Source organism: Eurypyga helias, unplaced genomic scaffold, assembly GCF_000690775.1.
Source record: "Eurypyga helias isolate BGI_N326 unplaced genomic scaffold, ASM69077v1 scaffold29077, whole genome shotgun sequence".
NCBI classification, from domain to species: Eukaryota; Metazoa; Chordata; class Aves; order Eurypygiformes; family Eurypygidae; genus Eurypyga; species Eurypyga helias.
In genome coordinates, this window is record NW_010260334.1 from 1 (window position 1) to 72,089 (window position 72,089).

A 72,089-nucleotide genomic window follows, 5' to 3' on the forward strand; every position below is an offset into this window, starting at 1 on the left:
AAACCAGTCTGTGATTCTATTCTATTTTATTCCTTATATTCAATCATTAAATTGTATGTAGGAGGTTACAAGCTGGGGCTGTGGGGCCTGATGGTAGCAGAAGTAGGAGCTAAGTTTTCTGTGAAGGGAGGTATAACTGGCGGGCTCAGAAACACCGAGAAACAAACAATAAGAAAAAAAAACCAGTGCCAAACTTCCTAGCTTTCCCAGATCTCAGTTACTGCTAACTGAAGCTGAACTCCTATTTCCCCGTGTAGCAATCTCTTCCGCTCATAACCTCGGGATCTCACACAAACCTCGGTGTATTCCAACTGGGTGCCGCCACAGCACACAGGCTTCATTTTGTTGGTGGCATCCAACTGGATTTGGTGAGTGAGTGGGGATAAGGCGCATTTTGGAAGCTGTACAGCTGACATCACTACTGCTAGTTTCCAGTGTGGTCAGTCAGGTTTCTTTCCGGACCAACTAGGGAACAATAAGTCATCTGCACCTTTTGCATGCCCTCCTGCTGAGTTTTTAGACTGAAACAGCTGCTCAAGTAACCCTCCTGCCTGAGGTCGTAAAAAAGGGATTTAAGGTAAAGGAAACATCATAGGGAGACCCTTTATATAGGCTGGCCTTATACAGGACAATAGGGAAGGAAGGGCAAAGGCACACACTTACAGGACTGACATGATTGTACTTGCTTGCTTAATAACAGCTCAGTGTCTTCTTTCCATATACATGCTTCTCTATCCAAGGAAATGATTACCTGGCTTGATATCACGCTTGCTTCCCTCAGTGCTTGCTGGTTTGCTGTTTGCGAAGGTGCCATTTGCCCTTGAACTTGAGGACTGGGGACAAGCTGCTGCTGGGAAATGGCCCCCGATCTCTGCTGAAGCTGTTGTGGCTCTGGCTGCTGAGTATTGCTAAAGCTCAGGGACACCGTTGGCTGCTGTAGGAACATCTGGAAGAGAAGCGGGAAGGGTTTATTTACACAGCCCAGATGTCTTGGATAATGAAGGTGACAGAATTAAATTCAAAGATACATTCTAAAATAAAGTTACCGTGTTTCTGGATTCGCTGTGTATTTGCTGTTTGTTGGAAATCAGCTCTCTTTCCTACATTAACAGTCCTGCTGCCTCTAGTTTCTTCATCTCTTGTTCTGCAAGTGCACTCATTACTCGTGAAATACATCCCCAAGGTACATGTCCCCTCTCGGTGGGGCGGGCACAGCCCTCACATGAGCAGTTCCCTGTACATTCACCGTGTTCTGGGGCATCTTGACCAGAGAGGGGAGAGTAACTCCATGTCCTTTCCGTCCTTTCGTTTCTTCTTTCAGCAAAATCAGCTTGCCTTTCAGACAGGGCTGCTTTTGAATGTGCCTCTGGAAATTCAACACCTTACGTACAGTTGGGTTGTCAAATGTTTTTAATGAGGCCGCAGTCAAGCCAGAGCTGTCTATGTTGAATGGCCGTGTCCTTATCACGGAGAAGATGTGTAAACAGGCAGTCACTGTCATTTCTCTGATTTCCCATCAGGTACCTGTCACCCAGTGTTCTTCCTAACCATGCCATGCCTTCGACTTGGGCGAAAGAGCTAGCAGCTCCTCTGTCAGTGTTGCTGCCAGTGACCTCCTCTCCATGCTTGCACTGCAAGATGGGGCTTTCTTCTATAAAAGTTGTAGGGCTTAGGAATTTTTGCTTTTCTAGAGGCTGTCTCTTTCATTCTAGCTGTACAGAGGAAAAAGGCATCTTTTAAAACTGTGAATTATTAATGCTACAAGCTATCTTTGCGATATTTCAAACCTAGCCTCTCGCCACCAAGGGCTGTACAGAGGTAAGCATCCCAGGTAGTCGACGGTGCTTTTGGCTCTGATTCTGGTTCCGCACCACCGCTTCACACGTGGAATTCCATTCATTTCAGTGGAGCTACTTAGGGTTTAAACGAAATCAGAATCACAATTTTCTCTTCATTACTCATCCATCAGTCTCATGCCTGGCAGTACGTCTGAGGTACGCCCAGTAATTAGTACACCTTTCCGCAGCTTATTGCTATATTAACAATTCCCTAAACTATCATGTCCCCTCTAATTTTTCTTGGAAAAAACCCACACCTTTCTCCAAAGGACCAGCACAATGCATTGCTTTCCTTTGCATAAGGAGGGGTTGATCCGTGTATCATGTTTGTACTTATTTGTCTAGCTTTTAAAACACAGTTTTTATTTAAATATGATACATTTTTAATGAATTTTTGTGTGCCAAGACTTTATTCAGAGAAAAGGTAGGGACGGAGCTTATATTAATCAGCTGAGAGAGGGAGGCAATTAATGAAAATGATAACGGCGCTAAAGCAGCGGCTGGGTTCAGGTGCTGTAGGCCAACCACATCTCAAAGATGTCTGACAGAAATAAGTGGGTCAGGTAACAGAGTTGGGGCTGCTCACAGCAGGTCTGAAACTACCTCTGAGTGTTTTCTTTTAAAAACACTGCTCACTGCGTTTGGAGCCATTACATTTCAGAAAGACAGATGGTCTTGCAACTTCTGCCAAGGAAATAGGTCTTATTATGAATAAATCAAAGACGGAAATTATAAAAATTTGTTCTCGTTTGTTTTCTGTATGTAGGAGCTAAGCTTTGGACATGTTTGGTAAATGAAGTCACTTGATTAGCTCTAGCAAGGAAACTGGTCGCCATGGATATAAAATTTGATATAAAACTTTGGATATAAAATGCAGAACAGGTAAAGTAAGTGGTGTATTTCAAATATTCAATGGGGAGCATGAGCCCACTGGCACTGGCCAGATCACCTGCAAATGAAGACCTTTAGAAGAATTATCTTCATTGTCCTCCCTGTAGGCAGTGCACAGTGCTGGAGAGATGCTAAGTTCATCCAGTGCCAAGTCAACATCCATCCATGTGAATGTCAGGCAGGATGTGAACTTGCGGCGAATGACTTACTCTGCAGGGGCCTGCCTGCCTTCCAGATGAAGGCCAAGGAGCTTATCCTTGAAAGAAAACAGAGTAACCTACTTCGTAATTGCCGGAGTGTGCCACTGGGTAGAGACCTGCGCGGTTAATGGTTGGCAGCGAACGCGCTATCAGTTGGCAACCAAATTTATCCCAGTAAATCAATTTTGTTTGTTCACGTGTTCGTACCCTGAGAGGGCTCGGAGCGTCCCATACCTAGGGACCCTCTGTTGCATTATAATGGCCAAAGCAGCATTATTACCGTCTGAACATAAATGGCCTGGTAAAAACAAGTTCAGGGTGGGAAGCGATGGTGCCATTTAACCCATGTCCCCACAGAACTGGAAGACTCAAGACGCCTCATCAAAACAAGAGTTAACCTGAGAGAGGATCGAAGCGTGGAGTTTCTACCTGCTAATTAAGCCTACAAGAACATGCTTCTTCTGTACAGAACTTAGCGGCGTTTAGTCGTAATGTGCCTCTTTTGTGACAGTCCTGCCTGAATTCCTCTGAAACACTGAAATAATGTCAGCTTTAAATTACAGCAGAAACCCCCTAATAAGGAGTGAAATCTTTCCCGGTCTGAGCAAATTCAAGTAGATAAATTAGCAGCCCCCTAACTGCACTGGCACTAATGACATGTCTCGTGGCTGATTTTGTGGACTGCAAGGTCAGTGAAGCATCTTACAAACATTTTTTAATTGGCCAGCTTGTTAACATACGCAGCAAAGCAGCGAGGGAGGGGAGGGACCCTCTGACACTGCTGCCCCCTCATTCCCAGATAGATGGTCTCTACAGCTAATGGATGAATCACATTGGCAAGTCATTGTGAGGAAAACGGCTCTTAGACTCTACCTGTCCTTTGGATAATCAGGGGATTACAGCCTTCGGGCTCATCATTACAGACATCAAGACTTTATGTAAAATACAGGAAGATGAGAAGCACAGCACTGGGAAGCTGAGATTCACTGACTTCGATGGGAGCCTGGTTTGCAAATGATGGGTGGCTGTGGATGGTATCCTTTGTAGTTCTTGCAGGCTGATCAGACTCAGCCCTTTTCGCTTCCTTCCCATCCACAATTCATTAGCCAGACTGCTCAAATCTGGAACAGACACAGCATCCTTCAGACTTCTGAGATTACTCTTGCTGCTCCTGTCCTTCCTACTCTGGCATGCCAGGAAAAGCAGTAACAGGGATTTAATGGGGTTTTGAACAGTTTTCTTCAGGGCCCACAACCCTCCTACTGGTTTCATCTTTCATCGCACAAGGCTCTCGGAAACAGTTTCTAACACAGACTACCGTGCTCAACATCTGTCCGGTTGGGAAAGCATTTCTTGGTGGACTGCCGTACTGCAGTTTTGAAGATCTCTGAAGAAAATGGAAATCAGGCTTAATTCTCCACAGAGCTACCTGTACACTTCTGCGTGGAAGGGAGTGAACCAGTAGGGAAGATATGCTAATAAATCAGCTAACGAGGGGAAAACCGGAGAATGCTTCCCCCTTTTCAGGCAGCCTACGGCACTCCCCCATGCTTACAGCTCTTCTACGCAGAATATTAAAGAGACCAGAAATGTGCTTGATGGTGATGCTCGCCTGTTTGCTGCTCGACTTTGTAGCTCTGATAATAGACACAGATCAATGTCTGCAGACATCCAGCTCCCTGAATGATGAAATCTGTGCGAGCAAAGCACGTGGCTGGATTTCCGATTTAAGGGTTTACTCCTAGCTGCTCGTGAGTCACACAAGTGCTGCATGCAGAAGTGTGAGGCTTTACGTTGCCCCCTAGCCAGACAAGCCAAAGCTAATTCCTGCTCTCCCTCTATCCCTGCAATAGCATAGTAATTTCTTTGTGGTTTTTTTTTGTGGGGTTTTTTTTGTTTGTTTGTTTGTTTTGGGTTTTTTTAACCTAGAGAAAGCGGGATAAGGAGAAGGCCCTGCTCATGAGTCGGTGAGACCACTTGCATCTCATCGCCGTCTTTGATTGCTCTGAGGAGACTGACAGGCACTCAAACTACAGAGGATGACCCTCCCTGTTCAGCACTGACCCCTCAGGCAGATACGCAGCCCCTGCCCTCCAGTTCCCTGCCCGTCAGTTGGGCATCTGCAGTAAGCTGAGAAATGGTCAGTATGGACACCAGAGAGCTTGTACTGGTCTGAAAATACTCGCTCCAACCTGTTACGGTCTTCATAGGGGAGAGGATCACCCAAATGATGTAATTCAGAGCTACAAATCGGGGTGGGGTGGCCAGTATGGAAAGTACAGTACTACCCACCATTTACCCACTGGACCTGCTCTACTTTCTGCTTGAGCTCCCTATGAGCATATCTGAGAATCTGTCCCACGGTCTTTTGGGTTATTAAATGCACCATACTGCACAAGGGGGAGTGCCGTGTACAAATAGAATCTGTTTCCTGCATATAAGAATGTGGTCTGATCTTCTATTTTTGCCTGAATTATGCAAAAAAAGCCAACCCGCCCAACACCCAAAAACCCAGCACGAGTGTATGTGACTACTGAAGACTTCACCAGGAGAGTAATGGTTTTCACCCAATTAAAAAGAGAGAAAGTGAGAATAATCACACCTTTTGATATTCATAATAACAATAATAGCTTTCAGACATATGATTCTGTACTGAAGGCCAGTTAATTGCAGAGACTTTCCCATTAATCAAGCACAGAACTGATAGACGAAATGGACTGAAGTTGAACCTGGTCTACCTATATGCTTACATGGGAGCAGGACCCTGAGAGTCCTGTGTTGGAGACCCACCACTGCTGTGCTGTCTTACACCAGTGCACATGCAGCAACTTCAGTGGCAAAGTTTCTAATTTGGCTTCACTGATCTCTTAATTGCCTACATATATATTCCCAATTTGTTTTAATATGTGAAACTGCATTTCACAGATGCTGATGAGGGGTGAGAGTCTGTTTCTGTGGAAGTTGGGAGCAAAATTCATGCTGACTTCAGCAGGTCCCGGTGCTTAAAATGTTCTTTGAAACATTCATTTCTGTGACAGAGCTCGTCTTCTAAAAAAAATCTTGTTAGTACAATACTCACAGTGTGGATCCCTGCTGGAACATTTCTAGCAAGGGTTGTTTAACCTGGAATTTGTAGTTAAATTGCAAGGAACGCAGCCGTCGTTGCCCCGCGTATAGCAAACTTCCATAAAATGGGGCGATTTGTCCATTTGTCATTAAGCGAGACCTGTGACATACTGAACTGCACATGCTATTATTTCTGAGCTGTGGAGGACATAAGGGGTGGTACAAAGCAGACACTGTTCTTGGTGAATTAAAAGCAAATAATACTGCACTTAGTGAATTCCAGCTCTGTCTAGGAGATACCAAAGGCAGAGGAAGAGTAGGCTCAGTCAGCTTCACCCTAAAGGCTTAAGCTGGTCCAGTGAAGAACAAATTCAGACACCTCCCCAGTGTGAACAAATCATAGAATCATGGAATCACGGAAGGGTTTGGGTTGGAAGGGACCTTAAAGACCATCTAGATCCAACCCCCCTGCCATGGGCAGGGACACCTTCCACTAGACCAGGTTGCTCAAAGCCTCATCCAGCCTGGCCTTGGACACTTCCAGGGATGGGGCATCCACAACATCTCTGGGCAACCTGTTCCAGTGCCTCCCCACCCTCTCCGTGAAGCATTTCTTCCTGATATCCAATCTAAATCTCCCCACTTTCGATTTAAACCCATTACCCCTTGTCCTGTCACTACAGGCCCTTGTAAAAAGTTCCCCCCAGCTTCCTTGTAGGCCCTCTTCCAGTACCTGAAGGGACTGTAACAACAGGACAAGGGGGAACGGGTTTAAATGAGCACCTGCAGAGGTTTGGATTTTTTTTTAATGTGACAAGGAAATTAATCTCCTGCGCTCTGTATCCAGGCTGGGGTAAGGTCAGGAAAGCAGGGAGTGAATGAGCACTGCCTGACGGAGGGCTGTTGGCTAAGGAAGAGCTGGACAGACGAGGTACTGAGCACCAGTGGTGCCAGCATGAAGCCAGCAGTGACGAGAGAGACAATCATTGCTGAGTCTGAATTTGAACACTTTTCTATTAGAGCTGCTCGGTCTGAAGACTCAGTAGATGAAGTATTAAAATGCTACTGTAAGTGACCCAAATTCTTCTCCTAAGGTTGAGGTATTTCTTTCTTCTCGTGTTCCAGAGAGTTCTTAAATCTTTCTTGATGTACATTACTCAAGAGGCTTTCAGAGGGCAGCATCCTCATTCCCATGAGCTGGTTTCCACATGTCCACATTTCCTGTATCCCATTTTAAGTTGGCAACCCCACCAATGGCCACACAAGAGAATGCTTTGCTCTGTCTCCCCCCAGCAGTAACTCACCTGTACGCTGGAGTCCTGGACCAGGCAGAGCTGTTCCTGTATCTTCTGGAGCTCCTCCTGCTGCCACCGGATGTTGGCCTGCAGGATCCGTGTCCGCTGCTCTAGCTGGTCCTTGATGGTCTGGAACATGCTGAACTGTGCTGAGAACTGAAAAAAAGGAGGAAAAATCAGTCATTATAATACAAATGGGCCTCAATAGAACATTGTTCTGTAAGTAGTTATTGGTTTCTGGATTGTAAATCACAGCCAAAAGAACACAAGATGTGTTTGCAATATACTGACATCTAGGCAGAGATAAATCTCGTCTATTTTCAATTTTACGCACATATATTAAATTGCCTCCATTAGAGTGATCTGCTTACAACCGACCCTGTTCTGTTAGGGAATTATCAGAAGGGTTATTTTTGAGAGTATGCTACTTTAAAATATCAAGAGCGTCATAACTGGATGGCAGATGAGTGCATTATTTTTATTAGCCTGTAGTTTGGAGCCCTTAGCATGGCATAACTGTATATTCTGGACGTGTTTTACCAACGCTTTCCTTTTTCTGCGCAGAAATAGCAGTGCTGCAGTGGTTTATTCTGCTAATGCCTCACTACAGCATTGCGCAACAGCTCGCCACAACAAACATTTTCTGGATTCTAGGGCTGAGTAGTAGTCAGGCTACAAGGAATACTCATTAAGTTATTTTTATACATGATGTAAAATGAATAGCTCAGCTTAGTGGGAGGAAAGCTATTCTCAATAATAATATAAAAGGCAGATCACTAATCTGGGTCAAGAAGAATGGGCAACCTCCAGCAGCAGCAATACCTGGCACAAAGTGGAACCGTTGAAGTAGTGTGGAGGGGACTAACACAGCAATAAATTCCTAGTTTTATTTGGTCTTCTTGGGTATGATTCAAAGTCCACCGAAGTTACTTATTACTTTAATAGGCTTTGGAATAGCTGCTTTGTGTGTGCTCATATTCCAAAATTAAAAAAAACCCCAATCTTCGGGAAGAAACCCAACCACTCCAAAAAATCTGTAAGCTTTTCTGGAATCAAGGCATCCAAGACCTCTCTAAAAATGTGGTGCTGTGCATGTCCAGGCAAAAGAAAAACAATAATCTTGCTGTGACTTGAAAATGGCACCCCATTCCTCTGGCTGTTCCAAGGGCTCTGTGCTAGTGGGTGGATGGATGTGTGCTGCTGGAGCCTTCTGCTCCATGGAGGTGCACAGGCCTACACAATTTCTGGCTTTTCAACAGGAAAACAGAGATGGTAACAAGAGGGAATTAAGGAGCTCTCTGGTACTAGCAGCACTGTACAGTTAGATGAAATTCTGGCTACTTAGAGGAATCTAAATGTGACAGGTCAGATTTGCATTGGCTAACCACTTTGCCTCGAACCCCATCCCTGGAAGTGTTCAAGGCCAGGCTGGATGAGGCTTTGAGCAACCTGGTCTAGTGGAAGGTGTCCCTGCCCATGGCAGAGGGGTTGGAAATAGATGGTCTTTAAGGTCCTTTCCAACCCAAATCCTGTGATTCTATGAAACCAGTTAAATACATGAAAGTAGCATCATGTTCCCTCTAGCAAGGCTGCAATCTCCAACCAAATGGCCTTGAGGTGAGAAAGGACAAGAACTTCCAAGGGTTTGTTTCTAATTACCAGGTGGAGAGCAGCTTTCCTACACCGTCTGGGAGGTCACTGCTCACAGAGGAGTGGCAAGGTGGAGGGAGCTTCGTGGCCAACCCTGCTGAGGGGGAACAAGGGCTGCTGGGGTGGTTGCTGCTGGCAGAAGCCCTCGGAGCCCACCGTGGTGGCAGAGGCACCTGCGAGGGGTCGCAGCTCGCACCCTCCAAACAAGGAGAGGATGTGAGCACTTGGCCTCAAACAGCAGCACTGTGCCCTGCAACCCCGTCACCCCCAGCGCTAAAAAATGGCTTCAAAGCTCCCAGTGGGAAGTTTGAGTTACTTCTAATTGCCATTAAAGGGGAAAAGGCAGAGCGGGGTCTCTCTCTATATCCTCTATAAATTATTAACCTGATGAAAGGACGAGCAGAGTCCTCTGGTGTTTGGGAATGAGGACAAGTGCCTCAAAGAGGCATTCAGTGCTTGTTGTGGAGGCCTAACTCTGTGTTTCTGAAGAATCCCAGGCACCCTGATGTTAGGAGTGGAATGATGCTATGTAGTAATGGCTTACTTAGGTGAGATAAAGCTAATTTCCTGCTTTGACCTGGGTCTGTACGGAAGGATTTTTAAAAAAAGACAAGTTTTGCAACCTAATTCTCTCTATATGAACTCTTGTCAGTGAGGACTACTCTTAAGTCTTTAAAGAGTCTTTATCAGAAAGGATTTTAAAATAATTTTAGCCCAAAGCTTCATTTTCACTGTGTGGCTTGCTGATGGCAGTCTTTTCATTAATGTGGGAGCTCCTTGAAGACACTTTGGGAAAGGAACCCCCTTTTCTTCAATTAATAAATGTAAGAAATTTTGTAACGAATAATTTTATAATAATTTTATACTTCAATAAGAAATAAAATCAATTTCCAGGCCTTGGTTTTGAATTTCAATTTGCTTTGCAGAATTGCATTCAAAAATAGATTGCCATTGATTTGAAATTATTATTCCTTATTTTTTTTCAGCACCTTCTTATATGTAGCATATTCATTTAGTATTGCCTTTTTGTTTTCTTTTTCATGTGCTTTTTGTATTCATACACTTAACAACAATTAGCTGGTATACAAGAGTGAGAGCCATTACGGAAGAAGACAAGGAACTTTCTCTTCTGCTTTTTTCCCTTTCCCACTCTAACCCACAAACTTGTTGATAACTCTAGCCACGACCTCAGTGATTACAGAGCTTCTATTGTCTTTGTACAATGAGACACTAACAGCAATTGACCTGCACCAGAGAGTATTTATCTCGAGATCATTAACCGCTCTACTAATTAGGGGAGAAATCTGTAATTGTATAATAAATTAAAAGAGCGTAACTCTGAAGGGTCCACAGAAAACATTGCACAGCTTTAACTCTGCCGTTAGCATCAGAAAGAGTTGCTCTTCGCCTCACTTAAGTATTTATAACCACCCACAGGAAGCTCAGGAAAGTGCACGTTATACTCAGAAAAGTGCCAGCTTCCCAGATACAGCCGAACATGGAAGACTAAACCTGTGAGATATCTATAATTGCACCAGTTCAATCAAGGTTTGTTAACGCAGACAAAAAAACCCACCCATGGCAGTAGTTTTTAGTCTGGTTTCTTAGCAAAAATTAATGAAATGATGCTTTTGGGACCTTGTCAACAGATGTTTTGGTAGGGATGGGCTCGACACTCTGGCACGGGCAGTCCAGACAGTCTGTACGGCCCAGGGAGAGGGACCAGCGCTCCCCTGCACCAGTGGGGCGGTTCTCTCCTCTGGGTGCCACCCCAAGGTGGTGGTGTTGCTCCCTGTCTCTAGGTGCTGGGAGGCTGCAGTCAAGGGAGGGGACCTATGGCCCCTGTGTCTGTCGGGATGGTCCCCGATTTCAGATATGATGAACAAAAAGATGGACCCCCAAAGACCTCCTGTTCCTACAAGTTTCCCGACAGTAGGTAGCTGGGTAAAAAAGGGACATCCTATTTATTTTTTAGCTCAGTTTCCTTTAAACCTTTCTTTTCTGCCTTCTTCCGACTTTGAATCCTTCTGGCCAGTGCTAGAGACATGCCACAGAGTCTCGAAAACACCAGGTTGCTGTAATTTCACAAGAGCTTTAACTGAGCAAAGGAGAGGGGGATCCACCCACCCCTTCCGCCTGCGGGAGAGGCAGGGTCCGTGCACCAGCCCTGCGAGGCGCAGCCCCTGGGACACCGGGTTTCATTAGTTCTGCAGCTCACCGAACAACTTGTTCGTTCCATCTGCCTTCTGAATAACACCTGCGCAATCCCAAATGGATTATTAGCGCTAATCATTATTCAGTCATCAACATCCGCTGTGCTGCAGGGGATTTTAATTTATTACAATGAGGAAGGCAAACAAACAAATATTCTAATAGGGAGCCCTTGGTTTAAAGCAAACCATTCACATTCAAGTGACATCCAGTACCGTGCTGTCCCGTCATCCAGTCAAGCAAGGCGGGAGCTGAAACCCCATTGCGGGGGCCCTGTGTGGCTGCGCTGGGCGCACCACCCCTCAGCCCCTGCTGTTGGTCACCTTCAGCTGCGGGCCAGCGGCACAAGGGCAGCAGGGTGGCTGTGTCTAAAGGCGATGAGCCGGTGTTCTGCCGCTAAACTGCAGCAAGACGGTCAACTCGGAAACTGAGGAAGTGTGCGTGGCAGGAAGCACGCATAACTGGGTTTCGTCCCGCGCTTGCTTAGGGCTCACTTAGAATCACAGACTGGTTTGGGTTGGAAGGGACCTTAAAGACCATCTAGTTCCAACCCCCTGCCATGGGCAGGGACACCTTCCACTAGGTCAGGTTGCTCAAAGCCTCATCCAGCCTGGCCTTGAACACTTCCAGGGATGGGGCATCCAGAGCTTCTCTGGGCAACCTGTTCAAGGCACTCACCACCCTCTCTGTGAAGAACTTCTTCCTGGTGTCCAATCTAAATCCATCTGCTTAGGGCACCTTGTCTTTTAAATAGTGCATTGTCTTGCTGTAGGTTGACATTTATTATTTTAAGGTGGGAAATACGGAATAGTTCCATAATTTTTGTAATAGCTTATGAAAATCACTCACTGCCACCAGCTGAGAAAAGGGGTGCCAGAGGCCAGACACACTCAAGTCATCCCTCTTCCTTTCATTGGGATTTGCTTGGCCCAAGGTGACTTAACCAGTGGCTGTGCGACCGGATGGCTCTACCACTTGGAAGAAAAGAAATGGAGCTGGCATGCCAGTAAGAGCCTTTTACTGGGAAGGGGGGAGGCAACAAGACTGGAAAGCATCTCCTCACAAAGGGCTTTGATGGAGAAGAAAAGGAGGTAGAAAAAAGTCAGGCAAAACACGTGTGGGTTTATAATAAATAAACTAATTGATGTTTGGAAGTGCATTAATGAGTAACGGGGAGAAATATCTGTAAAAGAAAATGAATGCTCAGAGCGGATAATTGATATGCTGTTTCTTGACTGCATGCTGGTGTGGAGTCGTGGAAAGAATATTAAAGATAGAAGATAAACGAGAATTTGTTATTTTAAAGCAGGGATCCTCAGGACTTTATATGTTTGGTGTGGTACAGGAAGAAACTCTGGGATCTTATGAGGGAGTACAGGGTAGCAATGGTAGAAGCAGCCCTACATCCAGGAATACTCTCTGTCATTTCTAAAATCAGTGGATGATGGGGTGTATCACGACAGGAGAGAAACAATGTGATGGGAACATGGCACTCAAATTTCCTCCTTCAAAACCCACTGCAAATGAAACCCTGAGGTGGCTGTTTGGGCCATCACTTGATTTTGAGATACGGGTTAATAGATTTCACTGGAGGGATTTGGGATTTGTCTCCAGCAGCATCCTTACTGTTACTGGCACACTCACAAAGTGGGTTTTGTTGAACTTGCGTGTCCTTTACTGCTGGTTAGTTGTTCTGCATTAGCACAACCCATCAGGTGTTTTTAGGAGGACTGGGTGTCTTTGTTAGGTTTTGGTTTTAATTCTCATTGTGACTTTGATTCAGACCCGATTCTGTAGAAGCAAAATTGAAAACTCTTTTTCCATCTCTGTTTTGCCCTCCTGTGAAATAGATATGTGTCTGCACCTGAACCTACATGCACCTGGGCTCCTGCTCTGAATGCCTGTATGCAGATACATGTTTAAACACACAAGGATGCAATTCAGACTACTTTCCCACAATATTTTAAGCGTTTGAGAGCTGGTGGATTTGGGGATTTTAGCTACTAAAGAGGTAACCTAAAAAACTTAGCACAAGATAAGCAAGTGACCTATCCCACTTCCGAATCCCCAACTAACCTGTGCCAGAGGTGCAGGCTGAGTTTGCAGAGTAGCTTGAGGCAGCAACTGCTGTGGGAGGAGCTCACATGGAGGCTGAGAAGGCAAAGAAACCTAGGTTAAAAACAAAACAAAACAAAACAGAACAAAAGAAACCAACCCAAACCAAAACAAAACTTTATTTATAATTTTGGCTTCTTTAAATTTTAGGTCCCTTCTAATGCCATGGCTTTTGTGTAAGTATTTTCAATCGCTAAGGTGAATATGTGGCACACGCCTTACACCGTCTGCCTGTTTGGATGACTCTTTGTGAAGTTACCTGAAGAGCAGTAGGTTGACTGAGTCGATGCACGGATAAATCCTGCTGCGCGCTCGGTGTTCTTGGCAAGGGCGTGTTAGGCTCTGCAATCAGCTTTGTTGGTGTAGCTGCAAGAAAAGTACCGGTGAGTTCTTACATGCTGGAAATCATCCTCGTTTGAAGTGGATATTTCAGTGAGACCTGGCTAGAAGTGATTACGGCCTGGCTAAATTCCAGCGGGAGTCAAGGCTGTTCTTGTTGACTTCAATGGCAGTAAAATCAAACTGATAAGGAAGGTCTGGGCAAAAATAAAAGGAAATGAGACAGATTATGATTCTGTGCTCCAATGAAGAGAGCAAAAGGACCCAAGAGCTGTTCTAAACCAGCTGGAACTCCCTTCATATGGGTCGCATAACTGTAAATTTAGGTCAGCTCATTGGCTTTTCTTCCAGACTGGGGAGAAGAAAGTGTGTAAGGTGTGCTCAAGTCAAGCCTGGAGCACCCTGAATCTTGGCCAGAAGAGAATCACCAGCAGGCTGTTACTACTCATGTAAATAAATCTAGAGGGGCCTCATATGGCTCATACTGATGCCCTCAAATCTGAGGACAGAAGTCCTCATTTTCATAATGGAATGAAACAGCGGGTCTCACAGCTAGTCCCGCTACTCATTTTCCAGTGTATATGTGGTTGCACTAGAACCTTCCCTCTTGTACGTTACCGTTTCAGAACATGTACTTCACTGTCAGTGACAAACACATATCATTGCTACCTCATAAATAACGGTTAAATTAGCAGCTGTGGTATATAGGCACACGTTCTGTAACTTAGCTAAATTAAAAATAATGCAGTAACCCAGGAACACATGCTGGGTCTGACTTGGGTGTGTGGGAAGATTTTGGTGAGCTCCTGGAGGATACTGAGGGTGTCCGACTAGCACTGAGGATTGAGGCACCAATATCAAGTGCATTAAAGTGCTGTTCAGGATCCAAGCTGGTACCACTCTCCTAAAACAAACCAGAAAACGGGAATAGGTACTGCAGCTGTCAGGGTAAAAACATTCTGACATGCATCTAGTAATGGTTGCACACCCAGTTCTTTGGCCGACCTAAAATGACTTGAGCAGAACTCATCCCAGGTAGGCCAGCAGAAGACCCAGGCACAGGGGTCACTGTCCCTTCCAAATAGCACCCAACCAATGCATTCTACAAAGAGCTATCACTGAGCTGGAAAAACAGAGCAAGCTACTGCCATAGTTATTTTGTGCCTTCAGATGCTTTTCTGAATCTTCCTTTTGCATTCAGTTGGATGTGATGCAACGGCAACCTCTGTGAGACCCTCAGCCATGAAATGAGGAGGAGCTTTTGTTTCTTCCTCAGCAGATCACTGAGATGTAGCCAAGAAGTCTGATTGCCAGGACATGTCCCAGTGAATCTTTAAACTGTAGTAACTTGTCAAGGAAAGGTGGAGATATCTCATGTTGCCCCTGCCCATGTTGCACTTAATTTGTGGCTGTTTCTGATCTCCAGGTTTATCCTTTCATGAACTTCTCCAATTTATGTTAAAATTATTCAAGTGAGCAATGAATTCTCAAGTTGAGAGAATCCTCCCAGAAAGACAGTGCTGGAGTCTTCAGTGATGTTAACACAGGAACAAATTGTGATTACTACATGTGTTCACGGAAAAAAGCTTTTCTCGTTGTACCTTTAGTGCTGAGGACACAACCTCTGAGGACACTTCTTCCAAGCCCATCTCCTGTCTCCTCTCCACCCGAACATCTGCATAACTGAATGGAAAATAAAATTCTGTCTGTCAACATGGTATTGTTCTATTTCATAAAATGTGCTTTAAGCAAGTGGAGGAACAAATTATTGCAACATTTTACAGGTTAAATGAACAGCTGAAAATTCACTTAAGTCAAAGGCTAATGAATAACATTTGAAAGACTGTTTTAATTTTCAGTTTTTGCTCTGTTCCTGTCTTCTTTAAGTCAAGAAGTACAAGTAAAGGTCAAGTTCACATCCTACTTTATGACTTCATTGTGAAACTTCCACACATCTCTTTAAAAACAACGTAAGGATTAGAGGAAGCAAATAGTTAAAGGATCTGTCTATTCTCTGGTTTTTGCACAAAATGGAAAAATGCAACGGTTAATCTGCCCCTAAACTCACGACTGACAAATCAGGCTTAGCATAAAGTAAGGTTTAGTTTAGATAATTTTTCTGTAATGAACACATTTCCTTCAGAAAGGTCAGACTTAATGTTTTGTTATGTAAAAGATGTTCTGTTTTCAAGAGCAAATGTTGGCAGTCATGAGGATGCCCTTATCTTACTGTCCTTACTGTCGCCACCGGTTGATACGATTTTCCATACCTTACCACCATGTGTGTGCACACAATGAACTCTGGCTTGGAGTTCCACTGGTGGTAGGTGATATAGTAATGGGTCTGGAGCCAGATCCACTGCTGTCCTTTGGTCAGAAACCGATAGCAGCACGACTTCCCCTTGCCAAACTGCATCACTGTCAGCAGAAAATACACACACAGCTTGTAGCACAATTTCCGACGTGAAAAGAGTGACAAAAATATCTGTGGCCCCATCGATTCCCAAGAGAGACAGGAGCCTAAGCACTTTTCGTGTGAGTGGTCCCCTTATTCTTAAGGTAGAGCAAAGATCATAAAGATCAGTAGGTAACTTCTGACGCTTGGAAGGGTACATTCTTACAGGGTACAATCAACCTCAACTTTGGATACTAATGTCTGCTACAGTTTGAACATAGATCTTACCCTGGTTTATGTGCTAATCACATACTGCCTAATTAGGCAACTGGGATTAATTTCAAAGAGTGATCATCTTAAATTCTGTAGCAGAAAAGTACAAGATAAAAATGCTGGAAAAGATGACTATTGTGTGCAGATGGATTCAGGATGAAGTGAGTGTAGGAGATAACATTGTGCAAAGACAAAAATAATTTGCGACTGAAAGAAAATTCCCAGACTGACAAGAATTCAAACTGCAGTAAACTGGGGTGTACTGCAGGTTTTAAAGTTTCAATGACAAAATTAATCTCTGCTTTTTTTTTTTTTTCCCCCTTAGTGATTACAAGGGGCTCCCAAACATGCACATATTTAGCCTTTCTGTATTTTAATGTCAACATACAATAACTAATGATGACGGGATATTTTCAGGACACCCAGAGGCGGTAAGCTGAGATGTTCCAGTCAGTTTCGTAAGCAAATATTTGAAAAGCATTGCCTCATTTTCATTACTTAGTGAAAGAGTTTTTCACATACATCTTTAATAGACTGTATTTAAATAACCACAGGTAGTCCCAAAGAGAGGGTGAACATTAGGGTAAATAATCTACCAGAATTTTACAAAACAGTATCTCCTCTGATAGTGCTTGAACCATTCCAACGTATTCTTTACTAGTAGAGCAGGTGTCTAATCTGGTGCATTTTACCCATTCAGTGAGTCTCTCTGGCTGCTTCTGGGGATACAGAAGATAAAATTGTATTTTTCAGAGCTTGATAAGCCTGGCCCAGGCGCCCATCAGCTGCGGTGCCCTCAATCTGCTCTAACTCCACTGAGTCATACAGGAGTGAGGCAAGGGCCAAACCTCACCTTCTGAGTTTAAAAGCAATTTTAGCTAAAACTACACGTCCCTGAAAAGGGCTGTCCCAGTGACTCCACAGGAACCTGGGCCAAGCGATACTTACAGTGTTCATGGCACCTTGCTAGCAGCTCTAGGTCGTCTATATGGTAATAGTCGTAGCCCGAAGTACCCAGCACTTCAAAAGGCAAGTATCCTATAATCGGCGGTGCTCTGTGGTTAGGCAATATAAGTGAATTCATAAACCACAAAACAAGCAGTTTGGCATGTCGACACGGATATGCAAAAAGAACCAGATCTGCCCTCACTTACTGGCGTACAGTTGTCCACCCCAGGGGACCGGATCCTGACTTTTCCCTACCTTGTGCCCAGGATGCCCCCAGGACAAGGCTATGACAACCCCATCTTTCCTGGGGAAAATGTTCTTGTGGAAAGCAACTCAACTTCTCGGGGACCTTCACACAGGAACCTGCTGTGAGGGAGCCCTTCCCTGGCGGTTCCTTGGTCAGGGGCTGTGCTGCAGCTCCCACAGTCCCTGCACAGGGAAAAACGTGTGGCAAGGGGATAGGAAGCCATCATCTTCTGGGACCCGGGAGAGAGGTAGGAGGGGACATCATCTGTGCTGCTTCCCCCTGGGTGCCTGCAGCGCTCATCTGTGGCGTGCTGAGGCAGTTGCTTTGTACCTATGCCAACACGGTTCCAGCATAGAGACTTTCCCTCTGTAACTCAGTGGGAACTGCACACATACAATCAATGGCTGGATTTGGAAAGAATGATTTCTGCAGTTGTACAGTAATTAGATCATTTTGCTCTGTGACAGACTTTGGTCCGTTGGTATTTTTAAAGGAAACAATAATGAGCTAGTCCTAAATTTGGCCTGAAAAATAGAGTAATTTTGTTTTAAAGGCTGATAAAATAATGCAAAAATAAATGTAAAATAGTAAACATCAGCTTTTATAGGAATTTCAGTGGCTGTCCTCCTGTTTACACGATTTATATGGGAAATGGAACGCTATTTGGGATAACTGCACTTATGGAAATAGCAGTAGACAAGCACTGAACACAACCAGGATTACTTTTCTTGTCACCAACCTGTGATCCAGGAATAAAAATTTCCACTCCAGGCTGTGTCTTGATGTGAATTCCTCTAGTGGCTCTTCCACGATGCACATCTCCTGTATGGTGAGGAAAACGGACTTACTGGGAGTTGCAGCTTCACCCCTCTGCTTACTCTAGCTTTTGTTAGCGATAAACACACAGTGCACAGGGCAAGAAAACAGACAATTCATGTGTTTTCTGGCAATTCCAGAGAGTGATCTACTGTATTTATCAATGCCAACATTTTTTTGGGAGTTGGGGAGAACTTGTGATGCACACATACTTAAGCTGCTGCACACAGCAGCTCTTGGTGCTCATGAGAATAGTAATTAATAAGTGAATTAGAGGAGGCAGGGCACAGGGTTGTCTGTGAGACAGGAGACCCTTGCCCCAGAGGGATGAGGGTCAGGAGGCAGGAGGCAGTGGTTAGTTGTTGGGTGGAGGTGGGAAGGGGAGGAAGGATGGCACCATGGTACATGCCCAGACGTGGGCTGGGACTGGCTGTGTCCCCATGGCTGGTTCCCAGACCGCTCGCAGCTCTCCTCCGCCAACCTCTCCTCTCTTCCTGGTGGTTTGCAGAGGTAACTCCAGCTCCATGACCTGCCAAGAGTCAGCCTGGAGACGCCTGGCTTGGGACTTGCCAGCATCAGTGCTCAGGTTTTGATGGTATCCAGGATTACTGTGTTCCCCATGTCTCTCCTGCAGGAGGGTCTCCATCATCACTGATAAACACATCCTGCCCACCGGCCCCAAATGCCGCTGTATCCCTGCATCCTGGTGCCACATCTCCCTGGGCTGTGGGCTCAGCAACACCCTCCCATCATCTCCACTGCCACTTTCCTCCGCTGTCCCTCTTGGGGAGAGAAGCCTTGCAGGCCATCAACGTTATATCCTCTCGGGATCAGAGGACAAGCTGAGGCGTGTTGCCATCAAGCGTGCCTTCGGTACGTATGAATGCTCACAAAGTTGATTAAAGTTGCTGGCTGTACAGAGGCAAAAGGCTTCAGGCATACCTTAAATTCCTCTCTCCCCCCTTTTCCAACCTATGCCAAAATCCAGGCTGATGCCAAGAACATACCCTAAAATTCAAGGTGCAACATGCAGACATTGCTGTGTGCAGCCAAAATGTTGATTGTGCCTGCCTTAGCCAGTCAGATCAATATTTTTGCCTTCATTTTAGAGGATGAAGTCAAAAGCGGGGCTTAAGTGAGTCACCCGGGTGAACTGAAGAGATTGGTGTCTAGGATTTCGTGGCAGCTAACACCTTCTCCGGGTTGTTCAGCAGCTGCTTCCTCCCTAGCACTGGGCAGCTCATTGCCATGTGCAGCCCGTTCCTTTTGCCTGTTTATTTTGAGAAGTTAGCTACCCAAAAGCTAGAGAATTTGCTTACAGGGTTCCCGGAGAACCATAACTCCAGTTCCTACTGCTAATATGATTACTGTGGTTAAAATTTATGGGAAGTGTCCTCACTTACCATAAAAGGGACCCTACTTGCCTGCTGGGGCCGTGAATCAGTCAAGAGTGCCCTGCCAGTCCCAGAGCATTAATGGAGCGACGCCAAGGGAGCAGTGATTTCATACCGGCTAGGTCTCAATTAGGTTAAAAATTTCTTAACCTCTGAGGACAGAATACCCAGTGGAGTAGCTCACAGTTGTTAGTTAGGGAACTGCAGTGCTGGGCAGAAGGTTGGGTGGTCTATTCTTATTTCCACAATCTTACTACCAGGATCTGTGAGGAGGGAAACTAGCAGCAGTCACCTGAAGACACTGAGGGGCACAAACAAAAGCGTTGGTGTCCACCTGTACAGTGTCCCACCACAGGAACAGAAGGCTGCAAGGAAGAACCCAATTTCAAAGAGACTTTACAATTCCTAATGCAAGGAGGGTTTCCACTTCCCGCACAAGGGGGGCAGAAGTGACACTGCTTCTGCGGATCCTGGCTTGCTCTGATAATCCTGTTCACTGCATTTTTATGCATGAAATGTGATATCTGTAATCCATTCAATTAGCAAAACTAAGAACTTTGTGTGTCCCCCCATCTGAAATTGTTCTGAGAAGTTCTGAAATGAATGGGACCCGGGGTGCACACTTACCTTTAAGAACTGAGGTGTTGCCAAGCGAACCGTCGCAACGAAGCAGATCTGCTTTCCCGGGGATGTTCTGTAAGCCCTTGGGACAGCCTCGTCAAAGCCATTGCAAGTGGAGTTAGGCACTAGGGAGGGAAAAAACCAGGACCCGGAGTCATGCCTCATACGAGATTTGCTCTGCCTGAATATTTTGCACACTTGAAGCATACTAATATCAATTTTATTCAGGGAAGTGCTCTGAAAGCTTTTAAAGCTGATATGCATATATTTAAATCCAAGCCAGTCATGTTAGGCAGAAAGACATCAGAGCTTAACTTCAAGTATGAATCTTATAGGTTAATCCTGATAAAAATAAGGCCAAACCTTATTACAGAGCATAAACCAGCTTTCTGGAAAGAAACCCCACGCATCCAATTGCTCTTTTTCACCATTCACAAGAAAAAATACATGCTGCAGCATGCCTAGTGCCCTGACTTCCACGAGGCAGTGAAAAAAATCGTTGGCAAGGGAGGGAGCTGAGGAGGGTTCATCAGGTCAGCAGTGACAAAACACGGGGGTCCACAGCCAGCAAGGCTTCATCAAGCTAGCAAGAGCCTGCTTTGTGATTCTCAGCTGCTCAAGTGCGCCTTCCCCTTCTGTATCTCAGGACACCCATCCCCAGCGTGCCCAAGGTCTCCTTGCTCTAAAGGGGACCCCGTGTGCGGCACTGGCTTCCGGAGCTGGGCACTTCTGGTGAGTCTGCAGATGGCCTGCTGCCTCCCCAAACACTGGTCAGAAGGGAAAACTGGATGCGATGTGGCTACAGATTTTGTGTATAGTTTTTTATCTGTGTCCTTCGTGACTGCATGGCTCTTGTGTTGCTTTGAGAGCCCACTAGCACCTCCTGCCACAGAGATGAGTTGCCAAAAGGACGTGTTTTGCCTTCAGTTAGCCCACAGTCCCATGTTAGAAAGACATACTGCAAATTATTTACCCAAATACAAGCTGTTTGGAGGTGGTAATCCCACTCCCATAGCCGTGAAAGAAAACTCTGTGCTAAGCTGCAGTGGGAGCTGGGCTGCTCCTCGGGCTCTTGCCCTTCCCAGCCGACTGTCTCCCATGGGGGCAGAGAAGGTCCTATCTAGCAGCCAAAGTTTACTAATATGAGTTAATCTGATGTTAATAGGAATTAATGCTAACATGAAACTATCTTTCCTTACTATTAGGCTCCCTATATCCAACTTTATGAAGTGTCCTACAGTTTGTCTCTTCTGCACGGGACAAAGCAAGGATAAATATGTCCATTCCTGTGAAAATGGAAGAGTTTTTTACCTATCTGGGAAGGAGATAACTATAATTTTTTTTATTATTGGGTGCTGGACTTTAGTTCACTAGCATATACTGTAGAGATGGAAGAAGTCTCCACTCGTCACATGTGCTTTTGGAATCCAATTCAGCCTATTAAAAGTCTTAGAATAATGACACCTAGCTTGTACCAGGGATAACAGGGTATAAGACAGAAAAACAAGTACTCTGAGGAGAATTCACACCTGTGATTATCTGGTTTAGGCCACTGTGCACACAATATATAGTGCAGCAAAAAAGGGGAAGAAAGATTCCTCATCTGAGAAGGCAGCACAGATGTGAACATCCACAGAGATTACAGCCCTCTCTTGCAGTTGAGTCTGGAGGGCATGGCTGACTGGATGTTGAGATAAAAAAATATGGGCAAAATTCCCCTCCTTTCGCCAGCAAAGCACACTTGCTCTGGGGACTTCCTAGGAATATGTATTCCCGTTCTGCTCCTGGGGTTATGTGCATATTTGAGGGCTTCTATGGGATTATTAATACAAGAGGTGAAAAAAAGAAGAGTTAGAAGCTACAGGAAACAACAGAAGCCTGAGTAGGGAGTTATTGGTTCTTCTGTGATACCATTATTTTGTGCAAATCTGTCAATTTCTGTAGTCAGTCCTATTTAAAAATGAATGGGATTGCTATAAACCCACATTAAGGACATTGTAAAAAGTTACTTCCAAGCTTACTATGTCATATGTTGTCACATTAAAGTCAATGGGGCCGTTTCTCTCTGTAATAGCCAAGTTCAGTAGCAAATGTTTGCAGGCTGGGCTCTAAGAGATGAAAATAAAGACAAGCACATTCCGCCTCCAAAGTACAGGTATGATAAGTTAACCCAGTTAGTGAGCCCATGGGCTTGGAAATAGCACCAACTGCAGAAGAAATGCCCAGTGGAGTCGCACCAAAAAGAGCGGATGACTTTTTTATGTCAGCTCTTCGATGCAAACAGCCGTGAGCCTGAGACGTATTCCCAGAAGAGAGCAGAATACACTCCTGGATGTGGCATTTACAAAATAGGATTATATTTCCAAGAGGTAAATGCACTACCAAAAGGGCAATAATTATCATATAGTACAGCTATGTAGTAACTTTGGGATTTCATCACAACATTTAGGAATGTTGAACGTGACAGTGAATGAATAAGTCTAAGGAGATGAGCTAGAGCTGGCCTGGCAGAAGGTCATCCAGTCTGCAAAAAGCTACTGTGCTACCTCCATACTCAGCTGCCCTTCACAAAGCCCAAAACACTAAAAGCCTCGATGATGCAGGCAGGTAGGCACAACCTTGAAAGGTACATCTTGATCTGAAAATAACAACTACAATAATTGAAAGGAAAAAAAAAACCAAACCAAAAACCTGTATTTGTTTCTAAATCACTTTGCTGCCTGACTTACTTTGTTGGTATCGGTTCTTCCCATAGGTCTATCTGCACAGCCTGGTTTGCTCTGCTCTTACAGCTGGTCAGCAAATTTCAGCTTTTTGTTGATAAATTTTAAAATATAATTGAAAAAGAGACCAATACATGAACTAAAAAAAAAAAATTAAATCCTGGTATAATCTTTTAAACATGCCTTCTGAAAAATCATACTTTATAATTCTCCAAGCCTCCTTAAAAGATACACACAACATCTTGAAGTAGCAAAGTTGAGTAGTGAACTTTCTGAGACCATCACAGAAAAATACCGGAGTGGAAAACACAGGATGAAGTCTGAGGCTATGATGGTGTTAAGATCTATAGGTCAAATACAGGTCTTGGAGGGCTTTTGTCAGAAGGTGCCTGATGAAAATGTTAAACTGGCTATAAACAGGTGGGCTGGGGTAAATGAGGGCATGTGTGTTTCACAATTAAATGATCTACACAAATTATCCTGAGCAGGGAATTAGAAGGTCATGTGACAAAGCTAAATACATAATCAGAAAAGTGAAACAGTTGTCCCATGTATATCAGTTAGCTGATGCTCCCTAGCATGAATTTTAATAGATTGTGCAGTTACCTTTCAGACCTGCTACTCCTATAGCTATCACAAGTCTTTTGTAGAAGTATTAAATTACGTGTAAATATCATAGATATTTGCAGATAGAAAGAAACTGCTTTCCTATATATGTGTTTTATTGTTGGTGGTGGTTGGTTGTTTGATTTAAAAAAAAAAAGACAATGACACTAAGGACAAGATGTTAAAAATAGGTAATATAAGAACCAAGCCCTTAAATTCTGTAGAGAAAAAGGTATTTGTCCTTAGGGATACAAGTCATGCCACATGAAAGCAATGAAAACATGTTTTAAAAACCCCAGATCCCACATTATTCAGTTAATAATAGTACAGGAGTCAGCTGCTTGGTCATCTTATTTTAACTTAGGTTCTTTAAAATGTATTATTCCTGTAACTGCAAACCTCTCATTTATGTGTTTTGAAAGAAGAAATCTCTCCTTCCTATTTTGTCCATAGATGTTAATGTTTAAGAACCCGTCTTAGTGATTGTCTAACAAACTTAACAGGGATTTCAAAAAACACAAGCCAAACAGACCAGAATAAACCCAAGATTTTTTCATATAAATAAATTCAGACCACAGATAAATAGAATATTGAGCAATTAATATATATAATGAAGAAATCTAAAGTGCTGGTGGCAAGCCAGGCTGCACTCAGTAGCTTTGGATGAGCAATAGCGATGTTGTCCACACATCAGTTGTCTACTTCGATCTACTCTCTCCTCTTCCCTCCTCCTGCTTCTGCCCTCGCCATCCCATGTTAATACGAACCCCAGGCAGATTCTTTAGGACAGGAATGGTGCTTTTTTTCTTAAGTGCCCATAGAGAGCCCAGCGTAAGTGCTGCAGATTGCTACCTGCAGCTTCTATGATATTGTTAATAGCAAATAATGATAAGCGACTGCTGGTTCTGATCAAAACACTCATTTCAGCTTGAGTTATTCTTGTTATCAGATGTTTCCACACATGCTTATGGAGGCTCAAGATCAATGTATCTTCTGTATAAATATGTTTATTTCCTTTAAAAAGGAATCTAGATTTAATTAATTGTTCTGGGAGTGAAAAGATTTTTTTTTTCTCCTGAGCGTAATAATGTTCTTGATGGTTATTCTTGTCTCTGAGAGATGTATCAGCTAACAGTAGAGTATCTGCTGTTATTAGCATCCAGTAACCAGATACTTCCTGAGTTTCCATGTAATTGGGAACAAAAATGCACAATTTAAAATTCCACTATAATATTTAATTATATTACTTGATCAGGAACTCTTTTCATGTAACGGTTATCTCCTCCTTTAAGAGGAAAACTTCAGGCGTTTTGGATGAAAGGACAGATCTGCCACTTTAAAGATGCTGGTTGTCCTTTTTTATATTGGTGAACACTTTGAAAGGCAGGACTCTGGCTTTGTCCCTTTCGGGAGTTTTTAAGCAAGTGTGTCGCCTCAGAAATAGGACACCAAAGCCAATATTTGGTTACATAATTGTGAGGGATCTTTTTCTGTTTACAAACGTACAAACAATATTCACAGGAGGGATAAATCCAGCCTGCCTTATCTTTTCTTATCAGAGTGAGCTATTAAGCGGCTTTGTAAAATAATTTATTCTCACTTAATTTGACATTTTATACCGGGAGCTAAGCATTTCTTTGGATCTTTTGGAGGGTTATCTTTGTTACTTGCCTCCCCCCGTCAGCCCTTGGCAAAACTGTGGGAGTCAATGCATTATTCATTGGTGATGCTGACATGACTCTGCCCCTTATCAGGTACTACTGGTCAACAGGTACAGTGATGGCGCTCGGATCCCTCAGATATTTGCATATATTTATCTCTCCTGTTAAAATATGAACTAGAGGACCATAACCTGAAATATATAAAAATATCGGCATAAATTCCTATTTGCAAATTGAAAAAAAAACAACCCACCCTTGTGCTCTGAGAGCAAGCAGGCATTTCTCACAGCAGCAAAGAGGGAACTCCACCTCCCTCTCCTGAGTGGCCCACGGGCCACCTCCCCTCCACTCAAAGGACTACAGAGTCTTCACGTCAGGTTACAGTCCTGCTTTTCTCATTGAAGCTTAATTAACGATGATTATATAATCCTCCCAAATGGCAAATCAGATCTCTTGTATGTGGTGTAGCGCAGGCAGTGACTCATGCAGTCCTTCCGCACAGCTTGCACTGCTGTTTGGCTGGCTGGCTGCTCTCGCTCGGGCACAGCTAATTCGAGAGGGGGGTTTGCTCGTGTGCAGGCGGCTTGTGTCACATCCCGGGTGTTGATACAGCTGCAGAAATGTCCTTGCAACAGAGGTTACAGACTACAGGTGCCCACACACCATCCCTGGGACCAGCCCAAGCATGGACCCTCCTGCTAACCCTGGCATGGGGCTGTGCAGCTCCTTTAGCCTCCGGCTGTAGCTGAGCTCAGGAGCTCTAGGGATGGTGATCTTCTGAAAGACTGAACACATGCCGTGAGCGATGTGAACTTTCCCAGGCAATTTCTGGGAGCTGCATCTCCCTGCCCCTTCTGGGATGGGGGAAGATGCCAGTGACTGCTCCTCTGGGGGAGTAGCATGGGTTTGATGTAGGTTGTATGTGACCTGGCTCCCTGATGGCAAGCCTGGTGACAAGTCACCTCAGTAGATACCAGGTATTTGTTCCGCTTTAGCAGAAACAAATAAAAGTCTTTGGCATCTCAGTACAATGGCCTTTGAAGCCCCAGAGCTCCCACTAAAGTTAGGGAGAGCAGCTAAGCCCCTAACTGGCTTTCTAAGCCTCAGTCCTTCAAATTAATCCGTTCAAACCCATCCCTATATGATGTTCTCAGCCATAAGTCACAATGCGATTAACGGAGAGGATATGGGGAGGGGAGTTGTTAAGGCCACTGGGACCCCAGCACACATGACCCCCTTCCCCCAAGCACCATCATTGTATGAGCAAGGCTAAGTGAGAGGGAAAGGCAAGGGATTCGTTAGGACTGTCACTGCCATCACCCTCCATTAATGAGAATGGAATAGTTAAGCATCCTGATGGGATCCTGGTGGGATACAGCCTGCCCAAGGATAAAAGAATTTCCCCAGGCACAGAGGGTCTGGTGTCCCTGTGGCAGGAATGTGCAGGCAGGGTGGACTCGGAGTATGCTCAGCAAACCCTTGGAAACAAAGGTAGGATTTGGTGTAGGGCAGCTAAAAAGAAAAAGGCAGAGATTTGTATTTAGAGAAGAACATCCTGTATCAGTCTCCCATGTGTAAAAACATGCTCACACTTCCGCTGCTGTGAAAAGCTACGGGGAAAAGCATTCTTGAATACATTCATAAGGAACGTCTTCTGCTAATTAAGATTAATTTGCAATTTCTGTCTTTCTCCCCCCACCAGTATGCTCAGCTAACTCCTTCCTTATCTTTAGCTTAGCTTCCTTCCTTCACAAACACCTCCGAAAAGCAGGATTTGGGGCCAGCTGATCCTATGAACGTAGGATCAGCACTGCCCTGTGAGTGATGTGTCTGTCCCCCACCACCATTCCCACCGCTCTCTTCCTCCCTGCTTCAGACCTGGAGCAGGGGTGGACAACACGTATTTATTTAATGGGAGGAAAAAGAGAGCAATTACCAGCAGGTCTGTCAGGTGACAGCCCCGGGGTGCGTGGGTTGGGGTGACAGTGCCTGATACAGGGAGCAGGGGGGACCAAAGGGCAGCTGTGTTCATAGAGTGCTCTCTTGAGCTGATGCCCCCTGTGCCTTGCTTGGGGGGCAGCTGGCTAATGCTGGGAGGTTGGGAGGTTTGCACTCTCCTCCGGCTGCTCGCTCTGCCCTTGGCCTGAGGTTACCAGCTCCCAAGCAAACGGTTCGGGGCTGCTGCTACAGCGTGAGCCTGGTACACTTGCTCCCACTTCAGCTGGGAGGTGGCTTTGTGACTGGTTTAGGAGCCAGGCTGGTGGGGAGAGGGAAGAAGGGGCCATGGGGGCGACCCATGGGCAAGGGGGAGCAGTGCTGGGGATGCACTGGTGAAGCAAATATTTCCACCATCCCCTGCACCGAACTGAGGAAACACAAGTCAGGATGGGCAATCTGCTGTTCTGTGATGGGGAGAGGGGGGGGGAGCCAGGAGGCACCATTGCACGGAGCCGGGGCAAGGGCCATCCCTTCCTTAACGACCGGAGGGTCAGACTGCAGCAGATATGGGATGAAAGTAAAAGAGACTAAAAAAAGTGGAAGATTTAGAAAAAGGTGGCACGAAGAGGGGAAAAAAAAAAGAAAAAAATTGCAGCAGAAAGCACATGTCTTATTTGAAAGCTATAAGCTGGGGTCTTTGGAAAATGATTTGGTGTCTTCTGAAAGCAGTATGTTCCCATTTAGTTTATATGCATTAAGCTAGGGAAGATAGCTGTAATGCAAGTGTTATCTTTCTTCTGAGAAATAGCCCCTGATACAGACGCTGGGATATGAAATCCTAACGGGTTAGAGGGCAATATTAAGGTCAGTCCAAAATAAAAGGCTGAAAATCCTTGAAGAAAATGGATCAGAAATTCCCCTGGTAGAAATGTATCCTTATGAGTCAGCACCTGAAATCCGGTTTCTGCTCTAGAAAACAGAGCAGCCTGGCGCGTGCATCTGACAGGCAGCCGCATTTCCCCTCACTCAAACTAGAAAGCATACAGGCAGTTACATTTCTTTCATACCAATAAAGCCTCAAATCAGATGGCACCAAACAAGAAACACATATCTCCATCCCGCACGTAGGTTTCTATTCTAGTCATGTGGAGCAAGAGCAGAAAGTTAAACGGGGACAGGGATGTGTTGTTTTTTTTTCTCGCAGTGTGGCGTGCGGTTTTTGGAAAGCACGGTGGGGAATTTTTTTGCTGAGGATGACCTATTTGGAACAATACCAGCAACTTTGGAAATGCCACTCTGGAGTTCAATCAGGCAAGTAACTCAAGCAAACTTGGGCAGGCAGAAGAAGGGAAAGTAATAAAAGAGTATTTCATTTGTGACACTAATGGCTGTGCTGTAATCTGTTTGTTAGGGAACGGGCAGGGTGGAAATCTGCTCTTCATCCATTGAAGGATGATTTCCCTGGGCTGGCAGTGGGGCATTAACGACTACGCTGACTGTATATCTTTCCTTTTTGTTTTTGGAGAGTGCTGGAGAGGAAGGTAAAATGGCAGCTGGAGAGGGAAACGGGTGGAAGTGCCCTCAGCCACATCGATGCCAGCGGCAGGGGACCCCTCCGTGGTGGGCGCAGGCACTCAATGACATGGTGCTGCCGCCTTTCCCCAAAACTTTGCAGAGGAGGGTGAGAGAGCAGCTTTGGCAGATAATCAGTTCTGGCATGGAATTTGTGTTTAATGTAAGCCAGCAGATAAGGTAGCAAGCTTATCATTTAGCTAATAGGCAAGAGTCTTAGCACACAGTATTAGTGAGCGCAAACAAACCCTCCTCTGAACCTGTCATTATCTGCAAACTTACCCACGGTCCAGGATCACTGCTAAGAAGGGAAGGGCAGTAACAAAAGCAACTAACACAGTTTCACTCTTCACAGGTATTTGTCCAGCTATTGCAAATCAGCTGCGAGGTCCGCGTGAAGCAAAATTTACCCCATAATGGTAAAAGTAGTCCTTTCAGTTAAAAGCCTGTCTTGTTCAATGGAGCAACACTTATATTTTATTTTACACATCTAAAGTAACATTTATACAACAATTAAAGCTTACCATTGCTGTAAGACCGAAAATTTCCTACAAATTTTATGTATTCATATGTTGGAAATTCCTTTGGGTTCAAACTTCCTCTCAGAAGATGACAATAAAACTCTAGTTCATTGTCAGCTGGATTGTTAAAAGAAGAAGAAGAAGAAATAAATATACTATTTAAGCTAAACACAACCAATGGTGTCTTCTCAACCCCAATCCTGCAACTGGCAGCACGAGAGCAGCTTGTTACCACTCAGAGTCCTACACTTGGCTGTGCTATACATTGCAGGATCAGAGCCTGTGCAAGGGATCACCTTGCAGGGATGCAGGTCATTCAGCGCTGTGCACACGCCTGCCTGCAGCTCGGCAACGGCCCTCGGGACCAACTCGCCCTTCTCTTACACCACCTTCCTCACAGGAGCTATGCTGCTGTAGCATGGGTGAAGCGAAGGAGAGGATTGGATCCTTCATGTATAGCTTCTTTTCTATTTAGGCTTTTCACGACTCACAGCTGTTCTACATCTTGTGTTGGAAAACTATGGCTAATTACCTCAAAACACTATTAAACTGACTTTGGCATATTAACTATCAGCTGCAGGTTTTGTATATATAGTAGATTAAGCAGCTGTACATCTTACATTATTGTGCGTTTTCTGGTTTCCTACGTCTTACCTCCTGGAGTGAATAAGGATAAGGCAAGTAAAAACACTTTTAAGAAAAAACAAAATTCAATTTGAAAAAGAATTACATTGATTTCACAGATACTTTTAAACTATAATGCAGACCGAAGGTATGTGATACTAGCACATCTCTGAACAGCATCTTACTTGAACAGGCTGAAATATCAATTAAGATGTGATTTGTCTCAGGCAAACTCTTGGTTTCCATCAGCTAACCTATTTTCCTTAGCTGTCTCAAAAGATACGATATTTAATAATTAACATAACTGTAAGTAGTCTTATCCTAGTAAAATAACAGCAATGAGCTTCATTTAAAAACAGAACCAAAGAGTCATTCCAGGTGGCAAGATCTCTTTAAAAGGCTATGCACCTAAGTTTTGTATTGCACATCACATAAAAAACTCTTTCTGGGAGAAAATTTTTATCCTGCCCACGCTTTTTCATTTACTGGGGAAGATAAAATAAAACTTACTTTTTAGGTAATCCGGTGAGGCAGAATCCGTCATAAGCATACAAGAAGATAACATCTTATAAATTTCTGAATGTTCTTGTTCTGGGAGGAAATTTAGCAAATTCTGGTCCAAGACATCACACTGCAAAGAAAAAGAACCTTTGAGAAAAACAGAAGCATCACGACAAGCAACGTTTGCAGGGATGCACAGCAGTGTGGATACGAAGCCTGTGGCAGTTGACACTGATTTCCAGAGACTCCTGACAAAGCCTAAAACGGGGGAAAAATGCTGGGTAAACCAAGCGGCTGCTTCCCTCTGGGGTGAGTGCTGAACAGCACTCAGCGATGTTCTTCTAACCTTTCCCAGAGACCATCAGGTGCATCAGGTATGTCCATGCAATTAAATGATGAGACCTGGGAGCGAGCTGGAAAATGGGCGCCCGATACTGCTCGCCAGCTCTGTGCACAGGCCTGTTGTGGATCACTGGAGCTTGCTCCCTGCCCAGCAAACCCTGACTAGTGGGAGCAGTGGGGCTGGGAGTCACCCTGGGCCACTGGCCCTGAAAGCCAGGTCAGTCCCGGATCCAGTGCCTCCCCAGGGGGAACCCTCAGCTCCTGGGAAGCCATGGCTCTCCCTTCCTGCATCCTGATAAGTGGGAGCAAGGAGAATGGGGCTCCCCAGGCATTGCTTTGCAGCAGTGGCAGTTGGTCCCCAGGGAGGGGGATTTCATGGTGCCACTGGCACAAGCCCTCTGGCCAGCCAAAGGCTGAATGCCTGGGTGTCTTCAGCCTGAAGGTCAGCTGGCATGAACCTGAAATCCGTATGAAAATGTGTACTGAGATTTGGGAATGGAAAGAGGAGGTGGATTTGTGCAAAAGGCCATGGCTGGCCCAGGGTGGAGAAGACAAAGAGCCTGTCACAGGGCTGCTGAGAGGAAGGCCTCACTGTGTTCATCACGGTGACTAACCTGACGCTAGAAGAGCATATCTGGAAAGAAGTCCTGAGATAAGGTGACCCTCTGATGGCACTGACTTCCATCCATCCCACTTGAGAATACCTCGGGCTGAGCTGGCACACTGACACAGCTTTGGATGTTGTCAGAGCATCCGCTATCAGACTGCATATTCGTGCTGAAAATGTGTTAGCCCTGTATGAGACTGGCAAGTTATTAATCATCATCATTTATTTACGTATTTACACAAGACTGCACTTTGGTTTCCCTCTGCTTTCTACCCATGCCTGCTGTTCTGTGTGGAATTCCTGTTTAGTGTAGTGAGATGCCTCGAGTATACTTTGAAAATCAGAGTGCTGTGCTTTATACACTTATCTTGATGTGATAATGTATCATTTTAGCTTATTGAGTTATAAGTATTTATTACATGTGCTTGTTACTTGAATATTCCTTTTGTCAAGGATACTTGAAAATTATTTTCATTACTTTAGTGTAGACCTTACTAATATGCATCCTACTGATACAGCATGTGATTGTTTTCATGTATGTATGTATAAATACATACATACATTATATTTATATAACACGTATCTATTTATTTTGTATACACACACATATCTATGTACACACATTGTATTTATAGTTACACAAAGTATAGTACCTTGCTTATGTAATTTGGGGCATATGAAGAAAGAGCACCTGATGGGAACTGCAGTGGTGAGTCCTGTTCAAGGCATATGGCACAATCTCAGAAAAGTAATTTTTCTTTCTCATTCCCTTTCTACCTATAAATGGCAGATAATGATACTTATCCACCCATTTCATATCAGTCTCAGTTACCACTCAGTGGTAACTGCAGGAGGACTAGATGTGAGCTGTCACCGCTCCTCAAACTCACTGTTGCTTCTTCAGTGATCTGAGGAGGTACCACCTTTTGTCTCCATCCTGTGGCCAAGCTCTGACTCAAAACCTACTATCAGTTCTGCAGTGTCGTTTCTGTTTAAGGTGATAGCTGCAGAGGCCTTCAACTACACCTACGGTTGCATTTGCAGGAGAGTTTTGTTCCACACACCCCTCAGAGCAACCTCCTGCTCTGAGCACCATTGATTTGCAAGTCCTGGCATTTATAGTTTTTGCTGCTGTCATGTACCATAACCAGAATTTAACTTCTGCTTTGCATCTTTGCTCTCAGGAAATACCAACTTCTTTTTTTAATGAGTTTGAGGAAAATAATAAGGTGTCTGCTTCTCACTGTGTTGCACAACCCTTGCCTCCTGCAGAGGTAAGGCACACCTGTAAAGCAGCGCACAGATCAGAATTTCTGGATCTTGTATGTATCAACAATGTTCTTGAATCAATATGTCAGTCAAGAATATATTGACAGGTCAGATAATAGAGAGAAGGAAGCAAATAATCCATGGTCTCGCTGGGACTGGAGGAAACACTGGGCAAGCTATTGAGAACTAATTCTGCACCAGACCCAAAGAGTACTATAGCAAAAAGGCGACCAGAGAGGTGGACAAAATTTGATCATCACAGACAAAAAAAATGCATGAGTTGGAAGGGAATGGTTTGCAGCTTTGTCTAATTATTCCAATTACTCTGCAGTGGGCAGTGCTGCAGACGCAGCCACGAAGCATTGCTGAATGAGACAGGCAAAGCGGGTAAAAGATAAATTACAGCGACTGTGGGTAGAGCAATTAGATGAACTACGTTAATGTGTGTTTATGCTGCTAAGCTTGGAATCTACTCCACACCTTTGAATCTATGGATCACGCTAACAGAAACTTCTGTTTACCCCGATAGCTACGGCAGGCAAAGAAACAGCACCTTTGCATACATAGATGCTGGTCCGTTCTAAATACAACGCACCAAATTCTGCAGCATTTGGTGCATAGCTAAAATATCTGTGCAGTTTCAACAAAACAGTTGTACTCCAAAATGGAGCTCCTTCCTCACCGTTCCATTGTTTTTTGGCAGGGGGGGCTAAGGAGGAAATATGAGTTACTCCTGCTGCAGGGATAAGAAAAAAAAAAAGGCAGGGGAACTGAGCAAACACGGTCACTACAGGTATGGGAAGGTGGAAAGCTGCAAGTGAGACAGACTTCTTTCCCAGTAACCCCAAAAATAAAGATAGCTCTGCTCTTGTGTGCTGGGATTTGGCCCCCATATCAACCTGTATGTCCTGCACTGATGCCCATGGCTACCCTGTAACAGCAGCACGGCATGCATAACTTCGGTATGCTTCTAAGGTGCTATGTCCTGGCCTTTTCCACCCTACATTTAACGTCAGCACCCAATACAGCGGAGCAGCTGCCTGAGCTTCACCAGGGAGCCCCTGGGGAGAAAGAGCACCCCCAGGAGCAGCTCAGGACTTCCAGGGACCTTCTGCCTTAGCACATCCGCCCCCTGACCAACCCTCATGGACCATCATGTGGGCAGGTGCCAAGCGCGGACCCCTCAGCTACAGGACTAAAGCTGGGTGAGATGTACACCACCCTCCTGCTCCAGGAGCAGGCCAGCACCTTCTGCCTGTGTCAACGGACAGGCAACATCCCTGCGAAAGCTGCGTCTCCTCCCATGGGCTGGAAACCGGCATTCTGCTGCCGGTGTTTAACTGTTTCGCTCAGCAAAGCAGGCAATAAAGGACAGAGAGGACACTGCTCCACAGGCTGCATAGTCTTGGGGTCACAGCATACCATCTGACTGGCAAATGCTGTGAGTTGTGACCAGGCTTCCAGGAGTTCGCTTCTACTGTAGTCAACCTTACCATGTGAGCTGAACCTCTCTACATCAACAGACCCTAGGAATAGCCTCCAGATCTTCTAATAAAATACTATTTAGAATTACAACAGGGGAAGTTTGTGTTTGAAAATGCTTTGTGGAACTTACGAAAGCTGTATTAAAGAGAATTGGAAATATTTGTTCTCAACACCAGAGTCTTTCATGATTTTAATGAAAGAAAATACATCAGATATCTTGATAGGGGCCCTCAGAGAGCCCTGCTCCGCATTCTGCCCGGTTTTGCTTCCCTTTCAGTGCTCAAAGCAGAAGATTTGCAGAGTATTTTTTTCTCCCTGCAGTCACCGAGGAGAAAGAACTGGTATTTTGTTCCTCAAACAGTGACTGAATTTAGCGTACAAATAGATCCTGGAGGTAAACAAAGTAAGCCACATAGATTTTCCAGATAGCACTCTGATCAGCTTTAAAACTTAAAAATACAAATGCAAAGAACAGCATGGGACTAACATTCCTAGTGTGCATCTAACTGCACATTCAGTGGAGAACCTGCCCATGGCCGTAATGATTGCTGATCCTGGGCAGGCAGAAGCTTTTACTGCCTGCTCAGTTGCGGTTTCTGGGATACACCCAGTCACTCTGCACTCTGAGCTGGTGGGACCAATATCACTCCAATATCACGAAAGTCTGTGGGAACATGGGCTCCACCTCCAGCCCCAGCAAGTTAGTCCCCAGTCCTGGCAGGTTTGTCCCTGGCTTAGGCTGCTATGTGCTGCTTCTGTGCAAATGAAAAACTACGGTCATCCTTGTCCTTGTTTTGGGCACCCAAGGCATGACTTTGGGATGGAAAACCAATTTAGTTTAATCAGAGAGTCCAACCTAGGAATTAGGAACCTGAATTCATCAGGGCTTAAGGTTTTAGGCACAGGGTCTGAAATGTGTCTTCCTGAAGAGCAACGATTTCCCACAGCAGATCTACCCTCTCCTCTGAGAATCAGTATTTGGAAGGGATAGCAACGAAACCCCCAGACCAAGAAAGACAAAACCCACCGTGGAAATCAGTAAGTCTGTGAAGACCCAACACACTGCATGCAGGACAGGGCTCTCTCTGCTTTTGAAGTAAAGGCAAACATCAAAAAATAGTCAACTACTGGCTTTCTCGACTGTTGAGGATTAAAGAAAACTGAAATAGATTCAGTTCAATCTGTTGTTGCATAGCAATATTCTTGCATTTACCAGGAGCTGCCGCCTTTCATCAAGTTCCTTTCGTCTCAGAAGAAAATAATTTTTGTTCGTATTACGGCAAGGTAGCGTGTGTGAAATACATTTGTCTGGGTGGAAAACAGAACACGTATTTGGTGAAAAAGTAAACGAGAGGAAAATAATTGTAATTTTCCTAAGAACATGGCGGGAGGGGGTGGTACAATAATGATTTGGCAGCTCTTTTTTTTCTCCTGGGCATGCATTTATTTGAGACCAAGCCACTAAAAATGAGCATGAGGATTAATCCTTAATTATTGTGCCATTTCTCCTGGAGCAGCCTTAGCAACAGGAGCAGGGTTTGGCGCATTCCCTCTTCCCTGCTCCTCCAGCCCAAGCCAGTGCATGCAGGAGCATCACCCACAGTGAGACCCAGCAGCCCTGTGTGATGGACCCTGGTGCCGAGCATCGGCTTCTCCAGCACCTCCTGGGGGCAGGGTGTGGTCCCCTTGGGAAAACACAGCCGAGATGTGGGGGCAGCTCCATCGCAGCCACTGGTGAACTCCCACTCCTCTGAATTCAGTGAGGGTTTTGTCCTTTGCCTCCCTGGGAGCAGAATAGGCCCTTAACAAGCTCCTCGCTGGGCTGCCAGCAGCACTGGTGCTATTCTCTGCTAGCTTAGAAATCAGAGATGGAAAAGATCAGCCAGGTCACCCTGTCCCTTCCCCGGCCAGAGTATTCCTACAGAGCTTTTTCCATTCAAGCCGAAGTGCCTCTTAGCAACAAAAACCTGAAGGGTATGAATCAGACGAAGAGAGAACGGAGCTGATCAACAGCAGTGACCAGCATAAGGCAGGGACAAAACCCCGCACCGCATTTTCAGGAAAACACACCCCACACCCCGTTTTGCATCCATTTCTAAAAAAGCAGGGCCCGATCCTACGACGTGTAGTAGAAAAGTCAGTGCCAGAAATACTCACCGGTAAATGCCCTAGAAGAGGTGTGATGCTGTCAGACACGTAAATGATGCTTCCACCTGTGGTTACCGCTATAATGAAGCCATCTAATGCCTAAGGAAAACAGACAAGTGGAGAGTGCTTTAATAAGAACGAGGGGTGTAAACAGGGCGTCTCATTGCATGTTGATCAAAACAGTTTGACTTCAGCACCGCATTGTTATCATGTTGTAGGAACGTTATCTCAAGTTGCAGAACAGTAATTCTCTGATTCTACAGTCTGATTTAACTTTTACAACACTCTTTGTAGTCTAGTAAAACCTACTGTTGAAGCAACAAAGGGCTCACAGGAACATTTCATGTCTCGGTTTTTAAATTAATCACACATTTTAATAATGCAAAATGACTAAGACTGGATCCCTTGGAAGTTATTAAAATGAACATTTGAGCTCTGTGTAAATATCAAAGGACGATGAAAGGATGCGGTCCTATCTCGAAATGGTACTTCTCCACAAACCCCATAAATCTCAGTTTGTATTAATGTAACGTTGCATATTACTGGGCTTTCATGTAAGTAAAAGCAATGCAAATGACCAAATAATCCTTAGCCTGAGTTTTAATTGAGTGATTTATTTTAAAGGTCATGGTATTAGATTACTCATTCCAAGAGAAATTCACCCTTCTGCAGTTTTTCCCTCACTTTGGTCCCACCTTGCTGTAAGTCCCTTCACTCCTAGGACTGAAAGGGAATGCCAACCTTATCCCCATCCTCTCCATAGGACCAATTTCACCTTCAAAATTTGTTTCTTCTTTAGTCTGAGCTGCAAAGCTTTGAGCTAAATCAAAGTTAAATATAGGTAGATTTCCAGATCCAAAGCAACCTCCTCTGAGCAGAACCCTCCCAAAAATGAAAAGTCAATAGTAGGTGCTCAGAGACTATATTAAAACCTTCCCAGTGTAATTATGGAGTCACTGGTGAAGCACCCGAAGCCTTCAAGTGGAGTGGGTCTGGGTCCTTCCTGTCATTTCACTGGTGATCTGGAGTCGGCCTTGCCAGCAGTGTTTGAGCAGTATGGGCACTGCAAGCATGACTGAATTGGAGTTGAGTTCGACTGTAGTCCAGAGGCAACACCTGGTCAGGAGACAGGTGTAGTGGGAACAGCGTGATCATGGGCGTTAAAAAACCTTACTGCAAACCCAGGCATGCCTCCAAGCCAGACTGGCAGTTGATCCAGTGAGCCACAGCACATCTTTCCCCCCTGCTGACTTCAATAAGGGAAAGAATTCTGAGAACACTGGAAAATGCTAATTGTTTTTCAGAGAGAAAAAAAGAAAGAGGAAAACACAAAGCCTTGAATAAAGACACAAACATATGTTCCTTTTTCCAGAGAATGCTGATCACCCACAACTATTTAAGTCAATGGGAATCTGCTGGTGCTACAATCCTTTGAAAAGCAGGTCAATAACTTATACCCCAGTAGAAAAGCGTGTGTTTAGCATCTCTGAAAACCCTCCAGCTGCTATAGTTAGTTTGATTTTGTTAATCTAAGTGCAGAGAATATGTTTTTCTTTAGTGTAGTACATTCAAGCTGTTTTCTAAAAAGGCATGATAGCTGTTAACCCATAGAAGAGAGCAGTAGTTTTACAAGGCAGCTGGATTGTGCATGTTACTATGGTGAAGGTTCTTGGTTGGTTTTTTTAAATGAAACATAACATTTTTTTTTTTATTTCATATCCAATGCAAATTATACAAAGTGATTCACATCAGAATTTTGCGGTAAAATCAAGTTAATGTATGCATATATAATTCTATTTTTATTTACTCACAACTGGTCCTTCCAACATTAAGAAGGCATATCCCTCTTCAAAGATTTTACTGCTGCAATGCTCCTAGATGGACAAACAGCGCCTAATACCTATTCCTGGGTAATCTGATGACATCCTTTTCAACGGGGTAAGAAAAGGCCATTTTCAGGAAAGCTGATGTATTACTGCAATTATGCTCTGATTCTTTTGAATCGGTGCTTGAAAAAACCCTTCCCACCTTTTAATAATGGGATGGGAAAAACTTCAAGCAGTCTTGTCCAAATGTTAATAAAATAAGATTAGTAAAGGCAAAAAAGAAGAGAACGATGAACAGCAGGCTCAACAGGACATCCCAATACCCAATGTTGCCGTGAAGGGCATGGAAAATCACAGTAGCAAGAAGGTGATTTATAAGCTGGGAAACTAAAAGCAATTGTTTTAATCTAAAACTGTGTGGCATACAAGTAGAATCAACAAAGGCCCAGCCGGTCCAGACAACTGCCAATTTATTGCTATCTGCGGGAAATATTTCAGTGCAGACTGAAGGAGTTACCTATGTCAAGTTCCCCTGTGCTGAGACGAGAGTGGGTGGTTGTCAGTGCAATGGGAGCAAAGCCTGTCTTAACACTGGACCAGGGGAGCCTCATCACAACGAACTGCAACGGCCGAGGGACTGCTAGCCACTGAGGGCCAGCAACGTGCCCCAGCTTCGTGCCACCCCTTGGTGAGTCAAGCTGCTCCCCAGCATCCTTCCCTGCCTGCTGCCAGAGCCTGGATTACATCCCGCATTCACATCATTTGTGGGAGGAGAAGCTTGTTCTCAAAGGATGCTGCGGGGCCGTGCAACCTCCATGTGTTTAGTGGAACACATCGCAGAAGCTCCATGCTAAAGAAGGTTCTAGCTGTTACTGAGAGAAAAATACATTTTAGCAGCTCATTTGCATTTCATCTCGAACCTACATAAATGCCATTGAGTCACCTCCCTTCAAATCCCAGCTAGCGTTAAAAGCACCTATGGTATAATTTAAAGGTAATTTAAAAACTATCATTGCAAAATAACCCTGCTCCCTGTTAGAATAAAAAGTGTTTGATAAAGGCCTTGAAAATCATTAGAGTGGAAGTATTAAGTGTATCAAACCAAGAGGAGCTGTCAGGTTTTATCTGCCTGTACAGCACCTAGCACTAGAGGGACGTGACACTGTTGCTTTTTAGCTGCTAGTCTTGCATAAATATTAGGCAATAATAACGCCTTCCAAGTAAAGGAGAAAAACTGCTGCGTGCCCTTTTCCTCACCTCTGTTTGTAAAAATAAAATGTAACCTGTGACTTGAATCTCTCCCCTGGATTGCATTTCTTGGGAGTCCCTGTGCGGCTTTGCAGGCTACGGCAGTTGAGAGTGAAACGCAACACGTGGGGACTCTAATCCCTTGTCCTGGTGACAGCTCTGCTTGACGGTCAAACACAGCAGTACCTGAAACCTCCTCTTTTGGAATCGCAGGTGACATTTTATTCTAGACGCGTGGGTGTTTCCATGACAAAATTAGGAAAGGTATATATGCATGTTCACCTCCAACATCAGCTGGGTGAATTCTTCGTTGCTGAGAAATGAAGGCTTCCAGTCCTGCATGCTGAGACTTCTAGACAAATAAAATATTTCAATTTTTCAAATTCAAAGAAACTTGGATCTTGCAAGCCTATATATGAGTTGCTATGAAAAGACAGAAATCACCTTTACAGTAAAATATTGCAGTTTTCAAGTACAAGTTTTGCATACAGGAACAGTAATGACTATCTAAACTGAGCTTGATACTGAAATGTTTTCCTCATCTTTTTACTCATCCCAGCTCGAACTGACTTCATTGATATCCTGTATTCACATAGCCATTGGCCTCAACCGGCCTTACTTAGGTATTGATCAAAAGACAAAACCAGTTTGCATGAAATTAAAATCAAGGCAAGGATTAGCATGTGTCAATTTGATGTTTACAATTTGCAGCTTCCAAATTAGGATGCTAGAGAACTAGGGTTCAGCCTACAGCTTCTGTGCCAAATAGGGAGCAGCAAGAAACCCCCTTCAGAGGAGCCCCAAAGGGCCGTGACCCCAAATGGCAGAGCTATTGCTCTGTTCTCCAAAATCCAAGTGACACCTGAGTGTTTCTACCAGCCATTTGCATGTAGGTCTACCCGAGTAATGCGTTAATAAACTTGTCAGACAATGTTAGAGGGGACAGATCTTCTCATTCAGAGAGGCTTGCGCCAGTTTTGTTTTCTGCTCACTCTGCTTGCCTAGAGTGCTCTCTCATTCAGCACTGTAAGGAGGGGATGCTACACACAGCCTGTCTTCTCCTTTCGGCACCGCCTGCTAATTAATCCTATTGATTAACACTTCCAGAGCGTGTAATACCCACCGCTCCCTGTGCTCCCTATTCAGAGCACACATAGAAACTGGCCACAGAAATGCAAGTGGCTAAATGATATTAAAGACAATAAATTTATACCAGTGCCTGTGCATGTTTCCACCCGGAAAGAAATCAAAGCCTCCATTTGGGTTTTATTAGTGGAGTTGGAGCCGCCTGCTTCTAGCAGCTCATCCGATGTGCTTTCTGCACTGCTGGGGGCTGTCACTGAGAGCACGGCTGCCCTCCACAGCCCCCGTGGTCTTACGCAGAGATTTCAAAGACAGAGTAAGGAAAAAGAGAGATCAGCCCCGATCAGATTTTTATCATATAGTCTCAGAATATAGTATACTTTCAGCAGATCTGTAGCTTGGAAAAGCTGATGTACACGAAAGAGCAACTGTTTGAAGAATTACTTGAGATTTGGGAGATTCTCTGGATTATAAAGAAGGGGACTGTTTATGAAGCAAAAAAATCTGAAAATTGACCTCTTCCTCTGTTGTAACTAAATTCTTGGTTTAGCCTACTAAATGAAAGGGAAATATGACTGAATAAACCAGATTCAAAGTACACTGAAGATAATCAACATTTTTAAATGCTGATGCTTTGTATTATATTGTGTGACTACTAATCTAGTTTAAAAATAGAAAACATTTGCTTTTTTTAGAGAGTGCACAAAAACCAGCCACAGTTTGACCCAATTGCTGTGGAAGGATTTGCGACTGTTAGCTTTCTTTTAACTAGATGTTCTTGCAGAAATGAAGTGCCTTTTGGAGTAAATTATTTGGGCTATCAGCTACACTTGCCTACACTTATTCAAATCTCACACAATTGTTCTTTGCTTGGCTTTATAATTGAGCATGTTCACATCCTCCTCTACTCTGCCTTGGGCAGCTAAAAAGAAAAAAAAAGTTATTACTGTTATTTTTTAATAGGTATATACAATTATTAAACTTTGAGATGTCTTAGTCGTGCCCTCCTGTATGAAATCATCTTGTCTGTGGCAAAAATTAATTTAAAGAGAAACTGCGCTCTAACAACAGAACCACTATAATTATTTCCTCAGTAAGTTTGATGTTTGTGATTCCATTACGTTGGGAGTCATGATATAAAAGGTTTTATGGTCTTTTCTATTTCACCCTGAGCTCTCCAGGGAGTGAGGGCAGGAGGTGCTGGATGAGTGATGGCGAATATGGGGATGCAGTGTATCAGCTCGCGAGAGCCCTTTCTGCTTTGAAGGACCAGGAATGTTCCCCACTCTCCCCTGCTGAAGCCTCTTACTCACAGGAGCAGAGCAAGAGAGCCCCATTTTAAACCAGTTCCCTGATTCCTAAGGGAGAAGCATTTCCACTGCCTGCTGCTGGCAGATGTCTATGTGTCAGGGACTCACAGTGTGCGTTCCTCTCACCTCTGGAAACTCGACCAACCAGACTAGGTCAGCAGGGTCAGAAATCTCCTCTGTCCCCTGTGAGGGTACATTTGCGAGGGACTGAACTGTCACTGCTGCATGCGTTTTAAAGAATAAACTCCTGCCTTGCTAACTTTTCTCCAACTGCATACTGTGCAAACGTGATGTAGCTTGTGTTTGTGCAAACCGGGTGAAGTACGTCAGCTATCTTTGGGTGCAATTTACTCAAGCTGACTTCAAAAACTGGGGCCTTTTCTAGTCTGAGTTTTCTGCTCACTGTGGAAAATTGAGTCCTACACAGTCCACTGAGGAGCAGGGGGGCTGAACAGATTGCTTCCCTGTATTTTTCTGCAGAGAAGCTGGGGCGAATGCTTTGTTCTTCTACTCAGAATACAGCGAATGTCAGGAAGGGAATCTTCCCTCTGGCCCCACATCTCTCTTGTTCAAAGCATCCCTCTTCTTCACATGTGCTGCAGGGCACTGCCATCCTCCTTCCCTCAGTTCCTGCCATTCGCCCCCTTCTCTAGCAGGTTGAGAGTCATCCTCAAGCAAAGAGCAGCCAAGGAGATGGATTTGGGAAACACAGTGTCTGCAAATGATCTTTTTTGATGAGATAGAAAACAAACCCCAAACACCTTATGTTGGCACTTTTAGGCCCCTTAAGCCATTCTGATAATCACTGAAGGAAACAGGATATTGTAGTAACCATCTGGCAAGTGCATGAAGAGCTGAAGTAAATCTTACCATTGTGTTTCTGCAGAAAGCCAATGACTTTTTCCAGCACGGTAGTTTTGTCCATTTTGCGAGTGTTGCCTGGAAGCATGGAGCTGAGCTCTTTGATGAGAACATTGAACTGATCGCGCCTCTTCTTCTCAGACTTGTTACGCGAAGCCCTGCAGACAAGTTAACAAAAAAAAAAAAAAAAAAGGATGAGCAGGCCAGGAGGAAAATTCAACACATACCTGCTCTTCGCAATGTACACACATGGAAATGAGCCTGCTGTGTGCCTCAGTATGTGAAGATCAGCGCTGGCCTCCAGCAAAGCTGCAGAGGCGGGTAGGGAGCGACTGTTCCTACATCCTGCTCTTGTCTTTGGGCTTCCTTTAGAGTCCAGGGGGGACTGGAGGCTCTCCTCGCCCCTCTGTGCTGCCCCTAGACACTCTGGTCTAGCCTGTCAGGTCGGCATGAAGCCTGTAGGTTAAGGAGCTCTGTCCATCTCCACAGGATCTTGAAAGCTGATGTAGCCTCTGAGGAGGCACTCGGAGCAAGAAGAAATAGGGATGCTGTGACAACAGTAAAACTGTCCTCAAAGGAGAAGAGTGGGGACTGGTAAAACTATGGGTCATACCCATCCGTGCAGCCTTGACAGGAGAGAGCAAACCTGGGCCTGCAGCTCAGCCATTGCACTGGCACTGGGTTCACCTAGAGGGACCTGCCGGCTTTAGTTACAGGTCCTCTGGTTACTGCCAAACTGGCTTACAGAGAGGGATCAGGCTGTTTTCTTCCAGTCATTAAGATCAGGGACCTGAGTACATGTTGATGCAGCTCCCATCTGGTTCGTTTGCCGCCTAGTTCAGCCTCCTTTCCAAAGTGACAGGGGCAAGCAGGAGGGAGGGCATTGACACAACTCATCCCAGCATGGACTGGGTCTGAGGCTGGGATGTGTTCCTAGACCTCGCAGCTCAAAAGTGCGAGCAGGGGTCCCCTGCTTGTCCCTAGTCTCTGTGTGCCACTGAGCAAATTGCTCAAGGTCATGGTGCCCAACTCGTGAGGTGTGAAATGGGGACTCTGCTGATTTTTTCGCCAGTCTTGTCTGCTTAGCTTATAGATTCCTCAGAGTGAGACAGCTTCTGCTGCTGCTGGAAGAGCTCATAAGAAGAAAGGATCTGATTTCACTTGGGGTGTTTGGCACCATTATAATACTGTCATAAAGGCTGCTGGTAATCTTTTCAGCATGTGCATTTTTTTTTTTAAATTATATGTCAATCTATACATAAACATGTGGTTTCTGAATTGTTCCCACGAATATGGCAATCATTCTACTTGGTGGGTATCACCCAGACTTCTGTAGCCACGTGAAAACAGAAATAAATATAACCCATGAGGTTTGTGTGTTCTTCTGAAAGGTCTTCAAGCAGACAAGATTTGCCTTGTTAATTACGTAAAGATGTAAAAATCTGGTCACATGTAGACAGGAATGAAAATCCAAGAGGCCGGTTCTCACCCCAAGTTTCTCAGTCCCAGCTAACTCTGCTGTACCTCATAAGCAGCTCTGGATGTACACTGCTGGAAATCAGAGCAAAATTTAGTGCAGCATCTACCCCTCCCCCAAGGACCAGGATGGCAAGAAACATTTACAGCAGAGAAATCACTGCAGTGGCTTTTGGATGCTACTACTGACAGGGGTAATTTTTGTTTGTCTTGCTCTCAACCCTGGACACACTTGAAGATACACGGGATAGAAGCCAACACTTGATTATTTTACAGCTTTGAACACAAGAGATTGGGTGGATGCTGCCTGACTGATTTCAGCCTGTTCTTATTACAGTGCAAAAGGCTGTCAGAATGAGATGTGAAAAGCTCCAGCCTTATCCTATTTCTGTACAGTTCAAGGGGACGTTAAGAACATCAACATTTTACTTCCTCGTAGTTCAATCCTCAGCTCATTTTAAGCTCAAAGGGTCTTGATCTCCCCAAAAATAAAATAAACCACCAACAATCTATAGGGAAATTGTTGCTTCACCCCCATCCTCCCCCCCCCAAAAAAAAGAAAATGCCTTGACAGAAACATAAAATATCTATTTTTAACACTTGACATTTTATTCACAAAGGAAATATAAAAACTCCTCCAGTGGAAATAACTCTACCAAGGTCTGAACTGATGATCATAGTAAAATTTTAAAAAGGCAAAAAGTTAGGAACACCACGCCTCCCCCCCCCCCAATCCCCCAATTAGATCATCTAAACTATCCCTTGCACACTTGTAAATGCTTTGTTCAGTCCAGTTGTAAATGTCTTAAATAATGCAGTTTTCATCACTTCCCTGGGAAGATTATTCCCTAGCCTTGCTTACTTCATTGCTAGGGCATATAATTTATAGTAAGCCAAACCAGTTTCCCTCTTAATTCCATGTTATTCATCCCAGTTCTCCTCACTACTCAAAAAAAAAAAAAAAAAAAAAAAAGTCATATCCAAAGGGAAGAAAGAGACATAGTATGAATAAAATCTGGAGTTTTAGTGAACACAGCTAAAGGCAATGCAGGACAGCTTGAATTCAGAATGATCAAAATCATCCATTTAAAATGTGTTCTAAATAGCCATTTTCATTCTCATATATTTGCTGCTTATTGTCTTAAAGAGAGACTGATACTTGCTGAATAGTATCCATTACATCTTGCTGATTTACAATGAAATGCGGCTTTACACTATATTTCATATTTCCTTTTGCTGTCCAGTAGAATACACTATATATGCATCAAATCAAGTAACTATTCCACATATCTTCATTCAGATTCTTAAATTTACTTTTTATTGGAGTGGAAAATGGCAGGTGATAGTCCTTATTTATTAAGCACTTACTTATGGTTCACTTTAAGGTGGTTTTGTATGCAATTTGGAATTCAATTGAATTGCAAAAATTTATTTTAAAGTAATGTACTATTAAAGCAGACTAAAAGAAAAGTGGATAGAGAAAGAAAGTGCAAAAAGCATGCTTTTTGTTAAAGACTAATAAAAAAGTGAGCCTCATCTAGCATCAAAGAATTGAAAACAGAATGATGGTTTCTGACCTCCAGAGAATCAGGAGACCTCGAAGAGGTCTTCGGCGCTCCCGAGCGTGCTGCCATCCTATCTACATTTTAGTTCTCGTGTCCTTGGAGTGAAGTAGGGAGTCAAAGCAGGCAGAATGGGGCCCAAAATAACCAGTGACCTGAAGAAAGAGCTATGCTTCTTGGCCAAATACTAAACACTTGGCCCTGGGGTGGGAGCGCAGGTGCCTCTCCTCAGGAGAAGATAAATCCTCTTCCCAGCGTGGGCAGCTTGCCTGTGTGATACAATCCTTATGTGCCTAAAAAATTGCAGATTACTCTCTGCTGTGCTTGTGTGTGTGCTAGTCACACTTCAAACCTGAGAAACCCACCTCCTGGGCTTGGGTCCCTCCCTAAAGAGTTAAATGCAGAAAGTTCTAGTCTCTCCCTACTTTTTACTCAGAAAAGAAAAGAAGAGAACAATTTTCTTGTTTTTTTCACCCCCTCTAGCATTTCTCAGCACTGGGGGACCCAGTCCTTATACCAAGTAGAAGAAAACAAAGAAAGCATTTCGGCTGCAGCAAGGGACAGGTGAGAGTCCTCAGTTTTCAATGCACAACAGCAAAATGTTCAGCCAATGGCTTCTGCCAAGTCTGACTCTCTTTAAAGCCTCAGAAGAAAATCTGTAGCTTTTAAAATAAATGAAACCCAACAGAGAGGGTGGTGAGGCACTGGAACAGGTTGCCCAGAGATGTTGTGGATGCCCCATCCCTGGAAGTGTCCAAGGCCAGGCTGGATGAGGCTTTGAACAACCTGGTCTAGTGGAAGGTGTCCCTGCCCATGGCAGGGGGGGTGGAACTGGATGGTCTTTAAGGTCCCTTCCAACCCAAACCAGTCTGTGATGCTATGAATAGTTTTAGTATCCTGAAGTACCTTTAGACCTTCATGAAGCCTCTCATGATTTCAAACTTAATTTCAAATTTATATTTATTTCTAAAAACAAAAATGTACTTAAATTACAGTTTAAAGAGGCAATTTCCTTTTCTCATTTTCAAAGTTATAATTTTTTTTATCCATCTCGACAGAGGCCTGCCCCAGGGTATAACAAAAATTCTCTCCAGGAACAAACAGCATGAAAACCATACCAGATGGTGATGACAATCGTGGATAGTGAGGATATGTGTTATCCTATTTTTGTATTATATGGATTAGAATCACATAGTCCTTTAGGTTGGAAAAGACCATTAAGATCATCAAGTCCAACCGTTAATCCAGCACTGCCAAGTCCACCACTAAACTGTGTCCCTAAGCACCACATCTACATGTCTTTTAAATCCCTCCAGGGACGGTGACTCCACCACTTCCCTGGGCAGCCCATTCCAATGCCTGACAACCCTTTCAATGAAGAAATTTTTCCTAATATCTAATGTATCTCCCCTAGCACAACTTGAGGCTATTTATCACTTGTCACTTGGGAGACGAGACCAACCCCCACCTCTCTGCACCCTCCTTTCAGGCAGCTGTAGAGAGCGATCAGGTCTCCCCTGAGCCTCCTCTTCTTCAGGCTGAACACCCCCAGTTCCCTCAGCTGCTCCTCACAGCACTTGTGCTCCAGACCCTTCCCCAGCTCCGTTGCCCTTCTCTGGACGTGCTCCAGCACCTCAATGTCTGTCTTGCAGTGAGGGGCCCAAAACTGAACATAGGATTCAAGGTGTGGCCTCATCAGTGCCCAGTACAGGGGGACAGTCACTGCCCTAGTCCTGCTGGCCACATTGTTCCTGATACAGGCCAGGATGCCACTGGCCACCTGGGCACACTGCCAGCTCATGTTCAGCTGGCTGTCGACCAGCATCCCCAGGTCCTTTTCCAACAGTCAGCTTTCCATTAATTTAATGCATTTTTTTAAAAAACAATTAGCACACAAATATCTTGAAGATAATCGGGCCATCAGCATGTGGAGCAGTGATGAAAGGTGGGCTCCCTTCCCTGCTCCCCGTTTCCCTGACCTCGAGGTACCTGCCTGCCTGGGCAGATGGTTGGGTAGAGCGGCATGCAGAGCCATACCTGGTGTTGGCCCTCTCCTGCCTGAGAAGCCCCTCATGAAGAGGGGCAGCAGCTTGGTTCTGGGGGCTGGCAGGCCCCTGGCCTCAGCAGATCACCCCTCTCAGGCCTAAGCGGAGGCAGTGAGGTCAGTGCTGTGGTGCTGGGATCAAAGACAGGCCTTTGGCAGCCCGAGCACGCACACGTTAAGAGGAGGGAGCAAAGGGGAACGGCGGAGCTGGGTTGCCGCCTGTGCTGACCTATATTGGTGAGAAAACGCTGCAGGGAGGAAAGAAGCGGAGAAGGAATCAAAAGAGATGAAACTGGATCAACTAGTTGTGCCTGGACTGGAAATACTCTCATTAGAGGGAACCAAGGGGAAAAATGCTGGCAACCCACAGCTCCCTATAAAGCAGTTAAACTGCGGGCTACGGTATCGATAACGCATCCACAAAAAAATAAACCCAAATGTTCCAAACAGCTCTTCTGCAGATTTCAGTCAGATCTGACAGTTATTAGGAGTTTTATTGCCACGGGTCTTCTGCCTTGAAACACACCCTTCCCCTCCCCACAAAGTGTTCGCCACAATTTCTCCCCACCTGGGACTCGATGGAGTGCAGAATGTGTGTGAATAAAAGTTTGTGTCAGTTTAGGGCTGACACAGCACTTTTCATGGTCTTTCACTGCTCTGAAGGTAATACTTCTGGGTATTTTCATTACTGTGAGATAGTCAGTGCTGAATAAATGACTGTCATAATAGGGGAAAACCCCAACTTTTTTAGTTCTTTTTCTTTTGCAATTTTTTTTTTTTTTGTAAAAAAATTCACATTTTTATACACTCGGAAAGCTCAGGTGATGTATTATAGCAGCAGAAGTATGTTGTTAGTTCTTCAGTTCTCGTGTTCTGCAGTAATGTGAAGAAAACGATCAATGCCTTCCCTTTTTTGACATTTTTCACAGGAAACATTGCTACGTTTTTTTCTTCTTACAGGGTAGCCAAGAATAGGAGTCTGTGAGATGGCAGTTTTTCAAGTGGTGCTTGGCTGTATTTTACCCACTCTCTCTTTGATTAATTGATTATGGATAAAACAGCTTCTGCAGCAACAAACAGTATCAAGCTCATCACAAGTTACACAGAATTGTAAAAGAAAAAGTGCTCACCTCTTTGCCCTGTCTTTCTCATCTTCATCCATTAGATTGTCTAAGCAGTTTTTTCTGTTGAAGGAATGCAAGAATCATTATGCATTGTCATTTTGTTAGCTCTACTTGCAGGTTAATCTCAGAGTCGCTCCATTTAATTTTAATAACAGAGTGATGATATCCAGGTCAGATAAATGTGTCAGCAGTGCTTTATGCCACAGCCTTTCATTTTAGGAAACATCCATTGTGGATAACGTTACTCCTGAGCGCCAGGCTAGCCTTAGGGGCTCCAGCCAGGGATCAAGGCTCCCAGGCACAACACAGTGCGCCAGGACAGTACAAAACCAGCTACTTCTTGGGGAGTTTTTGGTGTGGAGGTTACTCTCTGCAAACTCACAGGCTGGATGAACCCTTGGGTCTGCCCAAGTTGAAAAGGCATTTTCAGCACTCCCCCATTCCCCGAAGAAACACCCCCAGTGCAAGAGCCGCCATCCCTGATGCCTCCAACTACCCAGGTGGAACATCCTACTGGGAGGCTCTTTGTCCTCCTCTGTGGGCCCTGACCCGAAGCCCAAAGGGACAGTTGTAACTCTACTGAATGACACCCTGAATTCAAAGAGCCCTCATAAATCCCTCTGCCTAAGCCACACTGTGAAAAAACTCTCCCATGGCCAGCAGTGGCTGGCAGACCACCTGGCAGTGCCGGCACCAAGCATGGGGACCATGTCATCCTCGTCATCCTCTCATTTAACCTTCACCAAAACGTTGTGACCTGCAGTCAGGTTTATAGTCCCATTGCTCCAGCAGTTTGAGCTGTAAGGAGAAAGTACTCTGAGTACATGATGTGTTTATAAAAGCCACAGAATAAAATAGGGTAAATTCAGTAAATTTGTGTAGGCAAGGCAAAGGGAAGGTCAGGCTCCTCAGAAACACTTGTTGCCAGCTTACTGCCCTCCTTGCCTTTGCTCTGGGACCTTATGAGAAAGAGATATTTGAGCCGTAAGAGGAAGCCCTGTGCTGCTGCAGCCTCTCACGGCACCTCGTGCCCGTGTCGTAGCACAAAAGCCACCTGCTGCTGCATCCCACACAAATGTTTTCCCAAGTGGCAGCACAATGCCCCTACAAAGCCTGGGTATTGCCAAAGCATCATTTTCAAAGCGGCAGTGTAATGACAGGCAATGATAACACTCGTTTTCAAAAATCAATGTTTCTCATTTAATGAGTCCTCAATGTGTAAGTCATGAATAAAATCGGGTGTGGGGGGTTTGGGAGGAGGGAATTTAATTGCTAGGCATTATTTAAGCCCGTGGTATTTTCCACACGAGTCACACAGAAATTTGCTTGTTTCAAGAACATTTTATGAAAAAACAGGAGTGAAAAGTTACTGATAGTAAAAACAGTGGATAAATTCCCTCCTTCTGCTGCTAGTTCTCTTAAGCAATATTCTACCTGCTCATTACTCAACAGTTAGCTAAGAACATGAAACTACCCTGTAATTTTTTATCAAATACAAGAATGATGAGGAATTTAAGCCACGGGTCACTGATTGGAGGGGAAAGCTACTTCTTCGTGGCATTCAGCTTATTGATGGAGGAGCATAAATAGAAAATATGAAGGCTGATGGACTGGCTTTTTTGGTCGTAACTGGAAAATTTATGTTTCTGAATTCCATTATACAGAACAAAATAACAAGTAATACCATGTAGTTTTTAGATGTTTTTTCAGATATTTATTTGGCCTTGCAAAACAAGCAAGTCAGCCATGTAACAACCCCTATTTTAGGCTAGGAAAATTTATAGACCCAGTTAAAATTTTTACCAGTGCTCTACAAATACTTTAGGTGGTTATTTGCCCAGTCCCAGAACCAGACTGATAGCCCAACAAGCGTGTTTTCAAATAATCCAGGCTAAAATAAGGTTACAAAATTCAGTGGGTTTTGTTGTTATTTGCTCACTTATCACAACCAAAATGTTCACCTATGTTATTCAAGAATAAAGAAGGCATCAGTAATATGGCAAGGGTTAGCATTTAGGATTTGGCTGTCTTTGCTAGACCTTTGGTTAAAATGCTGTTGCATGCATTCTTGTTAAACCTAGGGGATGACGAGCAACATGGGGCAGTGTTCTCTGAACCCCTGAAGGTCTGTAGAAAGTAGGAATATGGGGACAAGAGCTCTGGGTGGCTCTGAAGTAGGATGGGGGTGGATGGGGCAGTCAGCATCAGTGCTGCTCAGCCCTGGATGTTTTGGAGAGGTGCAGCGTACCTAATGGAACAGGGCTTCCTACAGCTGTACCCTATAAACCATCAAGGAATTACACTGCTGGGAAGTATCTACCCTTACGAGAGAGCAACAGGTCTAACTGGTCTGTTCTGCCAAGGATTTGGCTAGATCTGTAAAGCAATTCATGGCCAGCTTCCAGTAAACAAGGTTTCTCACTGACTGACATGAAATTTTGGACCCGCTGTGCTGTTGCTAGCGTTAGACAATAACTAATTGTCATTTTGCTTCTGTTTGCTCACATGGCAGAATCTCCAGAGCATCGTAAGCATTGCTAACAGCCTTTGCCAGTACATATGTACCATATGAAATTAAAACTATTCTTGATAAAACAGATATGGCAGAGTATACAACTCCTGCAAACCGGTACTGCCATCTCTCTCCTGAGCCACTCCAGATGCTGGCTTGCGCCTTGAGGAGAAACCCATGGCATGGAGCTTAGGCATGGGCTTAGTACAACACGCTTGCTTTACGTTACCCTCCCAGTCCTTCAGCTGGGAGGGTCCCAATTAGCAAGCTGGAAATCTACTTTCTTATCCCTGTCAGTGCCTGGTTTAGGAGGCAATTGTAGCTCGTTGCAATGACAGAGGCAGGCGGTAATCACCATGGCTCTGTGCCACAGTTCCCCTGCAAAGATGTGACATAAAAAACAAGTAGCACAATGATTTCTCAACGTTTGAATAATCTTTTCATGCTAACAATGAGAATTTGGAAATCTGTGGGTGACAATACCACATGAAATAACTCCATTCAATGGAGTATTTAAGTCAGAGTTACATATGGACCTTCACTAATATCACCATTATCAACAAGGAGTGAAGAAGCTGTCACTCAAAAAGATGGGAACCATCTGGAATAAGGAGGAGGAAGCTCATGTAGTCCCATTACAACGGTACTCACAGACACACAGAAAGACCCATACCCACAAGTGGGTAAGGATGACATTCTGGAAATAAGACCAGCTAAAACTGTTAACCGTGTACCCCTGGCTTAGTTATCAGATGGAGAATTACAGCACAAACATCCTCCCCGCATTCATTCATACAATGAATAGTTGCTTGGGAAAGAAGCAATTCAGGCAGAGTGCCAGCTCGCTCCAGGGACTCTCCAGAAGAAAGGTTGCACATGTTTATTTTGATACAGTCTATTCCCAGTGGACACAGAGCTTCTACTATAAAATTCATCTGGCACTGATCACCTTATCCTCCACTAGAAACATGTTTTTAGTGAGTTAAATGGCTACTCTTCTGTGTCAGTAAGGTTGGTTTCTCCCTTTCCTGTCCTACTGCTCATGAGGATATGCCATAAAATGACTGACACTCAAATGTAAGTACTCAGCTGTTGATTTCCCACTAAGTTGCCCCATGGCCAGCTGATCTCAGTTCGTACAAATCAGCCTGAGATTTAAGAAACATTTTTTCTCATATTCGTTTAACTCGTCTGAATTAAATCAGAGACGTAAATCAGGATGCTCCTGGTGAAGCCTGCAAAGAAATCCCAGTACCTATGCTCCTCCAGCCCTACCGTGGGCAGCTGGGTGGAGGACTAGGGTTTTCCTCCCCTTCCCTCTCCAGCATGATGGGGTTTCTGCCTTCACCTGCTTCCCACCCACTACAGATGTACCTGAATCCTCCTTCAGACCTCACCCTCCAACCACTGAGGATGCTGGTAGAGTACCACTATCCTAAGTAAAGATGAGGATACTGCACTTGGAGAACAACCCTCTGACCCACAGGGGATGGGCAAGGGTTGTACGGAAAATTGGGACACTGGGAAGAAACAGCTTGAACTACCTTCTGGCCTCTGGGCAAACCCTCCCCAACAACTGTTAACTTTGTGAGGCGGGAAGAAAAAGAGCAACAGGTTGATGACAGGTCCCCATGCCTTCCAGGAGCATCACTCAGCCTCCAGTGCCCATCTCTGCTGAGCGTTATTTCTGCAACACCCTGAGTGCTGCCTCAGCAGGGAGTTACTCTCCCGTCTCCTCTTGGAAGAGGAAGAAAAAGGCTGTTAGGGAAGACTTCACCATTATAAAGGAGGAATGCGGATATGTTCAGTGGTTCAGGATTTAAAGGCCAGATCTACCCATGCATGGCATCCCGTGCCCAGTGAGTAGGATCCAAGGCATAAGAAGAAGGCACCGAAGGGGAGCACAGACTCTGGGTATGAGCAAGGGGGAACAGTTTCTGACCACCCACTATCAGAGGGGACAGACAGTGTGAGTCGCTGTGCTGGCACCGCTGGCAGGTCCCCTGCCCAGGGACGATGGACAAGGTCTGATGGGCACTGTGGTCGGACAATGGCCTTGTCCCATGGGTGCTCCACAGTGTGGGTTAGATGGGCACTTGCCCATGCTGGGGAGCACCACTGTGCTTGGCACTAGCAGCTGTGCCCCCTTCTTCTCAGCTAAAGCAGAGCTCTGAAATGAAGTAAGGCACACTAACAGGTAAAGTATTTCCCTTCCAAGACTTGCTGGGGTGAAAAGAGAAAGCTTAACAAATGGGGAGCAGCAGGAAAGGTCACAGGGTGATGGGCAAGAAGTGACCATCTTGTTGTCCCAAAAGTGAGATTGTTCACCCTGTGTGCAATATGCCAATATACACTCAGGACAGAGGTATTTTTTTATTTCATATCTGTGCAAATCTGGGGGCTAGGTGGCATTCCACAAAGCTAGCCCAGCTCCACACAAATGTTACGGCATATTTATCCTATTTAGCAAACTTCAAGATCTGCCCTTTTCTACATTAATTGGTTAGTAACTGATCATAACAAATCTCATTGATTAATTGTACTTGCCGCTTCTGTTTAAAGGCACAGCGTCCTTTTAAATCAAAGCTCATGCTCAGTGAGGGGTGGTCTTAGCTGGGGAGGGGGCATTTATTGAGTGGGTGGTCTCAATCTCCCCCTTATTCTCGTTACAGTTTACTTCATGCCTTGTGGCCACCATCCAGTTTTTGGTGCCAGGATGTTTCCTGTTACCAGTCTTCAGCTCCTCTTCAAGAGCGTAGTCATTTTATCAGTCCTTAATTCCTCTTCAAAGGTATAGTCGTTAACAAGGCATGCACGTTACCAATCAGTTCTCTGGTTTGCAAAATATTTGGCTAGGTGTTCTTACTTAGTAGCAAATTCCACTTTCTACTGTACAACAATCTGACCATTGTACTGTTATAAACACAAATCAGAGTAAATCAACAGATTCACAGACACATCAAACTGAACTGCACCCCTCCATCCTTATTTTTCAGGTGTGAACTTAGGAACTGATGCAAGAATATGCTGGAGTTCATGACTGGATACAGCGCAATCCCACCCATAGCAATCAAAACTGGTTTATCAAAAGGTAAACAGAGCAGCCTTAAGAAAACCTAAGAAAAGGCAGTAAAAGATCATTTTCCTGATGATAGACATAGTTATTTGAGAAGGGACTGTGATTTTTCAGTAGGAGAGTGGCAGTCTGCAGTTGCCATGCATCATGTAATGCCATGATTGTTATGGGAATTACTGTTTTCATGAACAATCCAGTAGCATGGTGTCTAGCTTTAGAGTTACGACAGTGTGCAGCTTAGTCTTCCTGCATTCAGTCAACTACTACATTTTGTTTGCACTAGAGAAAAAGTTGTTTAGAGGTTTCCAAAAAAAGAAAAGAAGAAAACTTTTGTAGAAAATATTGGGCTTCATGAACCTCAGGGGCTTCTCCATGTTTCATACATATGTGCGCAGTGAATCTTTAGATTCTTAGGCTTAAAGCAAAACAGACGTTAAAAAATAATCTGAATGCAGGCAATGAAAATAACGGAATCTGACATAAATTAATGCTCCACTCTTCTGAACCGGGGATGGTACAGAGATGCTCACAGGTAATGCAGCTGAGTATTAGGACGTTATGATGAAGAGAAGTACAGGCTCAGAGCATATTCTGGGCTTATTCTTTACACTATTCCCATTTAGTGGCAAGAGGTATTCTTTTCTGCATGTCAGAAACCTTGTACCTATTTCTGTGTGCTATTAGCTTCCCCCCTCTACCCTGATGCCTGTTGAATTTTAGGGTGTGCAGCCTGCGGAGCCTCTACAGATGTGGTACAATGCGCATCAGTTTAAGCCAGGGGCAAGAGGGCTGACGTCAGCAGCGCTGCGCTGGAGCACGGCCAGGGTAAGGGAGAGACCTTGCTTATCTCTGCCTTGTGAGCAACACATAAAGTTTGTGCGGCACTTGGGATCTCTAAGGAAGATCAGTACATACACACTCATTATCTTCATTATTATTATTATTATTATTACTGAATGACTAAAGCCATTCAGACCTCAGTGAAAAGGCTAAGTGAATCCCCGGGTTCAACTGCTGCTCCGCTCTCCCCTCGCACGGCTGGAAACAGAAAGGCAAACAAATTAAACTAACATTAATCAGCAAAGACTGCCATCTGTGTAACTCAGAGCACTTCTCCGCGTGCCCGTCCCCTTCCAGCAATGCTAAACAGGATTAGTCTTCCGTGGGCGGACGGGGAAAGTAGGTCAGTTCGGTAACATCGCTGCGTGCGGTGAACGGAGGAGGATGTGACTGCAATGGTCTGTGGGCAGCCCTCTCGCCTTCTGTATGAGCCACGGAGATGACGCGCTTGGGCTTGTCACGGGGCCCATGAGGTGGCTCAGACCCCTGCGTCCCTGCATGATGACGACTGCCACGTGTAGAAGCAGGGGTTTTGCAAAGCCTGGCTGGTGCATCGGAGTTAATGGGTGTGTTTCGACAAGGAAACTGAGGCACGAGCCAGCTAAAGGCTTAGTTATTACCAGTTTGTGCACAGCCAAACATTCATCAAAGCTTATGCAAGAGCAAAGTGACAAGGGATGGTAAATCATCTGGCGGAGGTATTGTTTTTCTGTATTGATTGTATTGGGATCCCTGCACAGTAGGGATGGTGGCAGGAAAGCCAAAGCTTGCTTAGAGTTGGCACCTGCAGGGCACGTCAAGGGCAGCAAGAAGAGCTTCTGCTGCTCCATCAGTAGTAAACAGCTGGACAAGGAATTGACCCACACCCGTTGATGGTGACTGACCGCCTGCCTCCATGGGTGCTGGGGGTGTTTGTGGTGTCCTTGCTAGGCTGATCTTTCTCATCTTTGAGAGGTCGCGGAGATGGAGGGAAGTGTCTGATAACTGGAAAAAGGCAAATGTTGCCTTCAAAAAAGGGCAGAAGGGTGACCCAGGGAACAACAGACCAGTCAGCCTCACTTCAGTCCCTGGAAAGTCGTGGAGAGAGTCCTCTTGGAGCACAGTCCTGGACACATGAAGGGAAAAGTGACCAGAAACAGTCAGCATGGGTTTACCAAGAGTAACCTGACTGCCTGCTATGATGAAATGAGAGGATCTGTGGATGGGGAGGGAACAGTGGATGTTATTTTTGTAAGCTTCATGCTCAAAGGCAAGGCTGTCATCATGGCAGGGACCCAGAGGGGCTGGAGGGAAGGGCTGACAGGAGCCTCATGAAATTCCATGGGGACAACTGCCAAAACCTGCACTTGGGAACGAAGAACCTTGGGCTCTGATACAGGGTGGGGATGGACTGACCAGGAAAAGCCCTGGGAGGCCTGGCAGGCAGCACGCTGTGCATGAGCTGGCATTATGCCTTTGTGAGGAGGACAGCAAACAGCATGGACTACTCAGTCTGATCAAGGCAAAGGATTATCTCACTTGACTCAGTACTTGGTAGACCACATCTAGGGTAGTGTGTCTGATTTTGGACTCCCTCGCATAAAGAAGGTATACATTAACTGGAGGGAGCTCAGCAGAGGCCCCCCAAGGCAGTGGGGGCTGGAACACTTGTCCCATAAGAATGCACTGGGGAAGTAGGGCTGGTTTGGTCTGGACAAGAGATGTCTTTGGGGCACCTTACAGCCCCACAATGCCTACAAGGAATCAATGAGGATCCAGAGCTGGGCTCCTCATGGTGAGGCAGGATGGGAGAGTGAGAAAAGGTGGGCATAAGTAGAAAGAAAAGAAGAGGAACTTTTCTCCATGAGGACAACTGGGCAGTGGAGCAGGCTGCCCAGAAAGATTATGCCATCCCCACCCGTGGTGGTTTTCAAGACCTGGCTGGATAATGCCCTGAGCAGGCTGGTCTGACCTCAAAGCTGGCCCTGCCTTGATCAGAAGGTTGGACTGGAGACATCCCGAGGTCCCTTCCAATCTGAATTGTCCTGTGATTCTGGATCTACTGAGCTGGCTATGATGGGGAATATCCTAAGCATATCAATCTCCTTGAATTAGTTCCTATATTATATATGTTCCTGAAATCTATTTTATTATGCTTTCACTCTTCTGTGCTAGAAAGAGCTTGTCCATTGTCTTCCGTACACTGACAATCCCCCTGCTTTATAAACATGCCATCTAGGAGAAAAGAATGCAAGACACACATCTTAACATTGTATGTCTGTATGTCAGGTGTCTGTCATGTCACTTTTAGATGATGATTTAAAAACATTTGCTTTATGATAGAATTAACAAAAAAAAAAAAAAGAAAAATGCTTCTCATGAGAGTGGCCCTTGACTGTTAGTCTCTCTCTACTTCTCATGTTCTCAATCTGTTTTAGGTATTTATAAAACTTTAATCCTCATAGTATCAGAAGTTCCAAGTGTACAAAGACTTGAACATGAGCTCAGAACTCTATACTGCTGTAAGAAGTCCCTCAGTTATGTGTATCTTTGCAAAATCCTGGCCCAAATGTGGAGGTAGACGTGCACAGATTATTTTTTTAATTATTAGCTCTGGAATCTTCCCTTGAAAATGGTCTCAGTTATAAAGGTTTCTCAGTTGTAAAAATCTGTTAAAGTTTATTTGTTTCTGCAAGTATTTAAATAAGTAGAATAATATAACATCTGACCTATGACCTTCTGATGGCCAAAATGCTCAGCCAGTAACACTAGGAAAGTATGCGAGTATAACACTCTAAAGATTTGTCAAAAACTCAAGGATTGTTGTTTTGATTGGCATGAACTACCTGGGAAACACCAACACAAGCAGAAAACATGTCTTTTTCGATGGGACTGTCATCAAAGTCGCGCTCTTTTTTTTCTGGTAACAATAGTCTTGACAAGATCCTTTTAACCCTTTCCATCCAATTAAACAGGCTACAGTGGCACTGGGGTATAAAGCAAGATGTCCAGGAGCTGACATAGGCTGGTATCATTCCCCCCCACTTTGTTTTTTTGTTTGTTAACCATTTATGGATGGCTCTCAAGGAACCAAATTACTTCTTTTAAAAGCTCTGGACCTGGAAGTAATTTTGCTAACATCAGAAAAATTTACTCCAGAAAGGAATTCTGAATTTTTGACAGTGCTGTTGAACGAATTGTCACGATTTACACCAGCTGCGATGGTGTCCCCTCCATATAGAAGATGCTGAAGTAAGAAGCCACACATTTCTGTGCACAATTAAGCAGGAAAGCAGAAACTAAACATGAAGCCAAATTTCCTTCTATTTTTAGGCACCTAACCCGATGCGGTAGCTCCCACTCTATTGAGCAGGACCTGTATGAAGGATTGTCCTCTCTCAGTGTCCTTGCTTTCTCCCCACACCGGTGGGACCTTGCATGCATCCTCAACCAGAAAAACTGGTGGGCCCATGTCCAAGGAGTGGACCGGGAATTAAGCCAGGCAGTGAGTGCTCTCCTTGGCCTCCCCCAACCCCATGGGGGCCCCAGCATGGTGACACACATGGACACTCAGCTGTTCTGCCACTGATGGGGGCCAGAGGCAGGAAGTGTGAGGGGAAACACGACCACTCCTGCACACAGCCTGCAAGAAACAACTTCCTTGCCCTGTGCAAGAGGCAAAGCTGTGGCCTAAATAGGTAGCTGTACAGTGGAAAAAAAAAAGCCCTCTACAATATAAAGAAATAAATACAGATATCAACACCAATAATCCCATAACTTTTGTGTTAACAGCTTGATAACATATCTGCTTATAACTCACACACTGCACTAAATTTTCTGCTCTATAGTAACTATCATATCCTTGTCAGCAGAACTTAGTATTTAATCATCTGGGGAGATGAATCATGAAAAGCTGTTTTGGGGAGATATTTTTAAATGGACAATTTGTTGTTATTTAATTTTGAGAACTCACTGTCTTTCTCTTCTCAGGAGGGACCCTACAAGCCTGTGACCGTACAGACTGCTGCTCTGCACAGTTTGTTGTCTCCCCTGCAAATGAACCATGTAACCTACAGGATTTTAAGGTTATTTCTGACAAGACCAATGCAGGAGGGTGCATTCAGCTCAGGGTTTGGCTGGGGACCACTAAGCCTAAAGACACAGGCGGGCCAGAGACACACAAGCCGCCTGGTTGCATGGCACTTTGAGGATGAGTGCAGCCCCTCAGTTTTGTGTGTGAGTCCATAAATCTGCTGGGAGTTCATACAGAGCATCAGAACAAGGCTGCACCTGTATTTTGTACCACCTTGAACGGTAATGCCCTGGAGTCCCTCCAAACTCAGGCTGAGCAGCGCTCCAGCTGTGGTGCTGGTATGTCCCCACCGGTGTGCGAAGGGATGCTGTTGTCAGCCCCTTCATGCTACCAGTGGTTCCCATTTTTGCACTGATAAAGTTTCTCCAGCGAGATGTAAAAAATTCAAATCAGGTTTTACAAAATGAATCTCTAAGGAAAAAGGATAATTATTAAAGAGCTTCATTAGTGCTTTGCAATCTTAATTATGATAATTATATTTTTGTAGCTAATATAACTGAACTCCTGCTTTTAAATCCCATTAATGAGCATCTTTAATCCTTCTCCTACTGGGCCAACAAAACCATAATGTTGAACTTTATATTTACACAGGGCACTGTTTTTAATAAAAATGATGCACTGTTTATTTAGGATTCCCATTCCCTTTTATCTGCACTTTGAAGGTGTGCCTTCTCCCAAGACGCAAGAAATGAAGAAGAGCAAAGATGAATTCAGCAGCTTGGGCTTGATCTCCTTTCCTGGCAAAGACAGGGCACAGTCCCTGTGTCAGGATGGCAGCTGCCTGTGGACATTGGCTGCCGTCAGGGAAGCCTGTGACGCCGCTGCTCCCTTGGAGGCACAGATTTAAAGGCCTTTTCCTGACCAGCCCACGGGCTGAGCTTCATCCACTCTAGGTCCGCCTGTGGACTTCAACAAGACCATGGGCATCATGGAAATAGGCAGAGGATGTGACCCACTGCATGAGAGAGAGACAAAAGTCACCTACCCTCCCAGCTACTGGAAATCTTGAGAAGTGCCAGCAAGTGACACCAGTTATAAATGGTCTTTTATGAGTACAGTCTGTAATCCCTGATAGAGTAGAAATTGCTGCTGTGTCCTACATTATAATCCACCCACCACCACCCAGATGCAATGGACTAGTGGAATTTTTTTATGAGTCTGTTTGCAGCCAAATACTTTACAGTTACTAAGAGAGAGAGGAGTAAAAGATCAAAGAGGAAAGAGCATACAAACTCAGATATCTCAATAAAGAAATGAAAACAATAAAGCATATATTGAATATTATCTGCCCATTAATCTCTGGAGTAAATTCAGAAAACTAATTAAAAGCTTCTACACAGATAAATGATAAGCTTCTTTATTCAATGAGCTCAACATATGAACAAACAGAGGTTTGTGTTGATATCATCGTTATTAGCAATTGCATTAAAGGAAATTATTTTTGCTATGCTACTGGGAATACAGTGATTTGAAAAACAAAATGTTAAGAGATGAAAAATCCAAACCTTTACTGAACCCAGCATATTGCATTTCCTGTTCTTTTTTTTATTTATTTCAGGTAATGATAACTCTTACGGGTCAGCATGACAAAAAAATAAGGCATGAAGATGAGAAGAAAACAAACCCAAAACCTACATAGAAGCATGAAAAATCTCTGCATAATCGTTCTCCAGTGAAGTCCAGCTTTAAAGGGTGATGTTGCCTTCCCGCATGGGAATTTCTCTAATTCATCAGTGCTTACTGCACCTCGTGTCCCTTTTTCTGCTATTGGTTTCCACATTTGCAGGCGATTTTGGCTGAATTTTATAGGGAGGTTTTGTTTCCTCAACCGTAATTGATAGATGTTCTATTTTTGTGATGCCACACCGCTGTCTTGCGTGACGTGGCATGGCAGTGCTGCACGGGGAGCTTGTGAGGCAGCCAGCTGTGCTCTCCTTTGGTGCTCCAGGAACAGCCCCCATCCCAGCCACCCCTTTAGATGGGTGCATCTTGAAAAGGGGGAACCTGAGGAACACTTAAGACAATAAATTTTACAGCTTAAGCTGTGCATTCAGTTTAAAAGCAGAGCCTGAAATAATTAATTTTAATATAAAATTGGTCCTGAATCTGTTTATTTAGGATCAATTAAAACTGATCTGGCTCTGGGATTCAGACTTCCTCCTAGGGATCTTACACAGCAAAATAACTTGCAAAACTCGATTATTTTATCCATAGTGCATTCCAGTGACCCAGGGCTGATTAGCATAAAAACTGCTTTCAACTCATGAAAAGGGGGAATGAGAATGGTAACTGCTTTTGTTTATATTTTTTATTCATGCAGCAGCACCTTCCTGCTTCATATTGTACATTAAGCTCTCCCTATTGACCAAAATGAAACAGAGATTTCAAGAAGTCTCAGACTAATGTCCTCTGGAACACGGGCTAAATGCAGGATATAGTCCACAGAGTGTAAAGTGCACTTAAATTTTAGCATATTCACTCAACTGCAGCGTTTCAGAAACAGAGAAGTCATTAAAAGCCCCATAGCGAAATATCAAATTGTGCCGCTGCCAGATATTAACTCTGAAAAGAAAGAATAGAGACACGCAGAAAACCACAGCGAAATACTGATGTGTTGATTCACCCCGCGCTTATGTACTGAGTGAGTAAGAACTGCAAAATAATACATCTCTTCTGTGCCAAATGATATTGGTAGGAAAGCATCTTTTGGCTATGATGGGTGCTGCTTTCCATTCTGAACGTGCATTTTCCCTTTCCACTTGCAAGACGGTTTGCTGTCAGAATGTCAAGCTGACTTGCTATTTTATTTGCAATCTCTGTCAAATATTCATGCAGACACACCAAGCATGTGTCTATGTCCCAAAAGGCCTGAGTTGTTGCACACTGTCACCTATCTTTCACAATTACCAGGGTAAAAAGTAGAAGGGGGAAAGAAAAACTGACATCATTTTAGATCTCAGCTCATGCTGAATCACATTTTATTTCAAACAGAGTTCCTTGGCCATTACTGGAACAGCACATATGGAAAAATAGGACTTGAACCCTCAATGCACCATAAATTTTGCAGGTAATCTAAAAAAATGAGGATGAACGGTACTGCAGAAAGGATGGCAAATTACATCCCATCTATTCTGTGGCCAGTACTGTGACTGCAGCTCTTGTAGGCATATCCAGTCTGGCTTTCAACACGTAGTGAAGCACCAGTGCAGCTCAGTACAGTTTACAGTGTTGCTAGTTTACATAGTTACTCAGTGTGGCTTCAGAAGGGTTGTTTAGGGCAGCTAGATTTAGGGGGAAAGAAGGAAAAAGAGAAAGAGGAGGAAAGAAAGAGAAGCAGTTGGCAGGGAGCTGCAGTTGGTGTCGGGTCGGGTCCTCTGGCTCACAGCCTCATGAGAAGGTAAATCAGGGCCATGGGTTGAGATAGGGAGAAAAGAAGTCCCGTGTCCCGTTTCTGAAATTCACACGAAAAGACATCCTGAAGGCAGTTTTGGGGACCCCAGGAGAAAAAGCTGTTGTCACAGGATGGATTGGGGTGTTTTGTGGCAGAGATGCTATTGCTGCTCAAGGTAAATGAGGGCCGTGGGTTGAGATAGGGAGAAAAGGAGAAGTCTCGTGTCCCGTTTCTGAAATCCACATGAAAAGAGATCCCGAAGGCAGTTTTGGGGACCCTTGGAGAAAAAGCTGTTGTCACAGGATGGATTGGGGTGTTTTGTGGCAGAGATGCTATTGCTGCTCCTTGCCTGGCGGGTTTAAAGCAGTCTCGAGGGCGGCTATAGAAACTGAAACAACTTCTAGTGTCTGCAGAAAGGACATTAATTTACAGAAACAGTGCCAATAGTAGTATAAAATTTGATATCACAGCACTTCCCTTTAAATGACTTATGCTTCATCCTACTGCCACACTATTTTAGGGGTATTTGGGTCTGGAGATTTTTGCTTTTAAACACAAAAATATTTGGTTCCCTGTGAGTGGTTTTTTTCCCCCTCTCATTCCACTTTCCTTCAGATACTTCAAAAGACAAGCTCCTGAGAAAATTTTTTTGCTGGTTCCTATTGTTTCCTACTTCGAGTGAAAAAAGTACATGATGTTAAATCTGAACACCAAGACTTTGTGAATGTGTAAACTTCAGAACTCTAAACCTTTCAGCCTGTGCCAATGTAAACCACCTAAAGTGCAGAGGATTAAGTACACTTTATCCTCTCCGACCATGATTGAACATGCTCCAGTTCTCTTAAAACCTGCAGCAGGGAGTCTCTCAAATCCCCCAAAGCAGAGCAGGGCTTTTTCAAATGGGTATGAGAAAAAGAGGGAGATCCTCATCCAAATCTCAGTCCCAGCCCTTTCTCTCTGAAAATTCATACCTTGTTGTTTCTAATCACCTCACTCTGAAGGACATGGGACAGGAGAAAATAAAACCTACTTTTGCTAAGTGAAATGCTCCATATTCCCTTAATTCCCAGGAAAAAATGCACACTAATTTTAATCAGCACTTTTGTAGCACACATTAGGAGGTCTTTATACCTTTTCGATAATGCTTCATTACTGTCTAACAACTGACCTGTTTGTTTGTTAGAAAAACAGGTACAAGCCCTGGAAGCCAAAAAGGCTACAGTGTGGGAACCCAGTTATGGGCTTCTCCCTGCTCTGCCTCTCCCCCTGCCCATGGTACCCCATCCTCTCCCAGCATCCTCTCCCTTTGACAGAAAGGGTGGGCAAAAGGGTTTAAACTGCTGTTGGCCAAGGGAAGCCAGAAGAGAAAGCCAATAAAAGGCTGGGAATTCCTTGTATTCACTCCTACCTCTTGATCACTCCGAAATATTTGACTGGAACAAACCGCAGAGCAGTTGCAGCCGTGCTTCAGCTGGGTTGCTGTCTAGTTCTGGGCAATTTTAAAACTGACATTATCCTGAGAAATAAGGAGGATCCTTAAACTGCACTGCAAAGCACGCAGTAAATTTTTAGTCACATAAAGAGCGAGGAGTGAAATGTGAGAGAATGTTTTTCTGATATATTTTCTCCTTCTCTCTCTCTTTCTCTTCATGGAAATTCTGATGTGAAGAATAGTAATACTGCCACCGAATTCTGACCCGTGTAGCTATAAAGATACATGACTTGCATCAGTCCAGGAGACAGTTCTCTCAATCTTGTTTCCTCTGCAAATGCAGTTATCTTGCTCCGGCACTTTGCAAAATCCTCTAAATTACTATTAAATTAAATACTTTTAATTTATGGAGGATTTCAGCTGAACTCATATTTCTGTGCCATTAATTATCAAGCATTTTACTGACTCTGGGAAAAACATCCATAAATCAATCTAAATGAAGTCCCACCTTCTCCCCTGAACTGGGGATGGGTGTCATCAGTCACACTCTAACCTGAGAAGGTTGTATTTCCCTTGGATTCATCATTACTCCCAGTTTGAATTGTGTATTTCTGAGTGGGCCCAGGGCAGCATTTTCAAACATGGGGTTTTTAAGCTAGCAATGGCAGTATATTGAGTCACCTGAATATGTGGATGGGTTTTCAGAGGTCACCTGTGATTTGAAACAATTCTCCTTTTGCAGTGTTAAGGTTGGTTTGTTTCTTTGTTTGTTTTTCAGAAACAGTAATTATACTGGTTATCTTTTAGATAAAATATGATGTCCAGTGTGTCCTTAGAAACAGTGGAGCTCTGGAAAACTATCAGTGGAAATACAGGTTGTGATAAATCACTCGAATTGAAGGATGTGTGGATGCTTGGGAGGGTAGTTAGTCAGATGGGTTTATATGGATTTAAGTGCGGACCTCTTGACATCCAAAATTGAAAATATTGACCTTGCTATGCAGCGTTGGTCTTCAGTATGCCTTCACATGGCAAAAATATCTGCAGGGGTCCAATACTGTTAAGTCATGTCCCAAAACATGGAGGATTGCAGTAGTAGAGAAGGTAAGTGAGATATTTTGGATGCTGACAATTCTTATTACCACATCAAAACAGTGTTACCCCAGAGTGAAAAAGCAAGTGTGTTATTTCACAGACCAGTCAACAAAAGTAGATGTTCCCATTTCATCAGTGTTTCATCCTCTGTTTGCCAAACCCAACACAAATCTTGGCAAAGGAAGGTATTTCATGAAGTTATGTGGACTGACTTAATGTATTAATCTTCACAGTCACACAGATTATTAGAAACTCAATGATATGTGGAATGTTTTATGATGTGCTTTCACACTGATAAATAGCTAATCACCATACATTTGTGACAACAGAGCATTACACGGAGCAGTGATATGTGTTCTGATAAACACCATCGGTCCTTTCACGCCCTCTGCATAATGCCTTATCATCTGCAGTGCTTAACTTTGCAGGGTTTCTTTCAAAAACACGCAAAAAATCATTATGAGAATCCTAACATTTGTCAAAGCCTCCTTTCTGGTCCTTTGTGCTGTTGTTTTTTTCAGTAAAAGTGCATTACATGCCATTCGACAGCTGGTAATTGTATGTGTATTGAATTAAAGATTGATTTTAATTTTCAAAGTCAACCTCACTCTCTTTTAGCCGAATGAATTACTTTTTTCATGAGAAAAAACATTGGTACTGGACTTCAGATACAGGATCAGAGCTCAGGCAGCCTGTCCTCAGGGGTATTTTCTGCTGCTCTCTTTTTGAAATATCGAAAGGTTCTAACTTGCCCATTACCGAGAAAAAAAGAAAAGATAATAAATCTCTGAACGGCTAGCACAGCTCCTAAATTCATAGCTCGCTTTCAGCTATTTTGCGTTGCATTCCAATTCCCTGGCTGCTGGGATGATTTTCAGTCGTACAGATGAGCAGTATCAGGCTGGGTGAAGCTTGGAGAAGAAACCTTGAACAAAAATTCAGGTGCTGCTAGGAATTACACTGATTATGCCATGGGTTGCAATCTATCTTTGGGTCAATGGCGAGGTACATTAAGAAGGTTCCCTGGGAAACAGAGGCTCTCCTACCCTTTCCCCTGCATTATCCTTTTCACAGGGGCAGGCACTTTTCCTTCTCTAGACCACTCCTAAGGAACTGAACTGTGGAAGGAAGCAGTCATTCTTATGTGGAAACCACAGGAAGAAAGGGGGGGAAAAAAAAGGTGGATCATAGGTTGTCATCTCAAAGAGATGTTCAAAAAAAGACTGGAGTTTTGTGCCAAGTGTCAGAAGACAGACTTCTCCTTCTCTCTCAAAACCTAATCACTGCAAGCCAGGCCTCTGACCTGTTGCTCTCATCATGCATTCAAAGTCATCTGTTGTTCCAAACAATTATCCTGGGCTCAGTCTGGATTTTGTCCCTCTCTGAAGTGCCTCGAGCTATTCAACCTGCCCTCCTGACTGCTCATGTCCCTGCTGAGAACTGCCTCCTCCCGCCGCATCGCCCCATCCAAGTGTGGTACTGGGGAAGTACCAGTTGCCTACCAGCATCCTCCAGCACTTCAGCTGGGAGGAAGAAATGAGACCAGTCTCTGTCCTCACCCACACCAGTGAGGAATGACAGTAAGTCTTTCGAAATGAGTGGAGCTAAAGCTCTGTGAAACCATCCTGGAATTGCAACCTAGCACTATACACTGAGCTGCTACAGTGGAGTTGGAATGACACAGAGCAACAGCAGCTTTTTTAAAGCAGATTCCTGCTAATGTTGGAGTCATGGTTTGGATGAGCAGTCTGCTCAATCCACACAGCTCCGGCCACCTCGCATGTGACAGAGCTGAAGATTTTTTTTTTGTCGTACTGCGTATCACATTTGTTGTGCAAACAAAGTCTCTGCAGAGTTTAAGAATTTAATTTAATATGGTGACTTGATTTGTCCACACCTCAATACTCTGTAGACATGCCGTTGCTTTCCCTTGTTTCTTTATCTAGCGATTCAGTCCTTCTAAAAAGGCATTATTACAAAAAACAGCATTAGCACTTAATTCAATTAAAATTTACCGTTGCAAGGAAAAAAAAAAAAACAAACCCAAAAGAAACCATTCAGAAAGATGCAGCTGATGTCCCATCTCATGCTTTTTTTTCAGTTCTGCTGGTTTACGTGGCAGAAAATGCTAGTCCACACCGGTTACTGCATGTCTTTTTTGCTCTAAGACCTGTGGTTCTTTTTGCAGCTGTGTTAAAAGAGGTTTTCTCTGAGGCATAACAAAAATATCACGGTAGAGACATACATCATCTTTTGGCCGCCATGTTATGTGATGAAATTTTTCATGGTACACTTAGTTTGCATTTGTCCCAAGTAACTGCAAGTGAGAATGTGCACTGACCTGCTTCAGAGGAATCATATTAGCAACCAAAAATGTGGAAGATCGCATGCATCAATTTGACTCTGTGCAGCACAGTGTTTATTATTTCTGCAATAAACTGTAGAAGAAAATAAAGTGTAAGAGCATTTCGTTCATGTCTGGCCGTCCTATTGCCATGGTATTACTTAACAGGGGAAGTAAATACAGGGATATATGTACAGGGCTTCTCTCTGTCTGGCTGTGATGTCTGTATTACCTGACACCTTCTGGTTTTGAGTCTAACTTTAGTCAAACTCTCTACAGCCTTTATACGTAGAGTATGTTGATTTCCTGCCACTTGTTCCATGCTTAGACTGGCTACTGTCGCACTGCTTCCACTTCAGTGTTGTAAAGTGAGATACTGGTTCAGGAGCTTGATGCATATTTGAGGGATATCTGCCTTTCTGCAAAGGAAGAGAGCAGTTGATGCAATATTTTCGCTGTATAGTTTTTGTACATTAATAAATTTACTCCTGCAAAAACTGAGGGTGGATGGAGAAAGGGAATCATGCACACATTTATATATTCTTTCGTACCAGAATTTGGGAATCTGATACTAATTAGAGCCACGGCTGTAATCAGGATTTTCTGATAAGCAGACGGTCCTTGTAATGCAAAGGTGAACCTTACAGCAAAGCTTAGGTTTGTTACTATACTAGAAATAATAGGGTGATGGTAGATCTTCATGTGGGGTTGAAAGCATCATGATAATTGCTGGCCTCTATCCAAGGACAATCATGAAGAATTTGGGGAATTAGCCTCTTCTTCAAGGAAAAAGTCACTGGCTGCCCTGGGATGATATGGTTTTTATATACAGTTCTTTTGTTACTAAGATCACACAAGCTTTCCAGCCTTGTCTTTGCAAAAATATTAAAAGATTTTAAATGGGCTTTACCCTAGAGAGACAGAATCCAAAATGCTCTTACACAAATAAAGTGATGAATGGGATGCCTATATATCATTTATTTCCTCTTGGAATTGGTGACCTTCCATCAGTCAGTAGTTTCCTTCACACTCCCTCACTTGTGAATTATAAGTTAATCAAGAGGACAATGGAAACAATGCATCCATAGCCCGCTCACTGCATTCATCCCTCTCCTCAGGGTGGATTATGGATGTTAAAGTTGTAATGAGCTTTCTTTTAGTCCAGTTTTGACCTCAATTCTGACTTTACCAGCAAAAAATTTCTCATGCAAGTTTATGCAAGACAGACCTGGAAAATATACTAGGATCTGGAAACAGGAGTTGTGAAGCAGTAGTCGTCTAAAAATGTAGGAGTATGTCCTTGCTTGTAACTGGTCTATATTAGGGGAATGGGGTACATGGAAAATAATTTGGACTGAGAGTCTTTATATTTATCTTTTTTTACTTGGCCGCAAAGGGATCAACATCTAACTATTTCTGAAAGGTTAGTTATTTCTAGAGATCCTCAATCCCAGAATTTACAAACCCGGTATGAGTGCCACATGTGGCTGATGTGATGAGAGGAACAGTTGTGGGAAAGAGAGGTCTCCTGCACCACGCTGACACGCTACCTCCTGAAGTCTCCTTCTGGTTTTGCCACACTGAGTGACTCTGACGCTATTTCACATGTACCTGTGCAGAGGAACGAGTATTTTAGCGTATCGCTCTGTTTTACAGAGCCTGAGCCTGGCCTGTGGGACTTCCCCTTGACAGGGATGCAATGCGTCCCTTGGAAGCATTTATTCTCAAAACATGCAGATGCACAATAGCAGTGAATGGAATACCAGGAGAAAGTATTCTCTTACAGCTGATAATACTAGTGGTAACAATGAAGGAATTATTCTCATTATAAAGAAGAGTTGATCTGAAAGGTAAAGAGAGGTGGTAATTAATTTCCTTTAATAGTCACACTGGGATCTCCTGTAGTGTGCGGTCTGATGTTAATAATATATTTTCCCCCCTATAATTAATGTTCATGTTCTGTTCCTGGGGGACTCTTCTCCACTCTCCTCAGCATTGTCATTACTTAAGCATGCACAAGCAACTTGAGCACCTTGATCACTGCAGTAGCTAATCCAAGCACCGCTTCCCTTGCCCCCATCTTCCCGACTGCCAGGTGGGTGGCGACTGCCATCACTCGAACATGCAGCTTCAGGAGAGCTGGGAAATTACGAGGTATTTTGTCCCGTTTTGAACCAATGAGAAGTCTTAAAGAAAACAGTAAGATAACACAGGGAGACAGTGAGCCTCCTCCACCTGTCCTGCTCTCTGCGGCTTGTGATTCAGGGATGGGGACCTTATGGAGACATTGGACCTACTTGCCAGTAAGAAAAGAGGGAACACAACAGAGACCTCAAATAGGTACATTCTGTTTCTATAGGGTAGCACAGATAGATGCTTAGGAGAACACAGCAGAGCATTCAGAACTAAGTCAAATCACACAAATACAAATTACTTTTTTTTTAAAGTATGTTATCTTGAACAATTGGGCAAAAAGTTCCCAAACCAAAATGCTTCCGGAAGTGCGTTAATTCCCCCTGCTCTACCCCTCGTGTTGCCACTGCCCAGTCTGAACGAGCTCTCCCACCCCAGCACATCCAGCCTTATGCCCACCCTTCCAGCTCTTCGCATGCACATGAGGAGGTTTGCTTTTGCTCTGATTTGGAAACTTTCGCTTTTGGCATTACGAAAAAGGGAATGCCATTTTGCTTTAGTATGTGCTCTTTGAATTGCAAAAGCTTTTTCTGGAGCAGCAGAGAAAAGCTAAAGAAACCCTGAGACTCACTTTCTCCATCTCCTCCCTCTGACCTTCTCTACCCTCATTTTTTTGCTTCACAGCACAAGGCAAAGTGAACAAGTGAAAGCCAGAAGCAACACTATGTTCACAAACTTTCCTCCCTAACGCCCTGCTTCCTTTACACCTGTGGTCATCAGTCAAGGATATTTCACGATCTGACTTCCATTAAAAAAGTGTAGCCTGATCAGGGATTTAAATTTTCTGGAAATGTCTGTGCATATAAAATGCAACAGATGTTCCCCTTTTTCCCCTTTGGGGGAAAACTTAAATATCTGCAGCTTTCTCTTTAGGACTGATTTTTATTTACTTATTTATGGCTAAGAACTCTATTATGACTAATTTTGTTAGCGCATATAGACTTCTGCTGGATATATCTCTGATGAAAAATAAAAAAATCCTGGCTTTTGAGCACTATAAAAAATGCCCAGTATTAAAGACAGAGCTGTAATGCACACACAGTACTTCTTGACCTTTCTTCCTAGTTGACGTATCTCTCAAACAGTAGAATGACCAAGTAAATAACTAGAAAGATGGAAATCGAGAGTACCACCATTACTGACCCAGTAATAAGAGGGTTCCATAAGATTCAGGGATATGATGAAAGCAGACTTAAGGTTATAATGCACAAAGCCATACAAAGCAAACACATATTCCTAGAAGCCAAGTTTGGAAAAAATATCCATAACCATGATACAGCTAACACAACATAATGACTTCATAGTAGCCTAACTGGAAATACTTTATTGTATGGAAAATATTTTGTAGGGTGAAATATCAGCATTTATTTTAAACACTGAACATTTTTCTGCTCATTCTCACAAAAGGTATTTCTCAAACACATTCAATTCAAGGTTTTCCCAAGTTTTCCAATCTTGTTTTTCCTACTTTGGATTTAAAAAAAAGAAAGAGGAGAAGGGAATGGAGAGTAGAGATAAATTTTTTAATTGAAAGTTTCAGTATCTGTTTCCAGATCCTCACATATCTAGGCCTTGCACATCTAAACAAAGTTTAGTGTGAAATGTTTTTTATGAAATATGAATTAAGGAGAGGACTGACAAACAGATGATATCATTTTCTACCTTAAAAATGGTATAATTTGATTAAAAAAACCAAAACAATACCAGAGACACTTTGTGTATCTTTCAAAGAAATCTTTGGGACACTGGTTTCATGGAAAACAGGAATGCATCTTCTCTTTACTGGAATAATTTAGACTTTCTGACTTTTTCAGTAAAAAGTAACTACAGGGAAGATACATAATTATTCCAGAATTTCATACCAGAAGTGTCTCATTTGCGCATAACTCATAAGCTACTTGCAGGCAGTGTCCACTGGTGTAGGTGTTTCCTAGAATAAAAACTCCTAAAAGACCTGTTGCTGCTTCCCCCACGTTGGGTAATCATCACCTTGAGACTCTGATCCAGGAGTTGATGTTGGCACAATGTGAGCTGCCCACATGGGTTTCCAGTTCTAGGAGTCCAGCAAGGGATGGTGGTCCTTGAAGAGGTGGCTCATGCCTTTCAATCAGAAAGCTTTTGTGGGCCTCCTCCCCTAAAGTGGTAGGCGATGCCAAGGTGCCAACCAGACCCATAATTTCCAGTGAGAGCGCCATGGTAAAGCCCTGTAGTGGCACTGCTTCACACCTGACCTCCCTGGTGTGACTGGAGACTTCCTCGTACCCTGTCTGGGGGTGCCCAATCCCAGGTTTCAGGTAGGGGCTT

The 72,089-nt window shown here is 44.1% G+C and overlaps 1 protein-coding gene across 1 annotated transcript; it reads right to left on the minus strand.

The window, feature by feature from the left end:
• Window positions 1–751: 751 nt before the first annotated feature.
• NPAS2 (neuronal PAS domain protein 2) lies at window positions 752–48,884 on the minus strand (the record flags this gene model as incomplete). The annotated part of the gene is made up of 18 exons (XM_010155013.1): window positions 48,837–48,884; window positions 42,634–42,782; window positions 41,959–41,984; window positions 41,134–41,138; window positions 39,653–39,713; window positions 36,306–36,395; window positions 30,455–30,575; window positions 29,324–29,437; window positions 20,306–20,424; window positions 18,208–18,290; window positions 17,222–17,328; window positions 15,876–16,023; window positions 15,207–15,288; window positions 14,368–14,509; window positions 13,526–13,632; window positions 13,228–13,320; window positions 7,300–7,446; window positions 752–946 (listed from the first exon to the last, which is right to left on the minus strand). Coding segments are annotated over exons 1-18 (1,821 nt in total), but the record flags the coding sequence as incomplete, so codon positions are not given.
• Window positions 48,885–72,089: the final 23,205 nt, after the last annotated feature.